The sequence below is a fragment of the Primulina eburnea genome, chromosome 12 (genome assembly GCF_022965805.1).
Source record: "Primulina eburnea isolate SZY01 chromosome 12, ASM2296580v1, whole genome shotgun sequence".
In the NCBI taxonomy this organism is placed as follows: Eukaryota; Viridiplantae; Streptophyta; class Magnoliopsida; order Lamiales; family Gesneriaceae; genus Primulina; species Primulina eburnea.
In genome coordinates this window covers 23,992,659-24,064,747 of record NC_133112.1, presented here as the reverse complement: position 1 = coordinate 24,064,747, position 72,089 = coordinate 23,992,659, and the positions used below count along the sequence as shown (strand labels likewise).

Below are 72,089 nucleotides of genomic sequence, written 5' to 3'. Positions count from 1 at the left end.
GCACAAAATTGTTGTTTTCTACTACTTGTCATCTTCAAACGGATGGACAAACTGAAGTTGCCAATAGAACTTTGGGAACACTTTTGCGTGCTATTCTTAAAAAGAACTTGGATTGACATTTCTATGGACTTTATTTTTGGGTTGCCTAGGACTAAGAAGGGGAGGGATTCTATTTTTGTTGTTGTGGATAGATTCTCTAAGATGGTACATTTTATAGCTTGTCATAAAACCGATGATGCTTCAAACATTGCAGATATGTTCTTCAGAGAAGTCGTTAGGTTGCATGGCATGCCTAGGACTATTGTTTCTGGTTGCGATGTTAAATTCTTTAGTTACTTTTGGAAGACTTTATGGGCTAAACTTGGCACAAAATTGTTGTTTTCTACTACTTGTCATCCTCAAACGGATGGACAAACTGAAGTTATCAATAGAACTTTGGGAACACTTTTGTGTGCTATTCTTAAAAAGAACTTGGATTGACATTTCTATTGACTTTATTTTGGGGTTGCCTAGGACTAAGACGGGGAGGGATTCGCTAAGATGGCACATTTTATAGCTTGTCATAAAACCGATGATGTTTCAAACATTGAGGATTTGTTTTTTAGAGAAGTCGTTAGGTTGCTTGGCATGCCTAGGACTATTGTTTCTGGTCGCGATGTTAAATTCTTGAGTTACTTTTGGAAGACTTTATGGGCTAAACTTGGCACAAAATTGTTGTTTTCTACTACTTGTCGTCCTCAAACGGATGGAAAAACTGAAGTTGTCAATAGAACTTTGGGAACACTTTTGCGTGCTATTCTTAAAAAGAACTTGGATTGACATTTCTATGGACTTTATTTTGGTGTGGCCTAGGACTAAGAAGGGGAGGGATTCTATTTTTATTGTTGTGGATAGATTCTCTAAGATGGAACATTTTATAGCTTGTCATAAAACCGATTATGCTTCAAACATTGCGGATTTGTTCTTTAGAGAAGTCGTTAGGTTGCATGGCGTGCCTAGGACTATTGTTTCTGGTCGCGATGTTAAATTCTTGAGTTACTTTTGGAAGACTTTATGGGCTAAACTTGGCACAAACTTGTTGTTTTCTACTACTTGTCATCCTCAAACGGATGGACAAACTGAAGTTGTCTGTAATAGCCGAGCCCGGTGTACGGTACGGTTTAAGCTTTATTGTGTTTATTGGGTTTTATGATTTAGATGTTTAGAGTTGTGTTTTGGGCCATAGTATTATTGGTTATTGTTGTCTTGAGGTATTAGATGTTGTTGGTTGTTCGTTTCAGTGTTTCGGTTCGATTTTCAGTTGCCTTGGTTTGTTCTTGGCCGAAGTGGTACCGCACCCGCACACTTGCAAGGACCGCACCCGCGGTCATTTATGTTGGATTTTGATGGTTTTACCGTGAGGACACCGCACCCGCGGCAGTGTAAGCACCGCACCCGCGGTGAGACCGCACCCGCGGTAATTGTAGCACCGCACCCGCGGTCATCGTGCATGGGAATTTTGTTGGAATGCCGTGAGCTTAGCGCACCCGCGGTGCTTGTGTGACCGCACCCGTGGTGTAAGTATGGGCGAGATATTTAGTACCTTTTTGATTGAGTTGACTTCATTTCTACCTTATCTTCTTTTAATTTTCGAGATTTCCTCTCTAGTTCCAAGGGTTTTCTACCATTTCTTTCGTTTCCTATCTTCAATCCAAGCTTCTTTTCGACGATTCGACTTGAGATCGACGTTCTCCTTGGTGTTGGGAAGCTTAGGTAAGTTTTTGGTGCGATTCTATCATGGTTTTGGATATGAGATGTTATAGGGTGATGTTATTGTTGGTTTAATGGATTGTTTGACTTGTATTTTTGGATATAGAGTTGATATTGGTGTTATTTATGGATTATTGTTGTAGGTGGTGTACCAAGAGTATAGTTTGGAGGTGTTCTATTGGTTTGTAAGTGTAATTTCATCCTTTTGCTCACACGATGATATATGTATTGTGTTTTAAAGGTTTCAAAGTGTTATTCCCTTCCATTGATCCATTGTTATGTATTGATTTCATTGATTATCTATTGGAGGCATTGTATGTCTCACTATTGTTAAAAAGGGAATACAAAAGATAGAGATTGCGAAACGTCGGCTTTAAATGCTATTCAGAGTTCAAATGTTTTATTGGATTGATTAATCATAGTCAGAGCATTGCATGCAATTAGTTGATCAACGACCATAGGCTTTTATCCCTCACAGTTATCGATTTATATCGATGGGATATTTGCAACCACAGACAGAGATACTATTGATATCAATCCAACCAGAGAAAAGAGAAATACCATCGTATTGCTATCTATTGCTATTGCTATTGCTACAGTTATTGCTACAGTATTCATGTTTCAGAGTTGATGGTATTTATGATTTCAAAGTCATGTTTTACAGAGTATACTATGTATCATTGCTATGTAGAGTTCCACTTGCTGAGATTTATTCTCATTTCAGTTATTTTCATATGATGCAGATCAGAGTGGAGGCCCGGGACGTTGACTGTGGATAGGGGTCATATGCATACACCGTTGGAAGGAAGATTATTTTGCAAATATTTTGGGACATGATCATAAGAATGATTGTCTTGTATTTTGTATATCATTTGAATGATCATGTATTTATTTTGTAAACATTTTATGAAATGTATTTTGAAACTCCTTCCATATTTTAAAGAAAAATTTATTTCCGCTGCGTATTTTTATCGTTACGGGTCAGGGTGTCATATTTAGTGGTATCAGAGCGGTGTTCTTCGGACCAATGCATATGACTTCGTCTACTTTCAACTGTCCGGGTATGTTTTCTTGTATCTATCCATTGTTATATATTGATTGGTGTCTTGTGAGCAATTGTAGAGTATGCCACCTAAGAGGAAAGCAGTAGAGGGTGAGGATAGTTCTTCCTCTAGAGTTGTCGACGAGTTCGGCAAGTTGCTTAAGGAGCAGGCTAAAGTGCATAGCGAGCAGATTCAGCAGCTCATTCGTATGCAAGGAACTGGACAGGGTAGAGGCCAAGTGAGAGGTCAGGTTGCACAGGCTGTTGGCACTGATGCCGTCTTTTCTGCTATCAAGAGAATGGATCCACCGGAATTCGCAGGTAGCACCGATCCTCTAGTTGCTGTCGAGTGGGTCAAGGCTTTAGAGGCGATCTTCGATCATCTCCAGTACGAGGACAAAGACAGGATCAGCTGTGCCGTTTTCATGTTGGTTATGGCTGCCCGCATTTGGTGGAATGCGACGAAGGTTGGTGTGAATGTTGCGACACTGAAGTGGTCAGAGTTCACTGACCTGTTCTATGACAAGTATTTCCCCGATGCACTTCGAGCGAGGAAGGTTACGGAGTTCTTGGAGCTTCGTCAGGGGAGCTTGGATGTTGGTGAGTACATTCTGAAGTTTGAGGAGGGTTGCTTGTTTGCTCCTTACATTGCTTCCAATGACAAGGATAAAGGCGCTCATTTCATTCGAGGCCTTAGAGCAGAGATTCGTCGTGATATCAACATGTCCTAGGCTGTTACTTTCAAGGAGATCGTGTCCAAAGCTTTGTTGGCCGAGCAGGATGAGAAGGACATCGCCAGGGAGAGGCAAGAGAGGCATCAAGCTATTGCTCAGAGAGGCCAGGGTTCTAATCAGAGGGGCAGGGATCGTTTCAAGGGCAAGGGCAAGATGGAGCCGAGTCCTAGACCACCGCCAGTTCCAGTTGATCCCGAGAAGCCACTGTGTCCTAAGTGTGGCAAGCATCATCGAGGAGAGTGCAGACTTGGCACTCATACCTTTTACCGTTGTGGCACGGCAGGCCACGTTGCCAGAATTGTCCACGAGGAGCTAACCAAGGGAAGGTGCATGGTCGTATCTTTGCGATGACGAAGGAAGGTATTAATCATGATTCTTCATTGATCTCTAGTACTATTTTGATTTCAGGCAGAGTAGCTACGACATTGGTAGATACTGGTGCTACTCATTCTTTTATGCCTGATTTGTTTTTGAGATCGTTGGGTATAGTTCCTTCTGTTCTTCCCCTCCAGTTTAGTGTTGTTTTGCCTTCGGGGGACGTGTTGTGCTCGACGTCGATTGTGTTTGCGTGCCCTGTTCGTATCGAGGAGCGAGTTGTCTTCGCTGATTTGATTGTTATTCCTATGGTTGCTTTCGATGTTATTCTTGGCATGGATTGGCTTTCGACTTACCGTGCAGTTATCGATTGTGTTGCTAAGAAGGTGACTTTTGCAGATGATGGCCAGGGAGGAGTTCTCGCCAGCTCAGGTACTTCGCTGGTCCTTCCTTTTATTTCTTGTCTTGAGGCTGAGAGATTGCTTTGTAGAGGTTGCGATGGGTTTCTTGCTTCTATTGTGGATTTGGATAGACTGATTAAGTTGAATATAGATGATATTGATGTTGTGAGGGAGTTTGCTGATGTGTTTGAGGATGATGTTCCGGGTTTGCCGCCGGACAGAGATGTTGAGTTTTCGATCGATTTAGCTCCAGGTACGGTTCCTATCTCTAAGGCTCCGTACAGGATGGCCCCTACTGAGATGAAGGAGTTGAAGATTCAGTTGCAGGATCATTTAGACAAGGGTTTTATTCGTCCGAGTTCTTCGCCTTGGGGAGCTCCGGTTCTTTTTGTTAAGAAGAAGGATGGATCTTTGCGGTTGTGTATCGACTACAGGGAGCTCAACAAAGTGACTGTCAAGAACAAGTATCCGTTGCCTCGGATAGATGATTTGTTTGATCAGCTCCATGGTGCCACTGTATTTTCGAAGATTGATCTTCGGTCTGGCTATTATCAGTTGAAGGTTAGGGAGTCCGATATCCCTAAGACGGCTTTCAGGACCAGGTATGGTCATTTTGAGTTTCTTGTGATGTCGTTTGGTTTGACCAATGCCCCTTCAGTCTTCATGGACCTGATGAACCGTGTGTTCAAGCCCTATCTGGATAGCTTCGTCATTGTCTTCATTGACGACATCTTGATCTATTCCAAGACCAGAGAGCTTCATGCAGAGCATCTCAGAGTGGTTCTTCAGTTGTTGCGAGAGAAGAGGTTGTTTGCCAAGTTGAAGAAGTGTGAATTTTGGCTGGATCAGATTTCTTTTCTAGGCCATGTCGTTTCGAAGGATGGCATTGCTGTTGATCCGATGAAGATAGAGGCGATTCAGAAATGGCCTATTCCTACCACTGTCTCAGAGGTACGCAGTTTCCTTGGTTTGGCGGGTTATTATCGTCGTTTCATTTCAGATTTCTCCAAGATTGCCCTGCCATTGTCCAATTTGACGAGGAAGGCTGTGAAGTTCGAGTGGTCTATCGATTGCCAGAGTGCATTTCAGGAGTTGAAGGACAGGTTGACGACAGCTCCTGTTCTTTCTTTGCCTAGTGGTTCCGAGGATTTTGTGGTCTATACTGATGCGTCGAAGAGAGGCCTTGGTGCAGTGCTGATGCAGCGAGGTAAGGTCATTGCTTATGCTTCTTGTCAGTTGAAAGACTATGAGAAGAATTATCCGACGCACGATTTGGAGCTAGCAGCTGTGGTTTTCGCCCTGAAGATTTGGAGACATTATCTGTATGGCGAAAAGTGTGAGATCTTCACGGACCACAAGAGTTTGAAGTATCTGTTTTCTCAGAAAGAGCTCAACATGAGGCAGAGGAGGTGGTTAGAGCTGGTCAAAGATTATGATGTGACTATCAGTTACCACCCAAGGAAGGCGAACGTTGTGGCTGATGCTTTGAGTCGTAAGTCGAGTTCTTCATTGAGTTCTTTGATTCAGAGGCCATTGTTGATGGATTTGCAGAGAGAGGAGATTGATCTGGTGATTCCAGGTACCATTGCTCGTCTTTCAGCGTTGGTTATTCGATCTACTTTGACGGACATGATCCGTAGAGAGCAGACTGTCGATGTGCAGTTGCTAGAGTTGAGAGCTAGAGCTGAGGAGAGGGGTAATTCAGAGTTTGGTTTGAATGGTGATGGATTGGTGGCTTTCAGAGGCCGTATCTGTGTTCCTATTGGCGATGATATTCGGCGAGATGTCTTGACAGAGGCTCATACTGCACCATATTCGATTCATCCAGGCAGTACGAAGATGTATCAGGATCTTCGTCGACTCCACTGGTGGCCAGGTATGAAGAAAGATATTGCTTTGTTCATTTCTCAGTGCCTTACTTGTCAGCAGGTGAAGATTGAGCACCAGAGACCTGCTGGGACATTGCTATCATTGCCGATTCCTCAGTGGAAGTGGGAGCATATTACGATGGATTTCGTGACTGGTCTTCCCAGAGTGCAGAAAGGTTATAATTCCATTTGGGTCATTGTTGATCGGTTAACTAAGTCAGCGCACTTTCTCCCAGTCATGACGACGTACTCCATGAAGCAGTATGCCGAGGATTACATTGCAGAGATAGTTAGACTTCACGGTGTCCATGTGTCGATCGTGTCTGATCGTGACCCCAGATTTACCTCCGAGTTTTGGAAGAGTCTGCATAGAGCTATGGGTTCTCGGTTAGCGTTCAGTACAGCTTATCATCCTCAGAGCGACGGTCAGTCAGAGAGAGTCATTCAGATTTTAGAGGACTTGCTCAGAGCTTGTACTATTGACTATTCTGGTAGCTGGGATTCTAAATTGCCTCTTGTGAAGTTCACGTACAACAATAGCTACCAGGCGTCGATTGGGATGGCACCGTATGAGGCACTTTATGGCAGGAAGTGCAGATTGCCTTTGTATTGGGATGAGGTTGGCGAGAGAAAGATGTTGGGTCCCGAGTTGGTCCAGCAAACAGCCGATGTTGTTACTGTGATCAGAGAGAGGATGAAGACAGCACAGTCCAGACAGAAGAGCTATGCAGATGTTCGTCGCAGACCTTTGCAGTTTGAGGTTAGCGATCATGTATTTCTGAAGATTGCACCTCTCAAGGGTGTGATGAGATTTGGCAAGAAGGGTAAGTTGAGTTCGAGATTCATTGGTCCTTTTGAGATCTTGGACAGAGTTGGGGACCGAGCCTACAGATTAGCCCTACCGCCCGATCTTGACAGAGTCCATAATGTGTTTCACGTATCGATGCTCAGGAAGTATATTGCGAATCCTTCCCATGTTCTTCGCCACGAGCCATTGGACTTGACGCCGAATTTGACTTACCAAGAGATTCCGTGTGGGGACCCGGACGCTAATCATCTTCTTAATCATCATTGGGATTTAATTAATCAGTTCTGATAAACAGGGTCTAAAAATTTTTCTTTTTAAAATGCAAATGCGGAAGGTAATGGAATCTAAATAATATACATCTTAGTATACAATACTTTTCAGTATAAAAGTACAATACTGTACAATCTAAGGCTAAGGTTTAGTTACTAAATTCAAGTAAATAAACAAGTCTACAGTAAGTCCGGAATCACCACGCTAAACTCGTCTTCTCTCGTCGTTTTCTCGACCCTGATCTTGCCCCACCTGTTGTCAAGCACACATACAAAACAAGACAACAGCCGGATAACTCCGGTGAGAATAAATCCCAGTATAAAACATGGTAAACATGCATATACACAAAGTAAATCATGAATTATTCTATCATGAATAAAACTAAAAGCAATAGGTTTCATAATCTATGAAATCAAATCAAATAAGCATGCAACTCGAATCTGATAAACATGCAGTTCAAATAAAATAATAAAACATGCTAGCACAGCTGAAAGCAATAACGATGGGTCCCATGATCTAGGAACCACAATCATGTAGGCATGCAGTCCTAATCAAATCATGTCTAGACTTGACTCGATCTATAACTCTAGGGATCCCGGGGTGAATAAGACGTCAATGCCTGTTACCTACTCAACCGATCGTGGTAACCGTACGTCTTATTCCTAGACTTTGGTTCGAGCTGTATCAACGGCTGGCAATAGGAGTAATACCTGCTCCTAAGTTGAGATACACCGAACGTCTAGAAGTCTGACAATGACTGTCAAGACTTTCCTATCTTAAATGCAATGAATAACAATCTGTAAACAAAGCATAATCATATTCATAGCTGAATATGACAATAATCTCATACATCTGAATACAATTCTATAATCAAAGCATAAACATAATAAAATATAGACAACAGTCTAGTATGTGATTTTGTTGGGAAACTCAAATGAGATTTCATTTGAGTTGGGACTTCCCGAATATCACATGAATTATACCTTTGTCGTCCCGGTCTGACGAAGACGATGACCTGTATCCAACTCTGTCCATCTCGAATCTGAAATGACAATATCGAATACTCTGTATCAATGAATAACTCAATACATAATCTGTTCTGACCAATACTCAAATCAGTATACAATCTGGTCAATATCTGAACAAGATACAATCTAATTCATGTCATCGACATTACAATACAATCTGAATAATTACAGAGTCTGATCAATCTCAATCAATACTGAATCTGATCAATATCAATCAACTGATGTTTCGACGGTATAATAATACAAGTCTGAATAACCCCGTCAATCTGAACATCACAAATATAATACTGAACTCATAATCTGTGCCCACATAATTCATACTCTGAATATTAACACAATTCTGATATAAAATCTCAGTTAAATCAACTCCAAAAATCATAACAATTACAGAAACAATCTGTTCTTTAATCTGACTTCAATTATACGATATCTACGGTAGTAGAAACACCATATCTGAATCACATTCAGTTCTGACAATATCATAGATTCAAAACATGTCTAAACGTAGCAAAACTTACGTCCAGTTATAGCCTGCGTTGATAGGAACACAGTACCGAAGTCAGATTCAAAATCTGACGGACGGATTTCTCGTACTTAATTTCCAAACTCCAGAACAAAGCCTTTCCCCCATTTCACGATTTTCTTCTAAGCATTCTGAAGGATTTGCATGTGTATATATATATATATACGTCCGTGACATGCATAAAAGCAAGTGGCTTATTCTTCATTTTACACGTCGCTCGCTAGGGCGGTCAAAACCTACCGCTAGGGCGAGTCAGTTTCGGTCGAGATCCTCGGCTGAACATCTCCTGTCGCTCGGGCGGTCAAAAGTTGCTCGCTAGGGCGAAGAACTTTCGGCCCTCACAAATTATACCTGCGCGCTCGGGCGGTGCTTTTCTGTCGCTCGGGCGCGAGATGTTCGGCCTAACATCTTGAGATGTTCGATTCAACATCTTGGCTTAACATAAACCAACGCCCGGCTTCGTCATTTGAGTTCCTGTGACTTCCATTACGTCAATTAATCAACGTCTGATTAAAATGATTAAATCTCGGGCATTACATTTCTCCCCCTCTTAGATCTGAGTTCGTCCTCGAACTCATAAACAATCAATTCAGATATATCAGAAGAAATGTATAACAGAGTTTAAATCAAACTCTCATCTCAATGAATCCATTCTGAAATCTCTTTCTGGTATCAACCTCAGATTCCACAGCTGGAATAAGACGTCATGAAGTACACTATCATAATACTTCTTAAATTCTGACAAAATCAATCTTGCCACGTGGGTTATACAACATCCGTATAAACCACTCCATAGTCTATAACGAAACAATACTAGCAGTTGTTATCAAACCTGTTAATCCCAATCAAGGACATATGCAATCTTCAGTTTCAAATACCAAGCATCATCATCCGATGTTGGTTTCTTTAATCTGTCCATTCTGAACCGTCTTGATAACTATTGTCATGCAATAAGTCATATAGTGACAATAAATCATAACTACTAGTGCTAACATCCAGCACTAAAACTCTACCAATATCTGTCAGTATCTGAATCATACACTCTGACTACCTGTCAATTTGCAATAAATCTGCACAAGAGAGCTTATGATATAGTCTATCACAAGTACAACTCCATCAAAATCACAATCTGATATCATCGACTTCAATATTCTAATCCATCTGATTATTTCTTTGACATCGATCTATGTCATCTAGTTCTGTTTGTACGTAATCTGGTACAAACTGATAGATATAGATTGAGAAATCTGTCAATCATAATCATATCATAACAAAATCTAAAGAAAATGGATGTAATGTCATTACGAAAGCCATAGAAGTGTACTCCCATTTCTATTTAGAAATATACAAAATCGGTAATACTCTTCTAATTTCTATCTTTCTGTCTTCTTCTGTTAGCAATTCAGACCTATCAGTACAATTTCTGCTAACATTTCTGTACAATTTCTGCCATCACTGATCTAATCTGTTTATATCACAACTATCTGTTATCCGAATGAAAACTGAATCCATCACTGTGCATGTCTGACACCATTTGTGATATCTGATTCGAACTATTCGGTATAAACACTCAGTTACTAATATAAAATAAAGAAGAAATACCTACCTGGTATTCGGCTCTGACTATCGATATCAATATTTGCGGTACAATTCTGAAACATTCTGATATCACAAGGTAATCAATCTTATACAAACACAAATCACATATCGGTTGTTCTAATCGAAACTCTGTTCTGATTATCGAAATACAATTCTGAGCATTCTGATCACATTTCTGAACTGTTGCAACTTTCAACTGTTTACAATATTCTGTATCAAACATACATGCAAACCACAGAAATATCAATCAGATTCGAGATAAAAACAACCTATACAAATCTAGTGAGTTTAAGAAAACTCATAAAACAGCTAATTCTGGCAATACTGATAATTCTGACTACTGATCAATCTGTACAGTGCCCCAACTCATCTGCCATACCTTATCTGCAATTAGAATATGCTCCCAAACAATATCAGATGTCTCAAATACTGATTTAGATCAATCATAATACGCAAGTAGATATAACATCATAAGAGAATAAGAAAATCTGTAAAACGCAGCAATTCTGACTTTCTGACATTTCTGTTAATTCTGATATATCTGATATCTGTGTCGTTTACAGTCGCTGATTTCTGTCTCAACTGTGTAAATAATCGGTATACACACTGCAGATATTACATATTCTGAATACAATCTGTTTCAATTATGATTCATACCTGATTAATTTCTGTATACAATAATCACTGTTCTCTGAATATTCAATAAAATCTTCAAATATTCCATTTAATCAATCAGATGTTGCTAACATATCAAATATCATAGATATAACAAGCATAAAATCATCAGAATATCTCCGAACATAAGAGTTAGCAATCTGTACCCTTCTATTACTCTTCAATATCATTCTGTACTGAATTCTAAGGTATAACCATTACCTGGTATCGATTCAATTCTGAAATCTACCTTTCTGATATCAACACATCTGAAATCTTATCTAGGAAAATATCAGTCACCACATATATCATTGGCGAATCTGCCAATGCTAGGCTCGATTTCAGTGGGTCTACTGAATACATAAGGATGCAATATGCTCCTTTCTGTATTAATCGAGTCCTATACAATACAGTTATTAAAGGAATTCTGAATCTAGAATCCTTATCGGAAAATCTCCGTTTATCAGCCAGATCTGGTCTGAATCTTACCATTTCTGGGACAATCTCTACAATATCTCTGTACTTGTGTAGAATTACACGTCAATAATGAGATCGAAATCATATAACACAAGTACATCATAATCTAGCCCAATCCCGGTTCATTCTACTGTAGTATATAACATGTCACAGAAATCTCTGATATCAACATATTCCTCAACAACCAAGGAATCAATACTACAGTATACACAGACCCCACAAATATAGCATATCACCATGCTACTCAATCACAGATACTCATTAAGAATGCATTAGTACACATCAATACGTATGCAATATAATCATAAAAAAATAGTACCTGTGACGTGTTCTGAGTCTGTTCTTCTGTCATTACCACCAATGACTCTGCTCCCTAACATCTTTGGAAGCCTCTCTGGGGACAGACTCTAGCAAAGTGTCTCGGCTGTCTGCAGATATGGCAAGTACCAGTCACTCCCTGGCATTGCTCTGTGGGATGTCTCCCCCCACAAGTTCTGCAATACACCCCAGTATAGCTCGGGCTAGAACCACTGGAACTAGAGGAACCACTTCCTAATTTCTTGAACGGTTTCTTTCGAGCTTTTAGCAACTCTTGCTTTCCACTCGTGCTGCCACGTTCAAATCGGAGAGGGGATTGCTGTGTCTGGGATTGCTTCACGCTCAATCTTCCCAATTGTCTAATCAGACTCGCCTCCGCCCTCCTTGCTTTACTCAAAGCATCAGCAAAATGATAAGGTTACTGCATGTTCATCAATGCAACTATTTCTGAATTCAATCCTCTGACGAACCGATTCACTACAGCTTCGTCATTTCCAGCCAAATGAGGAGCAAAATGCAGTAGCGTAGAGAATTTCGCAACATATTCCTCAACATTCTGTTGGCCTTGTCTCAAATTCTCAAATTCTGCTCTTTTGTCCTCCCGGTATGAAACTGAGAAAAATCTTTGATAGAATTCAGCTTTGAAGACTTCCCATGTGATCATAATACCACGTAGTTCTAATATGCCTTTGATCATAATCCACCAATTTCTGGCAGTCTCCCGTAACTGATAAACTACCAATTTAACTTTCTGTTCATCGGTACAATCAAGTAAATCAACCAGTATTTCTATGTCATCCAACCAGTGCTGACAATCTTCCGATGTCTCAATACCGCTGAGAATCGGCGGCTGAAGTAACTGAAATTCCCTCAACTTCGTTTCCATTGGAGTTTCTGACACATCTATCTGAGATTCTGATCTATCTATCTGATCATACGAAGTACTGCCTTTTTCAGGAATCCTTCGGGGAGCTATATCTGATTACCAAAACATTAGTAATTCAGTACAACCAATCTGTTCTAATCTTTCTCTGATCATCTTACTGCTGATCAGGAATCAGATCTGATTTATATTCAGGAATACATAATACCCATTCCACTCACATAATCAGGTAAACATGTATCTTAAAGCAGTAACACATAATCTCATGCTAGCACATAAAGTCAATCAACATTAAATCAATCTCATGCTAGCACACACATGCAAGGAAAGAAAATTCATCTACCCCGCTCATTCTCTTCTATTTCAATCTAAGTCAATCTAAAAACACAATCTCTCAGTTCTGACTATCTCAATCTAAAGATCTATCTCTAAAGGAACTATCAGCTCTGATACCACCTGTTGTGGGGACCCGGACGCTAATCATCTTCTTAATCATCATTGGGATTTAATTAATCAGTTCTGATAAACAGGGTCTAAAAATTTTTCTTTTTAAAATGCAAATGCGGAAGGTAATGGAATCTAAATAATATACATCTCAGTATACAATACTTTTCAGTATAAAAGTACAATACTGTACAATCTAAGGCTAAGGTTTAGTTACTAAATTCAAGTAAATAAACAAGTCTACAGTAAGTCCGGAATCACCACGCTAAACTCGTCTTCTCTCGTCGTTTTCTCGACCCTGATCTTGCCCCACCTGTTGTCAAGCACACATACTGTGACACCCTGACCTCTTTTAAAATAAATACGCAGCGGAAATAAAATTTTCTCTTTAAAATATACGGAAGGAGTTTCAAAATACATTTCATCAAATATCTTTACAAAATAAATACATGATCATTTAAATGACATAACAAAAACAAAATATCATTCCTATGATCATGCCAAAATCCTCCTTCCAACGGTGTATGCATATGACCCCCGATCTACAGTCAACGTCCCGAGGCACCACTCTGATCTGCATCACATGAAAATAACTGAAATGAGAATAAATCTCAGCAAGTGGAACTCTTATATAACAATGAACAATAACTCTGTAAAACATCTCTTTGAAATCATAAATACCATCAACTCTGAACTGTAAACTCTGAATATCAATATTATAGCAATAGCATAAAAATATGATGGTATTTCTCTTTTGCTCTGGGGATTGATATCAATAGTATCTCTGCTCTGGGGTTGCTCGTATCCCAAATCGATATAAATACCGATAACTCTGAGGGATATAAGCCTCTGGGCGATGATCATCTAATATTGCATGCAATCTCTGACTATGTATTTATCAATCCGAAAACATTTAAATTCTTCTCTGGTTTTAACAATCACTTTGAACTCTATATATCTCTTTGTATTCCCTTTAATCAATAATGAGACATACAATGCCTCCAATACATATAACAATACATACTATGGATCAAATGAAAGGGAATAACACAATAAACTCTTTGAAACACATACATATAAAATCATGTGAGCAAAAGGAATGAATTTCCACTTACAAACCACAACAAACACCTCAACTTAGCTCTTGATCACCACCTACAACAAATAATCCACAAATAACACCAATATCAACTAAATATCCAAGATTACAAGCTAAATAATCCATAAATCCACATAAACAACCAACCTAAACAACTCTTAATTTACAACCTTAACAGAATCGCACCAAAAGCTTACCCAAGCTTCCTAACACCAAGGAGAACGTCGAACTCAAGTCGCAAATCCAAACAAACGCCTGAATCGAAGATAGGAAAGGAAAGAAATGGCTGAAAACCCTTGAAATGGAGAGAATTTCGAAATGAAAAGAGGAAAGAATGAAGTCAAATCCATCAAAAAGGTACTATAAATCTCGACCATACCTCTACTGTTCATCACCGCGGGTGCGTCAACACAAAAGCCGCGGGTGCGCTGAGCTTTCGGCAGTCCACAAAAATCCTGAACCACAGACACCGCGGGTGCGTTACTGCAAGCACCGCGGGTGCGGTGATGCTACGGCCCTCCAACACAAAAACTGGAACAGTCGACCGCGGGTGCACTCCTTGCACTACCGCGGGTGCACTAAGGTCACGGCCAAGATCACCTCCAATGCAACTAAAATCGATCCGAAACTCTGAAACGAACAACCAACATCAACTAACACCTCAAGACAATAAAACTAACAATACTATAGCCCAAAAATACAACTCTGAACATCTAATCAAATATCCCAAATAACAAACGAAACTTAAATCGTACCGTACACCGGGCTCGGCTATTACAATCTCCCCCCCTTAAGGGAATTTCGTCCGCGAAATTGACGTCACGGCACGAACAACTCAGGATACTTCTCTCTCATCTCATCCTCTGGTTCCCACGTAGCCTCCTCTAACAAATGGTTCCTCCAAAGAACTTTGACAATGCCGATCTCTTTGTTCCTCAGAACTCTAACTGTGCGATCCAAAATCTGAATCGGAATCTCTTGATATGTCAAATTCGGCGTCAAGTCCAATGGCTCATGGCGTAGAACATGGGAAGGATCTGTAACATACTTCCTGAGCATCGAAACGTGAAACACATTATGAACTCTGTCAAGATCTGGAGGTAGGGCTAATCTGTAGGCTCGATCGCCAACTCTGTCCAATATCTCTAATGGACCAATAAATCTAGGACTCAACTTGCCCTTCTTACCAAATCTCATCACACCCTTGAGAGGTGCTATCTTCAGAAACACGTGGTCGCCAATCTCGAACTGCAAAGGTCTGCGACGAACATCTGCATAGCTCTTCTGTCTGGACTGGGCAGTCTTCATCCTTTCTCTGATAACAGCAACAACATCAGCAGTCTGCTGGACCAACTCTGGTCCCAACATCTTCCTCTCACCAACCTCGTCCCAATACAAGGGAGACCTGCACTTCCTGCCATAAAGTGCCTCATACGGTGCCATGCCAATCGTCGCCTGGTAGCTATTATTATAAGTGAACTCAGCCAAAGGCAACAAAGAATCCCAGCTACCTGGAAAGTCTATAGTACACGCTCTGAGCATATCCTCAAGAATCTGAATGACTCTCTCTGACTGACCATCGCTATGAGGATGATAGGCTGTACTGAATGCTAATCGCGAACCCATAGCTCTGTGCAAACTCTTCCAAAACTCTGAAGTAAATCTGGGGTCACGATCAGACACGATCGACACAGGAACACCATGAAGTCTGACAATCTCTGCTATGTAGTCCTCGGCATACTGGTTCATCGAATACGTCGTCTTGACTGGAAGAAAGTGCGCTGACTTAGTCAATCTATCAACGATAACCCAAATAGAATTGAAACCTCTCCGCACTCTGGGAAGACCAGTCAGGAAATCCATCGTAATATGCTCCCACTTCCACTGAGGAATCGGCAACGACAACAATGTCCCAGCAGGTCTCTGGTGCTCAATCTTCACCTGCTGACAAGTAAGGCACTGAGAAATGAACACGGCAACATCCTTCTTCATACCTGGCCACCAGTAGAGTCGACGAAGATCCTGATACATCTTCGTACTGCCTGGATGAATCGAATACGGCGCGGTATGAGCCTCTGTCAGAATATCTCTACGAATATCATCGCCAACAGGAACACAAATACGACCTCTGAAAGTCACCAAACCATCACCATTCAAGGCAAACTCTGAATTACCTCTAATCTCTGCTCTATCTCTCAACTCTGTCAACTGAACATCAGTCGACTGCTCTCTACGAATCCTGTCCGTCAATGAAGATCGAATAACTAACGCTGAAAGACGAGCAATGGTGCCTGGAATCACCAGATCAATATCCTCTCTCTGCAAATCCATCAGTAACGGTCTCTGAATCAAAGAACTCAATGAAACACTCGACTTGCGGCTTAAAGCATCAGCCACAACATTCGCCTTCCCTGGGTGATAACTGATAGTTACATCGTAATCCTTGAAAAGCTCTAACCACCTCCTCTGCCGCATATTGAGCTCTTTCTGCGAGAACAGATACTTCAAACTCTTGTGGTCTGTGAAGATCTCACACTTTTCGCCATACAGATAATGTCTCCAAATCTTAAGGGCGAAAACCACAGCTGCTAGCTCCAAATCGTGCGTCGGATAATTCTTCTCATAATCCTTCAACTGGCGAGAAGCATAGGCAATGACCTTACCTCTCTGCATCAACACTGCACCGAGACCCTTCTTCGACGCATCGGTAAAGACCACAAAATCCTCTGAACCACTGGGCAATGCGAGAATAGGAGCTGACGTCAATCTATCCTTCAACTCCTGAAATGCGCTCTGGCAATCTATAGACCACTCGAACTTCACAGTCTTCCTTGTCAGATTGGACAATGGCAGGGCAATCTTGGAAAAATCCGAAATAAAACGACGATAATAACCCGCCAAACCAAGGAAACTGCGTACCTCTGAAACAGTCGTAGGAATAGGCCACTTCTGAATCGCCTCTATCTTCATCGGATCAACAGCAATGCCATCCCTCGAAACGACATGGCCTAGAAAAGAAATCTGATCCAGCCAAAACTCACACTTCTTCAACTTAGCAAACAACCTCCGCTCTCTCAGCAACTGGAGAACAACTCTGAGATGCTCTGATTGAAGCTCTCTGGTCTTGGAATAGATCAATATATCGTCGATAAAGACAATGACGAAGCTATCCAAATACGGCTTGAACACACGGTTCATCAGGTCCATGAAAACAGAAGGGGCATTGGTCAAACCAAAAGACATCACGAGAAACTCATAGTGACCATACCTGGTCCTGAAAGCCTTCTTAGGGATATCAGACTCCCTAACCTTCAACTGATAGTAGCCAGACCGAAGATCAATCTTCGAGAAAACAGTGGCACCCTGGAGTTGGTCAAATAGATCGTCAATCCGTGGCAACGGATACTTGTTCTTGATCGTCACTTTGTTGAGCTCTCTGTAATCGATACACAGACGCAAAGACCCGTCCTTCTTCTTAACAAATAGAACCGGAGCTCCCCAAGGCGAAGAACTCGGACGAATGAAACCCTTATCTAGAAGATCCTGCAACTGCGTCTTCAACTCTTTCATCTCGGTAGGAGCCATCCTATACGGAGCCTTAGAAATAGGAACCGTACCTGGAGCAAGATCAATAACAAACTCTACATCTCTATCCGGCGGCAAACCCGGAACATCATCCTCAAACACATCCGCAAACTCCCTCACCACATCAATATCATCAATATTCAACTTAATCAGTCTATCCATATCCACAACAGATGCTAGAAAAACATCACAACCTCTACACAATAGCCTCTCAGCACCAAGACACGAAATAAAAGGAAGAACCAGCGAAGTACCTGAGCTGGCGAGAACTCCTCCCTGGCCATCATCTGCAAAAGTCACCGTCTTAGCAACGCAATCAATAACAGCACGATAGGTCGACAGCTAATCCATGCCAAGAATAACATCAAAGGCAACCATCGGGATCACAATCAAATCAGCAAAGACCTCTCGATCAACAAAACGAACGGGGCACGCATACACTATGGAAGTCGGGCACAAAACATCTCCCGAAGGCAAAACAACACTAAGCTGGAGGGGAATAACAGAAGGAACTATACCCAAAGATCTCAAAAACAATTCAGACATAAAAGAATGAGTAGCACCAGTATCAATCAAAGTAGTAGCTACTCTGCCTGAAATTAAAATGGAACTAGAGATTACAGAAGAATTACGATTAATACCTTCCTTAGTCATCGAAAAGATACGACCCTGCACCTTCTCCTGGCTAGCTCCCCTAGGACAATCTCTTGAAATATGGCCTGGCATGCCACAACGATAACAAGAACGAGTGCCAAATCTACACTCTCCACGATGAGGTCTGCCACACTTGGGACACAAAGATCTCTCAGAATCAGACGGAGCAACTGGCACTGACGGTGGCCTAGGACTCTGATCCACCTTGCCCTTCCCCTTGAATCGATCTCTGCCACGCTGACCTGAACTCTGGCCTCTTTGAACATTAGCCTGGTGCCTCGCCTGTCTCTCCCTGGCGATATCCTTCTCGTCCTGCTCTGCTAGCAACGCCTTGGACACAATCTCCTTGAAAGTCACAGCCTTGGACATATTGATATCACGCCTGATCTCCGCTCTAAGGCCTCGAATGAAGTGAGCACCTTTATCTTTATCACTGGTAGCAATGTACGGAGCAAAAAGGCAACCCTCCTCGAACCTGAGAATATACTCGTCCACATTCAAGCTCCCCTGACGAAGCTCCAAGAACTCTGTGACCTTCCTCGCTCGCAGTGCATCAGGAAAGTACTTGTCGTAGAAAAGCTCAGTAAACTCAGACCACTTCAAAGTAGAAACATCAATGCCAACCTTGGTCGCATTCCACCACAAACGTGCAGCTTTAACCAGCATGAAAACAGCACAACTGATACGGTCTCTGTCCTCATAGTGGAGATGATCAAAAATCGCCTCCAAAGCCTTGACCCACTCTACTGCAGCTAAAGGATCGGAGCTGCCTGGAAACTCGGGTGGATCCATCCTCTTAAACGCAGAAAAGATAGCATCAGAACCAACTGCTACTGGAGCAACCTGCCCCCTACCTTGGCCTCTGCCCTGGCCTGCTCCTTGCAGTCTAAGCAACTGCTGGATCTGCTCACTGTGAACCTTAGCCTGCTCCTTCAGTAACTTGCCGAACTCGTCGACAACTCTCGAGGACGAACTATCCTCCCCCTCTGACGCCTTACGCTTAGGAGGCATCCTCTACTCTACAATGCTCACAAGACACCAATCAATACATAACAATAGATAGATGCAAAGAAAACATACCCGGACAGTTGAAAGTAGACGAAGTCATATGCATTGGTCCGAAGAACACCGCTCTGATACCACTAAATGTGACACCCTGACCTCTTTTAAAATAAATACGCAGCGGAAATAAAATTTTCTCTTTAAAATATACGGAAGGAGTTTCAAAATACATTTCATCAAATATCTTTACAAAATAAATACATGATCATTTAAATGACATAACAAAAACAAAATATCATTCCTATGATCATGCCAAAATCCTCCTTCCAACGGTGTATGCATATGACCCCCGATCTACAGTCAACGTCCCGAGGCACCACTCTGATCTGCATCACATGAAAATAACTGAAATGAGAATAAATCTCAGCAAGTGGAACTCTTATATAACAATGAACAATAACTCTGTAAAACATCTCTTTGAAATCATAAATACCATCAACTCTGAACTGTAAACTCTGAATATCAATATTATAGCAATAGCATAAAAATATGATGGTATTTCTCTTTTGCTCTGGGGATTGATATCAATAGTATCTCTGCTCTGGGGTTGCTCGTATCCCAAATCGATATAAATACCGATAACTCTGAGGGATATAAGCCTCTGGGCGATGATCATCTAATATTGCATGCAATCTCTGACTATGTATTTATCAATCCGAAAACATTTAAATTCTTCTCTGGTTTTAACAATCACTTTGAACTCTATATATCTCTTTGTATTCCCTTTAATCAATAATGAGACATACAATGCCTCCAATACATATAACAATACATACTATGGATCAAATGAAAGGGAATAACACAATAAACTCTTTGAAACACATACATATAAAATCATGTGAGCAAAAGGAATGAATTTCCACTTACAAACCACAACAAACACCTCAACTTAGCTCTTGATCACCACCTACAACAAATAATCCACAAATAACACCAATATCAACTAAATATCCAAGATTACAAGCTAAATAATCCATAAATCCACATAAACAACCAACCTAAACAACTCTTAATTTACAACCTTAACAGAATCGCACCAAAAGCTTACCCAAGCTTCCTAACACCAAGGAGAACGTCGAACTCAAGTCGCAAATCCAAACAAACGCCTGAATCGAAGATAGGAAAGGAAAGAAATGGCTGAAAACCCTTGAAATGGAGAGAATTTCGAAATGAAAAGAGGAAAGAATGAAGTCAAATCCATCAAAAAGGTACTATAAATCTCGACCATACCTCTACTGTTCATCACCGCGGGTGCGTCAACACAAAAGCCGCGGGTGCGCTGAGCTTTCGGCAGTCCACAAAAATCCTGAACCACAGACACCGCGGGTGCGGTACTGCAAGCACCGCGGGTGCGGTGATGCTACGGCCCTCCAACACAAAAACTGGAACAGTCGACCGCGGGTGCACTCCTTGCACTACCGCGGGTGCACTAAGGTCACGGCCAAGATCACCTCCAATGCAACTAAAATCGATCCGAAACTCTGAAACGAACAACCAACATCAACTAACACCTCAAGACAATAAAACTAACAATACTATAGCCCAAAAATACAACTCTGAACATCTAATCAAATATCCCAAATAACAAACGAAACTTAAATCGTACCGTACACCGGGCTCGGCTATTACACATACAAAACAAGACAACAGCCGGGTAACTCCGGTGAGAATAAATCCCAGTATAAAACATGGTAAACATGCATATACACAAAGTAAATCATGAATTATTCTATCATGAATAAAACTAAAAGCAATAGGTTTCATAATCTATGAAATCAAATCAAATAAGCATGCAACTCGAATCTGATAAACATGCAGTTCAAATAAAATCATAAAACATGCTAGCACAACTGAAAGCAATAACGATGGGTCCCATGATCTAGGAACCACATCCATGTAGGCATGCAGTCCTAATCAAATCATGTCTAGACTTGACTCGATCTATAACTCTAGGGATCTCGGGGTGAATAAGACGTCAATGCCTGTTACCTACTCAACCGATCGTGGTAACCGTACGTCTTATTCCTAGACTTTGGTTCGAGCTGTATCAACGGCTGGCAATAGGAGTAATACCTGCTCCTAAGTTGAGATACACCGAACGTCTAGAAGTCTGACAATGACTGTCAAGACTTTCCTATCTTAAATGCAATGAATAACAATCTGTAAACAAAGCATAATCATATTCATAGCTGAATATGACAATAATCTCATACATCTGAATACAATTCTATAATCAAAGCATAAACATAATAAAATATAGACAACAGTCTAGTATGTGATTTTGTTGGGAAACTCAAATGAGATTTCATTTGAGTTGGGACTTCCCGAATATCACATGAATTATACCTTTGTCGTCCCGGTCTGACGAAGACGATGACCTGTATCCAACTCTGTCCATCTCGAATCTGAAATGACAATATCGAATACTCTGTATCAATGAATAACTCAATACATAATCTGTTCTGACCAATACTCAAATCAGTATACAATCTGGTCAATATCTGAACAAGATACAATCTAATTCATGTCATCGACATTAAAATACAATCTGAATAATTACAGAGTCTGATCAATCTCAATCAATACTGAATCTGATCAATATCAATCAACTGATGTTTCGACGGTATAATAATACAAGTCTGAATAACCCCGTCAATCTGAACATCACAAATATAATACTGAACTCATAATCTGTGCCCACATAATTCATACTCTGAATATTAACACAATTCTGATATAAAATCTCAGTTAAATCAACTCCAAAAATCATAACAATTACAGAAACAATCTGTTCTTTAATCTGACTTCAATTATACGATATCTACGGTAGTAGAAACACCATATCTGAATCACATTCAGTTCTGACAATATCATAGATTCAAAACATGTCTAAACGTAGCAAAACTTACGTCCAGTTATAGCCTGCGTTGATAGGAACACAGTACCGAAGTCAGATTCAAAATCTGACGGACGGATTTCTCGTACTTAATTTCCAAACTCCAGAACAAAGCCTTTCCCCCATTTCACGATTTTCTTCTAAGCATTCTGAAGGATTTGCATGTGTATATATATATATATACGTCCGTGACATGCATAAAAGCAAGTGGCTTATTCTTCATTTTACACGTCGCTCGCTAGGGCGGTCAAAACCTACCGCTAGGGCGAGTCAGTTTCGGTCGAGATCCTCGGCTGAACATCTTCTGTCGCTCGGGCGGTCAAAAGTTGCTCGCTAGGGCGAAGAACTTTCGGCCCTCACAAATTATACCTGCGCGCTCGGGCGGTGCTTTTCTGTCGCTCGGGCGCGAGATGTTCGGCCTAACATCTTGAGATGTTCGATTCAACATCTTGGCTTAACATAAACCAACGCCCGGCTTCGTCATTTGAGTTCCTGTGACTTCCATTACGTCAATTAATCAACGTCTGATTAAAATGATTAAATCTCGGGCATTACATTTCTCCCCCTCTTAGATCTGAGTTCGTCCTCGAACTCATAAACAATCAATTCAGATATATCAGAAGAAATGTATAACAGAGTTTAAATCAAACTCTCATCTCAATGAATCCATTCTGAAATCTCTTTCTGGTATCAACCTCAGATTCCACAGCTGGAATAAGACGTCATGAAGTACACTATCATAATACTTCTTAAATTCTGACAAAATCAATCTTGCCACGTGGGTTATACAACATCCGTATAAACCACTCCATAGTCTATAACGAAACAATACTAGCAGTTGTTATCAAACCTGTTAATCCCAATCAAGGACATATGCAATCTTCAGTTTCAAATACCAAGCATCATCATCCGATGTTGGTTTCTTTAATCTGTCCATTCTGAACCGTCTTGATAACTATTGTCATGCAATAAGTCATATAGTGACAATAAATCATAACTACTAGTGCTAACATCCAGCACTAAAACTCTACCAATATCTGTCAGTATCTGAATCATACACTCTGACTACCTGTCAATTTGCAATAAATCTGCACAAGAGAGCTTATGATATAGTCTATCACAAGTACAACTCCATCAAAATCACAATCTGATATCATCGACTTCAATATTCTAATCCATCTGATTATTTCTTTGACATCGATCTATGTCATCTAGTTCTGTTTGTACGTAATCTGGTACAAACTGATAGATATAGATTGAGAAATCTGTCAATCATAATCATATCATAACAAAATCTAAAGAAAATGGATGTAATGTCATTACGAAAGCCATAGAAGTGTACTCCCATTTCTATTTAGAAATATACAAAATCGGTAATACTCTTCTAATTTCTATCTTTCTGTCTTCTTCTGTTAGCAATTCAGACCTATCAGTACAATTTCTGCTAACATTTCTGTACAATTTCTGCCATCACTGATCTAATCTGTTTATATCACAACTATCTGTTATCCGAATGAAAACTGAATCCATCACTGTGCATGTCTGACACCATTTGTGATATCTGATTCGAACTATTCGGTATAAACACTCAGTTACTAATATAAAATAAAGAAGAAATACCTACCTGGTATTCGGCTCTGACTATCGATATCAATATTTGCGGTACAATTCTGAAACATTCTGATATCACAAGGTAATCAATCTTATACAAACACAAATCACATATCGGTTGTTCTAATCGAAACTCTGTTCTGATTATCGAAATACAATTCTGAGCATTCTGATCACATTTCTGAACTGTTGCAACTTTCAACTGTTTACAATATTCTGTATCAAACATACATGCAAACCACAGAAATATCAATCAGATTCGAGATAAAAACAACCTATACAAATCTAGTGAGTTTAAGAAAACTCATAAAACAGCTAATTCTGGCAATACTGATAATTCTGACTACTGATCAATCTGTACAGTGCCCCAACTCATCTGCCATACCTTATCTGCAATTAGAATATGCTCCCAAACAATATCAGATGTCTCAAATACTGATTTAGATCAATCATAATACGCAAGTAGATATAACATCATAAGAGAATAAGAAAATCTGTAAAACGCAGCAATTCTGACTTTCTGACATTTCTGTTAATTCTGATATATCTGATATCTGTGTCGTTTACAGTCGCTGATTTCTGTCTCAACTGTGTAAATAATCAGTATACACACTGCAGATATTACATATTCTGAATACAATCTGTTTCAATTATGATTCATACCTGATTAATTTCTGTATACAATAATCACTGTTCTCTGAATATTCAATAAAATCTTCAAATATTCCATTTAATCAATCAGATGTTGCTAACATATCAAATATCATAGATATAACAAGCATAAAATCATCAGAATATCTCCGAACATAAGAGTTAGCAATCTGTACCCTTCTATTACTCTTCAATATCATTCTGTACTGAATTCTAAGGTATAACCATTACCTGGTATCGATTCAATTCTGAAATCTACCTTTCTGATATCAACACATCTGAAATCTTATCTAGGCAAATATCAGTCACCACATATATCATTGGCGAATCTGCCAATGCTAGGCTCGATTTCAGTGGGTCTACTGAATACATAAGGATGCAATATGCTCCTTTCTGTACTAATCGAGTCCTATACAATACAGTTATTAAAGGAATTCTGAATCTAGAATCCTTATCGGAAAATCTCCGTTTATCAGCCAGATCTGGTCTGAATCTTACCATTTCTGGGACAATCTCTACAATATCTCTGTACTTGTGTAGAATTACACGTCAATAATGAGATCGAAATCATATAACACAAGTACATCATAATCTAGCCCAATCCCGGTTCATTCTACTGTAGTATATAACATGTCACAGAAATCTCTGATATCAACATATTCCTCAACAACCAAGGAATCAATACTACAGTATACACAGACCCCACAAATATAGCATATCACCATGCTACTCAATCACAGATACTCATTAAGAATGCATTAGTACACATCAATACGTATGCAATATAATCATAAAAAAATAGTACCTGTGACGTGTTCTGAGTCTGTTCTTCTGTCATTACCACCAATGACTCTGCTCCCTAACCTCTTTGGAAGCCTCTCTGGGGACAGACTCTAGCAAAGTGTCTCGGCTGTCTGCAGATATGGCAAGTACCAGTCACTCCCTGGCATTGCTCTGTGGGATGTCTCCCCCCACAAGTTCTGCAATACACCCCAGTATAGCTCGGGCTAGAACCACTGGAACTAGAGGAACCACTTCCTAATTTCTTGAACGGTTTCTTTCGAGCTTTTAGCAACTCTTGCTTTCCACTCGTGCTGCCACGTTCAAATCGGAGAGGGGATTGCTATGTCTGGGATTGCTTCACGCTCAATCTTCCCAATTGTCTAATCAGACTCGCCTCCGCTCTCCTTGCTTTACTCAAAGCATCAGCAAAATGATAAGGTTACTGCATGTTCATCAATGCAACTATTTCTGAATTCAATCCTCTGACGAACCGATTCACTACAGCTTCGTCATTTCCAGCCAAATGAGGAGCAAAATGCAGTAGCGTAGAGAATTTCGCAACATATTCCTCAACATTCTGTTGGCCTTGTCTCAAATTCTCAAATTCTGCTCTTTTGTCCTCCCGGTATGAAACTGAGAAAAATCTTTGATAGAATTCAGCTTTGAAGACTTCCCATGTGATCATAATACCACGTAGTTCTAATATGCCTTTGATCATAATCCACCAATTTCTGGCAGTCTCCCGTAACTGATAAACTACCAATTTAACTTTCTGTTCATCGGTACAATCAAGTAAATCAACCAGTATTTCTATGTCATCCAACCAGTGCTGACAATCTTCCGATGTCTCAATACCGCTGAGAATCGGCGGCTGAAGTAACTGAAATTCCCTCAACTTCGTTTCCATTGGAGTTTCTGACACATCTATCTGAGATTCTGATCTATCTATCTGATCATACGAAGTACTGCCTTTTTCAGGAATCCTTCGGGGAGCTATATCTGATTACCAAAACATTAGTAATTCAGTACAACCAATCTGTTCTAATCTTTCTCTGATCATCTTACTGCTGATCAGGAATCAGATCTGATTTATATTCAGGAATACATAATACCCATTCCACTCACATAATCAAGTAAACATGTATCTTAAAGCAGTAACACATAATCTCATGCTAGCACATAAAGTCAATCAACATTAAATCAATCTCATGCTAGCACACACATGCAAGGAAAGAAAATTCATCTACCCCGCTCATTCTCTTCTATTTCAATCTAAGTCAATCTAAAAACACAATCTCTCAGTTCTGACTATCTCAATCTAAAGATCTATCTCTAAAGGAAATATCAGCTCTGATACCACCTGTTGTGGGGACCCGGACGCTAATCATCTTCTTAATCATCATTGGGATTTAATTAATCAGTTCTGATAAACAGGGTCTAAAAATTTTTCTTTTTAAAATGCAAATGCGGAAGGTAATGGAATCTAAATAATATACATCTCAGTATACAATACTTTTCAGTATAAAAGTACAATACTGTACAATCTAAGGCTAATGTTTAGTTACTAAATTCAAGTAAATAAACAAGTCTACAGTAAGTCCGGAATCACCACGCTAAACTCGTCTTCTCTCGTCGTTTTCTCGACCCTGATCTTGCCCCACCTGTTGTCAAGCACACATACAAAACAAGACAACAGCCGGGTAACTCCGGTGAGAATAAATCCCAGTATAAAACATGGTAAACATGCATATACACAAAGTAAATCATGAATTATTCTATCATGAATAAAACTAAAAGCAATAGGTTTCATAATCTATGAAATCAAATCAAATAAGCATGCAACTCGAATCTGATAAACATGCAGTTCAAATAAAATCATAAAACATGCTAGCACAACTAAAAGCAATAACGATGGGTCCCATGATCTAGGAACCACATCCATGTAGGCATGCAGTCCTAATCAAATCATGTCTAGACTTGACTCGATCTATAACTCTAGGGATCTCGGGGTGAATAAGACGTCAATGCCTGTTACCTACTCAACCGATCGTGGTAACCGTACGTCTTATTCCTAGAATTCGGTTCGAGCTGTATCAACGGCTGGCAATAGGAGTAATACCTGCTCCTAAGTTGAGATACACCGAACGTCTAGAAGTCTGACAATGACTGTCAAGACTTTCCTATCTTAAATGCAATGAATAACAATCTGTAAACAAAGCATAATCATATTCATAGCTGAATATGACAATAATCTCATACATCTGAATACAATTCTATAATCAAAGCATAAACATAATAAAATATAGACAACAGTCTAGTATGTGATTTTGTTGGGAAACTCAAATGAGATTTCATTTGAGTTGGGACTTCCCGAATATCACATGCATTATACCTTTGTCGTCCCGGTCTGACGAAGACGATGACCTGTATCCAACTCTGTCCATCTCGAATCTGAAATGACAATATCGAATACTCTGTATCAATGAATAACTCAATACATAATCTGTTCTGACCAATACTCAAATCAGTATACAATCTGGTCAATATCTGAACAAGATACAATCTAATTCATGTCATCAACATTACAATACAATCTGAATAATTACAGAGTCTGATCAATCTCAATCAATACTGAATCTGATCAATATCAATCAACTGATGTTTCGACGGTATAATAATACAAGTCTGAATAATCCCGTCAATCTGAACATCACAAATATAATACTGAACTCATAATCTGTGCCCACATAATTCATACTCTGAATATTAACACAATTCTGATATAAAATCTCAGTTAAATCAACTCCAAAAATCATAACAATTACAGAAACAATCTGTTCTTTAATCTGACTTCAATTATACGATATCTACGGTAGTAGAAACACCATATCTGAATCACATTCAGTTCTGACAATATCATAGATTCAAAACATGTCTAAACGTAGCAAAACTTACGTCCAGTTATAGCCTGCGTTGATAGGAACACAGTACCGAAGTCAGATTCAAAATCTGACGGACGGATTTCTCGTACTTAATTTCCAAACTCCAGAACAAAGCCTTTCCCCCATTTCACGATTTTCTTCTAAGCATTCTGAAGGATTTGCATGTGTATATATATATATATATATACGTCCGTGACATGCATAAAAGCAAGTGGCTTATTCTTCATTTTACACGTCGCTCGCTAGGGCGGTCAAAACCTACCGCTAGGGCGAGTCAGTTTCGGTCGAGATCCTCGGCTGAACATCTCCTGTCGCTCGGGGGGTCAAAAGTTGCTCGCTAGGGCGAAGAACTTTCGGCCCTCACAAATTATACCTGCGCGCTCGGGCGGTGCTTTTCTGCCGCTCGGGCGCGAGATGTTCGGCCTAACATCTTGAGATGTTCGGCCTAACATCTTGAGATGTTCGATTCAACATCTTGGCTTAACATAAACCAACGCCCGGCTTCGTCATTTGAGTTCCTGTGACTTCCATTACGTCAATTAATCAACGTCTGATTAAAATGATTAAATCTCGGGCATTACATTCCGATTCAGATTCTGGATCGCACAGTTAGAGTATTGAGGAACAAAGAGATCGGCATCGTTAAAGTTCTTTGGAGGAACCATTTGATCGAAGAGGCTACGTGGGAACCAGAGGATGAGATGAGAGAGAAGTATCCTGAGTTGTTCGTGCAGTGACGTCAATTTCGCGGACGAAATTCCTCTAAGGAGGGGAGATTGTAATAGCCGAGCCCGGTGTACGGTACGGTTTAAGCTTTATTGTGTTTATTGGGTTTTATGATTTTGATGTTTAGAGTTGTGTTTTGGGCCATAGTATTATTGGTTATTGTTGTCTTGAGGTATTAGATGTTGTTGGTTGTTCGTTTTAGTGTTTCGGTTCGATTTTCAGTTGCCTTGGTTTGTTCTTGGCCGAAGTGGTACCGCACCCGCACCCTTGCAAGGACCGCACCCGCGGTCATTTATGTTGGATTTTGATGGTTTTACCGTGAGGACACCGCACCCGCGGCAGTGTTGCACCGCACCCGCGGTGAGACCGCACCCGCGGTAATTGTAGCACCGCACCCGCGGTCATCGTGCATGGGAATTTTGTTAGAATGCCGTGAGCTTAGCGCACCCGCGGTGCTTGTGTGACCGCACCCGCGGTGTAAGTATGGGCGAGATATTTAGTACCTTTTTGATTGAGTTGACTTCATTTCTACCTTATCTTCTTTTCATTTTCGAGATTTCCTCTCTAGTTCCAAGGGTTTTCTACCATTTCTTTCATTTCCTATCTTCAATCCAAGCTTCTTTTCGACGATTCGACTTGAGATCGACGTTCTCCTTGGTGTTGGGAAGCTTAGGTAAGTTTTTGGTGCGATTCTATCATGGTTTTGGATATGAGATGTAATAGCCGAGCTTGGTGTACGGTACGGTTTAAGTTTTCATAAGTTTATTGACTACTTAGTCAAGTTTAGGTATAGTTTGGATGTTAAGAGTTTCGATTTATGACTTATAGTATAGTTGGTGATAGATGTTGTGTAGTTCGATTGTAGCGTCGTTACGATTAAATTCATGATAAATGGTATATTGATCTAAATGAGGTGAGGCCAATTGGAGTGGTTAGATAAGATATAAGGCTATAACTTTCTTATTTTGAGTTTTGTTCAAATCATTGTGGAAGGTAAGCCAAAAGTGTCCCGAAGTGTGTCGTGTGTTTCGACGTTCCTCCAGTGACACATGTTGGGAGAATGGGCATAACATTTTACTCAGAAGTCCAAATGATCTGAAATTTTGAGGGAGTCAAGATAAGACATAGATCTACAACTTTGTAGTTTACAACTTTTTCTAATTCGGAAGGGAAGAGGCGTTTCTGAAGCGATCTTTGCAGTGCTTGTGCGCAGAGCACTCGCCCTAGCGGGCATTTTTGCTCGCCCTAGCGAGTCTCATTCGGGAAAAATGGTTTTTGGCCGTGAGTTCCTCGCCCTAGCGGACAAATATGTCCGCCCTAGCGATCAGCACAGTACAAAAGCGTGTTTTAGGTGATTTTAGCCTTTATAACCGATTGGGACACTCATTTCTCTCATTTCTACTCCTCATGCTCGATTTTTCTCTCCAAGGAAGGCTAGGGTTCCTTCATTTCTTCATTTCCTTCCTTTGATTCTTGCATCTTGTGGTTGATTGTTGAGAGATCAAGGTTTTACTTGGTGCTAGGAAGCTAAGGTAAGCTTTTGGTGTTGGAGATGATATGGGTTTGTTGATTGTGTTGGATTTATGGATTTATTGGTATTGTTGTTGGATTATTGAGATGTTGATGGTGCAATACTTGGTTTATTGTTGTAGGAATTCAACCAAGGGTATAGAATCAAGGTTTCCAAGTGTTGTAAGTGGAATTTCACCCTTTTTGCTCACATGATGTTATATGTATTGTGTTTCAAAGGTTTTAATGTGTTATTCCCTTCATTTGCTTCATGATTATGTATTGTTACATTTGATATATATATTGGAGGCATTTTATGTCTCAATTGTTGAAAAGGGAATACAAGAGATTAATGCTTTCAAAGTGTTTGATGAAATGTCAAAGAGAGAGTTCAAATGTTTTATGGATTGATAGATACATAGTCAGAGATTGCATGCAATTAGTTGATCAACGACCATAGGCTTATATCCCTCAGAGTTGTCGATTTATATCGATGGGATACGAGCACCAAAGACAGAGTTACTATTGATATCAATCCACCATAGTAAAGAGAAATACCATCTCATTGTTATGCTATTGATATGATATTTATTTCAGAGTTGATGGTATTTATGTTTTTAAAGTCACGTTTTCAGAGTATGATATGTATCATTGCTATGTAAGAGTTCCAATTGCTGAGTTTTATACACATTTCAGTTATTTTCATGTGATGCAGATAAGAGCGACGGGCCGGGACGTTGATTGTGGGCCGGAGTCATATGCATACCAAAGATGGAAGGAAGAAGTTATTTTGCTAACATTTTGACATGATCACAAGAATGATATTTTGCTTTTTGTTGTATCATTTTATTGATCATGTGTATACTTTTGAATATTTATGAAATGTATTTTGAATCCTTCTTCCATTTTAAAGAAAATTTTAAATTCCGCTGTTATTTTATTAAAACGTGTCAGAGGTGTCAAATTGGAGTGGTATCAGAGCGGTGTTCTTCGGACCAATGCATATGACTTCGTCTACTTTGAACTGTCCGGGTATGTTTTCTTTGCATCTATCCTTTGTTATCTATTGATTTGCATTTTGTGAGCACATTGTAGAGTATGCCTCCTAAGCGTAAGGCGTCAGAGGGTGAGGATAGTTCTTCCTCGAGAGTTGTCGACGAATTCGGCAAGTTGCTTAAAGAGCAGGCCAAAGTCCATAGCGAGCAGATTCAACAGCTGCTTCGATTGCAAGGAACAGGACAGGGTAGAGGCCAAGTAAGAGGCCAGGTAGCTCAGGCAGTTGGCACTGATGCCGTCTTTTTTGCTTTCAAGAGAATGGATCCACCGGAATTCGCAGGTAGCACAGATCCGTTAGTGGCTGTCGAGTGGGTCAAGGCGCTTGAGGCGATCTTCGATCATCTCCAGTACGAAGATAAAGACAGGATCAGCTGTGCAGTGTTCATGTTGGTAAAGGCTGCATGTATCTGGTGGAATGCCACTAAGGTTGGTGTCGATGTTTCAGCTTTGAAGTGGCAAGAGTTCACAGACCTGTTCTATGACAAGTACTTTCCCGACGCACTTCGAGCTAGGAAGGTGACCGAGTTCTTGGAGCTTCGACAGGGAGGCATGAACGTTGATGAGTACATTCTCAAGTTCGAGGAAGGTTGTCTATTTGCTCCGTACATTGCTTCAAACGACAAGGACAAAGGTGCTCATTTTATTCGAGGTCTTAGAGCGGAGATTCGGAGGGATATCAACATGTCCAAGGCTGTGACTTTCAAGGAGATCGTGTCAAAGGCGTTGTTGGCTGAGCAAGACGAGAAGGATATCGCTAGAGAGAGGCAGGAGAGGCATCAAGCTATTGTTCAGAGAGGTCAGGGCTCGAATCAGAGAGGCAAGGATCGTTTCAAAGGGAAGGGCAAGATGGAATCGAGTCCTAGACCACCGCCAGTTCCAGTTGATCCCGCGAAGCCATTGTGTCCTAAGTGTAGCAGACATCATCGAGGAGAGTGCAGATTTGGCACTCATTCTTGTTATCGTTGTGGCACGGCAGGCCACATTGCTAAAGATTGTCCAAGGGGAGCGAGCAAGGATAAGGTGCAGGGTCGCATCTTTACGATGACCAAGGAAGATGATAGCAATAAGGGAGGAGTTCTCGCCAGTGCAGGTACTTCGCTGGTCCTTCCTTTTATTTCTTGTCTTGAGGCTGAGAAGTTGATGTGTAGAGGTTGTGATGTATTTCTGGCTTCGATTGTGGATGTGGATAGAATGATTAAGTTGAATATAGATGATATTGATGTTGTGAGGGAGTTTGCTGATGTGTTTGAGGATGATGTGCCGGGTTTGCCGCCGGACAGAGATGTTGAGTTTGTGATTGATCTAGCTCCAGGTACGGTTCCTATTTCTAAGGCTCCGTACCGAATGGCCCCTACCGAGATGAAGGAGTTGAAGACGCAGTTGCAGGATCTTTTAGACAAGGGTTTCATTCGTCCGAGTTCTTCGCCTTGGGGAGCTCCGGTTCTGTTTGTCAAGAAGAAGGATGGATCTTTGCGGCTGTGTATCGACTATAGAGAGCTCAACAAAGTGACTGTCAAGAACAAGTATCCGTTGCCACGGATTGATGATCTATTTGACCAATTTCATGGTGCCACTGTATTTTCGAAGATTGACCTTCGGTCTGGCTATTATCAGTTGAAGGTTAGGGAGTCTGATGTCCCTAAGACAGCGTTCCGGACCAGGTATGGTCACTATGAGTTTCTTGTGATGTCTTTTGGTCTGACCAATGCTCCTTCAGTCTTCATGGACTTGATGAATCGTGTGTTCAAGCCCTATCTGGATAGCTTTGTCATTGTCTTCATCGACGACATCTTGATCTATTCCAAGACCAGAGAGCTTCATGCAGAGCATCTCAGAGTTGTTATCCGATTGTTGAGAGAGAAGAGGTTGTTTGCCAAGTTGAAGAAGTGTGAGTTCTGGTTGGAGCATATTTCTTTTCTAGGCCATGTCGTTTCGAAAGATGGTATTGCTGTAGATCCGTTGAAGATAGAGGCAGTTCAGAAGTGGCCTATTCCTACTACTGTTTCTGAGGTACGCAGTTTCCTTGGTTTGGCAGGCTATTATCGTCGTTTCATTTCAGATTTCTCCAAGATTGCCTTGCCATTGACCAATTTGACGAGGAAGACTGTGAAGTTCGTGTGGTCCATTGATTGCCAGAGTGCATTCCAAGAGTTGAAGGACAGGCTGACGACATCTCCTATTCTTTCTCTACCCAGTGGTTCAGAGGATTTTGTTGTCTATACCGACGCGTCTAAGAAGGGTCTCGGTGCAGTGTTGATGCAGCGAGGTAAGGTTATTGCCTATGCTTCTCGCCAGTAGAAAGACTATGAGAAGAATTATCCGACTCATGATTTGGAGCTAGCAGCTGTGGTTTTTGCCTTGAAGATTTGGAGACATTATTTGTATGGCGAAAAGTGTGAGATCTTCACAGACCACAAGAGTTTGAAGTATCTGTTTTCCCAGAAAGAGCTCAACATGCGGCAGAGGAGGTGGTTAGAGCTTGTCAAAGATTATGATGTGACTATCAGTTACCACCCAGGGAAGGCGAATGTAGTCGCTGATGCTTTGAGTCGTAAGTCGAGTGCTTCCTTGAGTTCTTTGATTCAGAAGCCGTTCTTTATGGATTTGCAGCGAGAGGAGATTTCTATGGTGATTCCGGGAACCATTGCCCGCTTTTCAGCGTTGGTCATTCGGGCTACTTTGACGGACAGGATCCGTAGAGAGCAGGCTACTGATTTGCAGTTGTTAGAGTTGAGAGCTAGAGCTGAGGAGAGGGGTAACTCAGAGTTTGCGATGAATGGAGACGGTTTGGTGACTTTTAGAGGCCGTATTTGCGTTCCTATTGGCGATGATATTCGGCGAGACGTCTTGGCAGAGGCCCATACCGCGCCATATTCGATACATCCAGGCAGCACCAAGATGTATCAGGATCTTCGTCGACTTTACTGGTGGCCAGGTATGAAGAAAGATATTGCTATGTTCATTTCTCAGTGCCTAACTTGTCAGCAGGTGAAGATTGAGCATCAGAGGCCCGCTGGGACATTGCTATCTTTGCCAATTCCTCAGTGGAAGTGGGAGCATATTACGATGGATTTCGTGACTGGTCTTCCCAGGACGCAAAAAGGTTATAACTCCATTTGGGTTATTGTTGATCGGTTGACCAAGTCAGCGCATTTTCTCCCAGTCAAGACGACGTACTCCATGAACCAGTATGCCGAGGATTACATAGCAGAAATTGTTATACTTCACGGTGTCCCTGTGTCGATTGTGTCTGATCGTGACCCTAGATTTACCTCAGAGTTTTGGAAGAGTTTTCATAGAGCTATGGGTTCACGGTTAGCTTTCAGTACAGCTTATCACCCTCAGAGCGACGGTCAGTCAGAGAGAGTCATTCAGATTCTTGAGGATATGCTCAGAGCTTGTACTATTGATTATTCTGGTAGCTGGGATGCTAAATTGCCACTTGTGGAGTTCAGGTACAACAATAGCTACCAGGCGTCGATTGGGATGGCACCGTATGAAGCACTCTATGGCAGGAAGTGTAGATCTCCCTTGTATTGGGAAGAGAATGGTGAGAGAAAGATGTTGGGTCCAGAGTTGGTCCAACAGACAGCCGATGTTGTTGCTGTTATCCGTGAGAGGATGAAAACTGCGCAGTCGAGACAGAAGAGCTATGCGGATGTTCGTCGTAGGCCTTTGCAGTTTGAGGTTGGCGATCACGTGTTCCTAAAGATAGCACCTCTCAAGGGTGTGATGCGATTTGGCAAGAAGGGCAAGTTGAGTCCAAGATTTATTGGTCCTTTTGAGATCTTGGACAGAGTTGGTGATCGAGCCTGCAGGTTAGCCCTACCGCCAGATCTTGACAGAGTCCATAATGTTTTTCACGTATCGATGCTCAGGAAGTATATTGCGAATCCTTCCCATGTTCTTCGCCACGAGCCATTGGACTTGACGCCGAATTTGACGTACCAAGAGATTCCGGTTCAGATTCTGGATCGCACAGTTAGAGTTTTGAGGAACAAAGAGATCGGCATCGTTAAAGTTCTTTGGAGGAACCATTTGATCGAAGAGGCTACGTGGGAACCGGAGGATGAGATGAGAGAGAGATATCCTGAGTTGTTCGTGCAGTGACGTCAATTTCGAGGACGAAATTCCTCTAAGGAGGGGAGATTGTAATAGCCGAGCTTGGTGTACGGTACGGTTTAAGTTTTCATAAGTTTATTGACTACTTAGTCAAGTTTAGGTATAGTTTGGATGTTAAGAGTTTCGATTTATGACTTATAGTATAGTTGGTGATAGATGTTGTGTAGTTCGATTGTAGCGTCGTTACGATTAAATTCATGATAAATGGTATATTGATCCAAATGAGGTGAGGCCAATTGGAGTGGTTAGATAAGACATAATGCTATAATTTCTTATTTTGAGTTTTGTTCAAATCATTGTGGAAGGTAAGCCAAAAGTGTCCCGAAGTGTGTCGTGTGTTTCGACGTTCCTCCACTGACACATGTTGGGAGAATGGGCATAACTTTTTACTCAGAAGTCCAAATGATCTGAAATTTTGAGGGAGTCCGGACAAGACATAGAACTACAACTTTGTAGTTTACAACCTTTTCTAATTCGGAAGGGAAGAGGCGTTTCTGAAGCAATCTTTGCAGTGCTTGTGCGCAGAGCACTCGCCCTAGCGGGCATTTTTGCTCGCCCTAGCGAGTCTCGTTCGGGAAAAATGGTTTTTGGCCGTGAGTTCCTCGCCCTAGCGGACAAATATGTCCGCCCTAGCGATCAGCACAGTACAAAAGCGTGTTTTGGGTGATTTTAGCCTTTATAACCGATTGGGACACTCATTTCTCTCATTTCTACTCCTCATGCTCGATTTTTCTCTCCAAGGAAGGCTAGGGTTCCTTCATTTCTTCATTTCCTTCCTTTGATTCTTGCATCTTGTGGTTGATTGTTGAGAGATCAAGGTTTTACTTGGTGCTAGGAAGCTAAGGTAAGCTTTTGGTGTTGGAGATGATATGGGTTTGTTGATTGTGTTGGATTTATGGATTTATTGGTATTGTTGTTGGATTATTGAGATGTTGATGGTGCAATACTTGGTTAATTGTTGTAGGAATTCAACCAAGGGTATAGAATCAAGGTTTCCAAGTGTTGTAAGTGGAATTTCACCCTTTGTGCTCACATGATGTTATATGTATTGTGTTTCAAAGGTTTTAATGTGTTATTCCCTTCATTTGCTTCATGATTATGTATTGTTACATTTGATATATATATATTGGAGGCATTTTATGTCTCAATTGTTGAAAAGGGAATACAAGAGATTAATGCTTTCAAAGTGTTTGATGAAATGTCAAAGAGAGAGTTCAAATGTTTTATGGATTGATAGATACATAGTCAGAGATTGCATGCAATTAGTTGATCAACGACCATAGGCTTATATCCCTCAGAGTTGTCGATTTATATCGATGGGATACGAGCACCACTGACAGAGTTACTATTGATATCAATCCACCATAGTAAAGAGAAATACCATCTCATTGTTATGCTATTGATATGATATTTATTTCAGAGTTGATGGTATTTATGTTTTTAAAGTCACGTTTTCAGAGTATGATATGTATCATTGCTATGTAAGAGTTCCACTTGCTGAGTTTTATACTCATTTAAGTTATTTTCATGTGATGCAGATAAGAGCGACGGGCCGGGACGTTGATTGTGGGCCGTAGTCATATGCATACCAAAGATGGAAGGAAGAAGTTATTTTGCGAGCATTTTGACATGATCACAAGAATGATATTTTGCTTTTTGTTGTATCATTTTATTGATCATGTGTATACTTTTGAATATTTATGAAATGTATTTTGAATCCTTCTTCCATTTTAAAGAAAATTTTAAATTCCGCTGTTATTTTATTAAAACGGGTCAGAGGTGTCACATGAGATGTTATAGGGTGATGTTATTGTTGGTTTAATGGATTGTTTGACTTGTATTTTTGGATATAGAGTTGATATTGGTGTCATTTATGGATTATTGTTGTAGGTGGTGTACCAAGAGTATAGTTTGGAGGTGTTCTATTGGTTTGTAAGTGGAATTTCATCCTTTTGCTCACATGATGATATATGTATTGTGTTTTAAAGGTTTCAAAGTGTTATTCCCTTCCATTGATCCATTGTTATGTATTGATTTCATTGATTATCTATTGGAGGCATTGTATGTCTCACTATTTTTAAAAAGGGAATACAAAGATAGAGATTGCGAAACGACGACTTTAAATGCTATTCAGAGTTCAAATGTTTTATTGGATTGATTAATCATAGTCAGAGCATTGCATGCAATTAGTTGATCAACGACCATAGGCTTTTATCCCTCACAGTTATCGATTTATATCGATGGGATATTTGCAACCACAGACAGAGATACTATTGATATCAATCCAACCAGAGAAAAGAGAAATACCATCGTATTGCTATCTATTGCTATTGTAATGCCCAAGATTTTATATCATGTTAATCTGAGATTATTCATTATTAGTGGACACGATTATAACCCGGACCATTTTGAGATTAATTTGAGAAGACTAAATTGTTGGGCGAAGATGGCGCGCCCGGGCGGAAGTTTTTAACCGCCCGAGCGCGAGTGCCTAGTGCAAGAGGGCCGAAAGTGTCTCGCCCGGGCGGAAGTTTTTGTCCGCCCGAGCGAGACTGAATCGCGCAGAAGGGCCGAGAGTTGCTCGCCCGGGCGGAAATTTATGTCCGCCCGAGCGAGAGACGTGTTTTGAAAAGGAAGAGGCCACGTTTTGAAATCATGCCACGTTACTTATGGTTGCATGCAATATATATATATACGTATCAAACGAAATTCTTCAGAAGCTTCAGAATATAACCGAGAAAAGGGTTTGGGAAAAAGAGTGAAAATCCTTACGCCTTTATATTTCAATCCGTCCGTTAGATTTTAAATCCGACTTCAGTGTTGTGTTCCTAGCAACGCAGGCTTCAACTGGACGTAAGTTTTACTATGTTTTGACATGTTTTGAAATTATGATGTTGTTAGAAATTAATACACGTCATATATGTGGTTCTTGACATGTTAGACAGCGTAGAATTGAAGTCAGATTAAGAAACGGACTGAATATGGAATTGTTATGAATTTCAGAATGAAATTGACTAGAGTTGACATCAGATTTGGATGGTGGTTGATTGTAAACGTTTGGAATTGATATAGACTGATATAGTATTATCAGTATCGCAAGATTGTACTGTTATACTGTCAGAATTTGATAGAACAGAAATGTTGTGATTTGATTAGATTATTGATACAGAATATTGATATTGTCATTGCCAGAATGAACATTGACAGACTTTGAATCAAGACTTCGACTGTATCAGAGCGACAACAAGAAAGGTATAAATAAATGTTGATTCGGGATTGCACAACTCGAGTTAGGTTTGACTTGAGTTTCCCTAAATCACATACTTTACTTTATTGCATTGATATTTGCAGATTATCAGACTGATATGTTAATGTATTGACTTAGAACAAAGTCAGAGTCCGAGTCTAGGGCAGATCAACCTAGTTAGGGCAGAACCGCCGAGTCTTTCTCAGAACCGATAAGACTCTAGACTTACGGTGTATCGAAGAGCCTTAGATGTAGATCGACGTCTATCTCAGACACTCGATACAGAATACCAAAGTCTAATTTAGATTGGGATCCCTAGATTTGAGATAAGATAAGATTAGATCACGAGTCATTGATTCATGTAGTCAGATTAGATACATGCTTCGATGTTTGTTTATGCTTTTATATATGTTTTATATGATTGCATTTAATACATTGTTTATACTGGGATATTTATATCTCACCGGAGTTATCCGGCTGTTGTCTTGTTTGTATGTGTGCATGACAACAGGTGGGACAGGTACAGGGTCACAGAGATGAAGACAGACTGAGATTAGAGTGGTGACACCGGACTTGGACTAGAGCTAGGGTTTGAACACTTGATAGTAGTTGTTGAACCTGAGTATGTATGATTGTATATTTTATCAGATTTATACTTTTATACTGATATTTATAGGAGTTTGATTCCATTACCTTCCGCATTTAAAAAAAAAAATTTTAGACCCTGTTCATTATAATTGATTAATTTGTCCCAATCACGATTAACGAAGATGATTAGCGTCCAGGTCCCCACAACAGGTGGTATCAGAGCGATAGATCCTTTAGATTGAGATAGAAGAGGCTAGTGAGCGGGGTAGACTGAGGTTTTCTTTCCTGCTTTTGAATGCTAGCATGTCTTCCTGCTTTATTACATGTTACTTGTTTATCTGATTGATATAGTAATATGTTTTATTGAAATTGGATCAGTACTGATTCTAGATCAGCAGTAAGATGATCAGAGAAGGATTGAAACAGAATTGTTGTACTTGTTACTAATCTATTTGATTATTAGTTATGCCTCCGAGACGAGTACCAGAACAGGGAAGTACATCAAATACTCCAATGGATGTCACACCAACTCCAATGGAAACGTTATTGAAACGATTTCAGTCCTTTCATCCGCCGACCTTGAAAGGCACAGAGAACGCTGTGGAATGCGAGAGTTGGCTCGATGATATAGAGATGTTGTTCGAATCCTTGGAGTATACAGATGAGAAGAGAGTGAAATTGATCGGACACCAGCTGCACGATGTGGCCAAGGACTGGTGGATTACGAGGAAGAGAGCCATGGAGCATAGAGGTACGAATATTACCTGGAATATATTTAGAACTGAATTTTATCAACGATTCTTTCCAGTGTCGTACCGGAAGGATAAGGGGGCGGAATTTGCCAATCTAAAGCAAGGACCGATGAACATAGAAGAGTACGTGTCAAAGTTCTCCTCCTTGCTGAAATTTGCTCCACATGTGGCTGACAGCGAAGAAGCTACTGCTGACCAGTTCATCAATGGCTTGAACCCCGACATTTTCACATTGGTGAACACAGGGCGACCGGATAATTTTACTGATGCCCTGAACAGAGCTAAGGGAGCAGAAGCCGGTCTGATGAGACAAAAAGGGGCTTCATTCGTGCCTCCAGCACCGAGACCACAGCAACCACCTCCCAGATTTGAGAGTGGTAGCAGTAGTGGAGGAAAGAAAGAAGTTTTGAAAGCCAGGGGAAAGCAATTCAAGAAATCGGGGAGTAGTTCTTCCAGCTCCGGTGGTTCCAGACTGAGCCAGAGTTACACTGGAATTTATTGCAAGACTTGCGGAGGAAGACATGCAACTGAGCAATGCCAGGGAGTGACTGGTAGTTGCAACTTCTGTAAACAGCCGGGACACTTTGCTAAAGTATGTCCATAGAGAGGTGCCCAAAGATCGCAGGGGGCCGAGTCATCAGGATCAGCAGCACAGACTGAGAGACGATCAGCTGCTGTTCATACATTCCAGCCAGCGCCAACTCAGTCACAGCAGAGGCCAGGAGGAAGCCAGACAGTTGGGCAGCCTCCGAGACAGCAGGCAAGAGTCTTCGCTTTGACAGAGGAGCAGGCCCAGGAAGCACCAGATGACGTTGTGGCAGGTAACTGTTCTTTATGTGGTTATCCTGCTTACGTATTAATTGATACCGGTGCTTCACACACATTTATTTCTGAACGATTTGCATTGAGTCATGCATTGCCTGTAGAGTCTTTAGCTACTGTAGTATCTGTATCTTCGCCTTTGGGGATAGGGTTGATATCCGTAAATTCTGTTAAGCGTTGTGTACTACAGTATGACGGGCATAAGATTGAGTTAGATTGCATTGTACTTGGGTTGTCAGATTTTGATTGTATTATCGGTGTTGATATGCTAACCAAGTACAGAGCGATAGTTGATTGTTTCCACAAGATAGTGAGATTCAGACCAAATATGGCTGAAGAGTGGAAATTTTACGGTAAGGGTTCTAGATCGAGAATTCCTTTAGTATCCGTATTATCTATGACTCGATTGTTACAGAAAGGAGCAGAAGGATTCCTTGTATATTCAGTAGATTTACTGAAGTCGAGTCCAGCATTGGCAGATCTGCCAGTGGTACGTGAGTTTGCTGACGTCTTCCCAGATGAGATCCCTGGATTACCTCCAGTTAGAGAGATAGACTTCAGCATTGAACTGATGCCAAGTACAGTACCGATTTCTAGAGCTCCGTACAGAATGGCACCAGTTGAATTGAAAGAATTAAAAGATCAGCTGGAAGATTTACTGGCCAAGGGGTACATTAGACCCAGTGTGTCTCCTTGGGGTGCGCCAGTATTATTTGTAAGAAAGAAAGACGGTTCGATGAGACTCTGCATCGACTATCGGCAACTGAATAAGGCAACGATAAAGAATAAATATCCTTTGCCTCGTATAGATGATTTATTCAATCAGTTGCAGGGTTCTTCCGTATATTCCAAGATCGATTTGAGATCGGGATATCATCAGCTGAGAGTCAGAGATTCTGATATCTCAAAGACAACATTCAGAACCAGGTATGGACACTATGAATTTATTGTCATGCCATTTGGTCTGACGAATGCTCCTGCTGTATTCATGGGATTGATGAATCGTATATTCCAGAAATATCTCGATGATTTTGTGATTATTTTCATCGATGATATTTTGATTTATTCAAAGAATATGAGTGAGCATGCTGAGCATCTAAGAACTATATTGCGAATTTTAAAAACTGAGAAATTATATGCTAAACTGTCGAAATGTGAGTTTTGGCTAAAACAGGTAGTATTTCTGGGTCATATTATATCAGGAGATGGTATATCAGTTGATCCCAGTAAAGTAGAAGCCGTGATTTCTTGGCCAAGACCGACGTCAGTACCTGAAATTCGCAGTTTTATGGGTTTAGCAGGATACTACCGTCGTTTCATTAAAGATTTCTCGAGCATAGCTAAACCAATTACTCAACTAACTCAGAAGAATGCTCCATTTGTTTGGTCTGAAGAATGTGAGACCAGTTTTCTGGAATTGAAGAAGAGATTGATCAGTGCACCGGTGTTGACTATTCCCTCCGGTACTGGTGATTTTGTGGTTTATTGCGACGCTTCTCACCGAGGGTTGGGATGTGTGCTGATGCAACGAGGGCATGTTATTGCCTATGCCTCAAGACAGCTTAAACCACATGAGACTCGTTATCCAATTCACGATTTAGAATTGGCAGCCATTGTCTTTGCATTAAAGATATGGCGACACTACCTTTAAGGTGAAAAGTTTGAGATATATTCTGATCATAAGAGTTTGAAATATCTGTTTTCACAATCTGAATTGAATATGAGACAGCGAAGATGGCTAGATTTGCTTAAAGATTTTGATTGTGAAATCAAATACTATCCAGGGAAATCTAATGCAGCAGCTGATGCACTAAGTCGAAAGGTATGTTCTTTATCCTTGTCGACGATTGGTGTTTCAAATTTAATAGAGGACTGCTGTTTGTCTGGATTAGAATTTGAAACAGATTATAGACCGTTAAGACTTTATACGGTGCAAGTAGAACCCGAGCTGATACTGAAGGTAAAGGCAGCTCAGAAAGTGGATCAGAATATACAGAAATCAGTATCGATGGTCAGAGCAGGACATCGATCAGAGTATCAGGTACGTGATAACGTCTTGTATGTCAATAATCGTCTAGTTGTGCCAAATGTTTCAGATTTGAGACGACGGATATTGTCAGAAGCGCACAACAGTCGATTTAGTAGTCATCCTGGTGGCAGAAAGATGTATAACGATTTAAAAAGACAGTTCTGGTGGAAACAAATGAAGACTGACATTGCCGAATTTGTTTCCAAATGTCTGAATTGCCAGCAGGTAAAGGCAGAAAGAAAGAAACCAGGAGGTTTATTACAGAGCTTGTCCATTCCTGAATGGAAATGGGATCACATTTCCATGGACTTTGCGACGCTATTGCCGCGTTCCTCCAAAGGTTGTGATGCGATTTGGGTCGTAATTGACAGATTGACCAAATCCGCATGTTTTATGCCGTACAAGATGACGTACAGATTTGACCAGATGGCAGAGATCTATGTCAGAGAAGTGGTCAGATTGCATGGAGTGCCGAAGTCGATTGTATCAGATCGCGATCCTCGATTTACTTCGCACTTCTGGCAGAGTTTGCAGCAGGCTCTCGGTACGAAGTTACATCTGAGTACCGCATATCATCCACAGACCGACGGGCAGTCAGAGCGGACTATCCAGACACTGGAAGATATGCTGAGAGCGGTGGTGCTAGATTTTAGCACTACTTGGCAAGATGCATTGCTTTTTTGTGAGTTTTCGTTCAACAACAGGTATCAGACGAGCATTGAGATGGCACCATTTGAAGCGTTGTACGGAAAGAAGTGTAGATCCCCTCTTTATTGGGATGATATCTCTGAAGTTCCTGAGATTGGACCAGATATGATCAGAGATATGACCGAAAAAGTGAAGCTAATTCAAAAGAAGATGAAGGCAGCACAAGACAGAAAGGCCAAGTATGCCAATGTGCGACGTAGACCATTGGTATTTGAGGTTGGAGATAGAGTATTCTTAAAGATTTCACCTTTCAGAGGAGTTGTCAGATTTGGCAAGAAAGGAAAATTATCTCCACGATATATTGGGCCTTATGAGATTCTCGAGAAGCTAGGAGATCGTGCCTATCGACTAGCTTTACCGCCTTCATTATCAGGAATACATGATGTCTTTCATGTATCGTTACTAAGGAAGTATCTTCCTGATGCTTCACATGCTATTCAACCAGACGAGGCCGAAATAGATGAAACGTTGAGCTATATTGAAAAACCGATTCAGATTATCGATCGTAAAGAAAAACAGCTCAGAACGAAGACTATTCCACTTGTAAAAGTTCAATGGACTCGTCATGGTGTTGAAGAAGCAACTTGGGAGACTGAATCAGATATGAGACAAGAATTCCCAGAGTTGTTTAGATGATATAAATTTCTTATACATTCTTGTATATATACTCCTTAGTGATACGAATGAAATGCCTGTGATTTCGAGGACGAAATCGTATCTTAGGGGGGGAGAAATGTAATGCCCAAGATTTTATATCATGTTAATCTGAGATTATTGATTATTAGTGGACACGATTATAACCCGGACCATTTTGAGATTAATTTGAGAAGACTAAATTGTTGGGCGAAGATGGCGCGCCCGGGCGGAAGTTTTTAACCGCCCGAGCGCGAGTTCCTAGTGCAAGAGGGCCGAAAGTGTCTCGCCCGGGCGGAAGTTTTTGTCCGCCCGAGCGAGACTGAATCGCGCAGAAGGGCCGAGAGTTGCTCGCCCGGGCGGAAATTTATGTCCGCCCGAGCGAGAGACGTGTTTTGAAAAGGAAGAGGCCACGTTTTGAAATCATGCCACGTATCTTATGGTTGCATGCAATATATATATATATACGTATCAAACGAAATTCTTCAGAAGCTTCAGAATATAACCGAGAAAAGGGTTTGGGAAAAAGAGTGAAAATCCTTACGCCTTTATATTTCAATCCGTCCGTTAGATTTTAAATCCGACTTCGGTGTTGTGTTCCTAGCAACGCAGGCTTCAACTGGACGTAAGTTTTACTACGTTTTGACATGTTTTGAAATTATGATGTTGTTAGAAATGAATACACGTCATATATGTGGTTCTTGACATGTTAGACAGCGTAGAATTGAAGTCAGATTAAGAAACGGACTGAATATGGAATTGTTATGAATTTCAGAATGAAATTGACTAGAGTTGACATCAGATTTGGATGGTGGTTGATTGTAAACGTTTGGAATTGATATAGACTGATATAGTATTATCAGTATCGCAAGATTGTACTGTTATACTGTCAGAAATTGATAGAACAGAAATGTTGTGATTTGATTAGATTATTGATACAGAATATTGATATTGTCATTGCCAGATTGAATAGTGACAGACTTTGAACCAAGACTTCGACTGTATCAGAGCGACAACAAGAAAGGTATAAATAAATGTTGATTCGGGATTGCACAACTCGAGTTAGGTTTGACTTGAGTTTCCCTAAATCACATACTTTACTTTATTGCATTGATATTTGCAGATTATCAGACTGATATGTTAATGTATTGACTTAGAACAAAGTCAGAGTCCGAGTCTAGGGCAGATCAGCCTAGTTAGGGCAGAACCGCCGAGTCTTTCTCAGAACCGATAAGACTCTAGACTTACGGTGTATCGAAGAGCCTTAGATGTAGATCGACGTCTATCTCAGACACTCGATACAGAATACCAAAGTCTAATTTAGATTGGGATCCCTAGATTTGAGATAAGATAAGATTATATCACGAGTCATTGATTCATGTAGTCAGATTAGATACATGCTTCGATGTTTGTTTATGCTTTTATATATGTTTTATATGATTGCATTTAATACATTGTTTATACTGGGATATTTATATCTCACCGGAGTTATCCGGCTGTTGTCTTGTTTGTATGTGTGCATGACAACAGGTGGGACAGGTACAGGGTCACAGAGATGAAGACAGACTGAGATTAGAGTGGTGATACCGGACTTGGACTAGAGCTAGGGTTTGAACACTTGATAGCAGTTGTTGAACCTGAGTATGTATGATTGTATATTTTATCAGATTTATACTTTTATACTGATATGTATAGGAGTTTGATTCCATTACCTTCCGCATTTTAAAAAAAAAAAATTTAGACCCTGTTCATTATAATAGATTAATTTGTCCCAATCACGATTAACGAAGATGATTAGCGTCCGGGTCCCCACAGCTATTGCTATTGCTACAGTTATTGCTACAGTATTCATGTTTCAGAGTTGATGGTATTTATGATTTCAAAGTCATGTTTTACAGAGTATACTATGTATCATTGCTATGTAGAGTTCCACTTGCTGAGATTTATTCTCATTTCAGTTATTTTCATGTGATGCAGATCAGAGTGGAGGCCCGGGACGTTGACTGTGGATAGGGGTCATATGCATACACCGTTGGAAGGAAGATTATTTTGCAAATATTTTGGGACATGATCATAAGAATGATTGTTTTGTATTTTGTATATCATTTGAATGATCATGTATTTATTTTGTAAACATTTTATGAAATGTATTTTGAAACTCCTTTCATATTTTAAACAAAAATTTATTTCCGCTGCGTATTTTTATCGTTACGGGTCAGGGTGTCACATTGTCAATAGAACTTTGGGAACACTTTTGCGTGCTATTCTTAAAAAGAACTTGGATTGACATTTCTATGGACTTTATTTTGGGGTTGCCTAGGACTAAGAAGGGGAGGGATTCTATTTTTGTTGTTGTGGATAGATTCTCTAAGATGGCACATTTTATAGCTTGTCATAAAACCGTTGATGCTTCAAACGTTGCGGATTTGTTCTTTAGAGAAGTTGTTAGGTTGCATGGCATGCCTAGAACTATTGTTTCTGGTCGCGATGTTAAATTCTTGAGTTACTTTTGGAAGACTTTATGGGCTAAACTTGGCACAAAATTGTTGTTTTCTACTACTTGTCATTTTCAAACGGATGGACAAATTGAAGTTGTCAATAGAACTTTGGGAACATTTTTGCGTGCTATTCTTAAACAGAACTTAGATTGACATTTCTATGGACTTTATTTTGGGGTGGCCTAGACCTAAGAAGGGGAGGGATTCTATTTTTGTTGTTGTGGATAGATTCTCTAAGATGGCACATTTTATAGCTTGTCATAAAACCGATGATGCTTCAAACATTGCGGATTTGTTCTTTAGAGAAGTCGTTAGGTTGCATGGCATGCCTAGGACTATTGTTTCTGGTCGCAATGTTAAATTCTCGAGTTACTTTTGGAAGACTTTATGTGTGGGGACCCGGGCTCTAACTCAATTCTTTTGGGATTTAATTGGATCTTTGTTCGAAAATGTGGGTCAAAATTTTGCTTTTAACTGTAATTCAAATGTATTAACTAAAGCATAACATATCTCGATAGAAATTAAACAACGTAATGTACATACAAGTCTGTTCATACAAACATACACTAGTGTTCAAATGACAACTACAAACATAAGTAGTACAAGTTTCATAAGAAAACACTAGTAATCTGCAATGCCCGAGATCTCCACGCTATCATCATCTCTCATCTAGCTCGTGACCCCGATCCTGCCCCACCTGTTGCCATGCACACATACAAACACGACAACAGCCGGAAAACTCCGGTGAGAACATATCCCAGTATAAAACATGGATGCATGCAATGTAATAATCATGTACAAGAGCATAGCATATGTATCAAATAACATGAATATAAATCTAAACATGTAGAAGAATACAAATCTGTATTCAACATTCAAATCTTGACTCGACTCTTTTCTAATCTAGGGATCCCGGTGTGAATAAGATGGTCTGTTACCTACCCAACCACTCGGGGCAACGGTACGTCTTATTCCTAGACTTCGGTCAACTCTGTATCGAGAGTCTACACATATAGCAAATCTGCTCCTATGCGTCGATACACCGAAACGTCTAGTTTTGGCAAGTCTGCCAATCTCTCCTATCTCAAGACTCGAATATAAATCAATAAACGAAACATTACATAATCAATGTAATAACAATCTAGTATGTGATTTAGGGGAAACTCGTATCAAATCTGAATCGAGTTGTGCAATCCCGTGACCACATGAATTATACCTTTCTTGTCGCACTGTCTGTGTCGTAGTCGAAGTCTTGAGTTCACAATAACCACTACCAATCTGAAATGGCAATATAGATGCACCTTCTATCAATATAGAACACAACCAACTCATATACAAACAATACTTGATTTCAATACAGTTGAACGGCATAACGTCGTAGTCTCGTGATACCGATCAACTCAAACAATGATACACAATCATAATTCATTCCTAATCCCATCAACACATCCATATATATTCTGAAATCTGCATATACTCGATCCATGCAATGCTGGAAAATCGAACCCATAGCATATGACATCCATAATTCGATTCGGTAGTGAATATATCAAGCTCATACTATCAAGAACACATATCTTCAACAAAATCATAAATTCTCCAACACCTATGTTTCGAACCATGCTGAAAATGTATAAAACTTACGTCACTTTGTAGCCGTCAATGCAAGAAACACAAATCTTACCTCGGAATTAAAATCGGATCTCTAAATCTTGCACAATCTAAATCACAACTTGAAAGAAGTTTGAAGGATTTCTTGGGAGCTCTCGGTTCTTGCTATGGAGATCTGAAAAATGAAGACTCAGCAGATTTCTATATATATATATATGTGCCATGTGTCAAGACGAAATTCAAAGGTGGCACTTCGCATGCAACACCGCGGGGGCGGCAGCTCAAGAGCGCGGGTGCGCTGTGCTCACGGCAACCCTTGCATTTTCTGAATATCGATCACCGCGGGTGCGGCGCTTGCATCACCGCGGGTGTGGTCTCACCACCGCGGGTGCGGTCTTGCACGCACCGCGGGTGCGGTGTTGCTTCGCACATTTCCCTTAACTTTCTGTCACCTACACCGCTGGTGCGGTAGTCCTAGCACCGCAGGGGCGGTGTGGCTTCGGCCATGCTTGCTCAAACTCTCATTTTTCATGTCACGCATTCTCCTCTTCAAGTCTCACATCGATGACAACGGATAATTCTCGAGCCTTACATTTCTCCCCCTCTTAGACAAGAGTTCGTCCTCGAACTCGCAAGCAATTACTCATGCAAGTATATATAAAATTGTAAAGTCAAACTAACGAAATACTTACATCAACTGAATAGCTCGAGATGCCTCTGTCTCATTTCAGACTCTGTCTCCCAAGTTGCTTCTTCGATGCCATGGCGACTCCACTGAACCTTCACAAGCGGAATGGTCTTGGTTCTGAGCCGTTTTTCTTTCCGATCAAGAATCTGTATCGGTCGCTCAACATAGCTCAAAGTCTGATCTAACTCGGCTTCGTCAGGCTGAATGACATGAGAATCATCCGGCATATATTTGCGCAACATCGATACATGAAAAACATCATGTATACCGGACAGTGAAGGAGGAAGAGCAAGTCTGTAAGCTCGATCGCCAATCTTCTCAAGGATTTCATACGGACCGACGTATCTAGGAGACAACTTTCCTCGCTTGCCAAATCTGACAACGCTTCTGAAAGGAGAAATCTTCAGAAATACTCTGTCTCCCTGTTCAAATACTAACGGTCTGCGTCTGATATTGGCGTATTTCGCTTGCCTATCTTGTGCCGTCTTCATTCGCTTCTGAATGATCTTCACTTTCTCGGTCATCTCACGAATCATATCAGGCCCTAACTCTGGTACTTCAGAGATATCATCCCAGTACAACGGAGATCTGCACTTCTTTCCGTATAAAGCTTCGAACGGTGCCATCTCAATGCTAGTCTGATAGCTGTTGTTGTATGAAAACTCACACAACGGCAATGAATCATGCCAACTAGTACCAAAATCTAGTACTACCGCTCTCAGCATGTCCTCTAAAGTCAGGATAGTCTGCTCTGACTGTCCATCCGTCTGAGGATGATAAGCAGTGCTCAGGTGTAAAGTCGTACCCAAAGCCTGCTGCAGGCTGTGCCAAAAGTGAGAAGTGAATCGTGGATCACGATCTGATACGATCGACTTCGGCAAACCATGCAATCTGACGACCTCTCTGACATACAACTCTGCCATCTGATCGTGTCGATAGGTCATCCTGTACGGAATGAAACAGGCAGATTTAGTCAATCTGTCAATGATAACCCAAATCGAATCACAGCCACGAGATGATCGAGGTAACTTCGTCACAAAGTCCATAGAAATGTGGTCCCATTTCCATTCAGGAACAGACAAACTCTGAAGTAAACCTCCGGGCTTCTTTCTCTCTGCCTTCACCTGCTGGCAATTCAGGCATCTAGACACAAATTCTGCAATGTCTGTCTTCATTTGTTTCCACCAGAATTGTGTCTTCAAGTCGTTATACATCTTCCTGCCACCAGGATGAATGCTGAACCGACTACAGTGTGCCTCCGACATGATCTGTCGTCTCAAATCTGAAATCTCTGGCACTACTAAGCGGTTATTCACATACAGAACAGAATCTCTGACCTAATACTCTGAGATATGTCCAGCTCTGACCATATCAATTGATCTCTGAACGCTCGGATCAGTTCTCTGCGCTTCTTTGATCCTCAAAATCAAGTCTGGCTCAATCTGAATCACAGCAAGTTGCAACGGTCTACTCTCTGTATCAAATGTCAATCCAGACAAGCAACAATCTTCTACTAAACTCGATACACCTTCGTCGACAAGGACAAAGAACATACCTATCGACTCAAGGCGTCTGCCGCTGCATTCGACTTTCCTGGATGGTACTTGATCTCGCAATCAAAATCTTTCAGCAGATCAAGCCATCGTCGCTGCCTCATGTTCAACTCTGACTGAGAAAAGAGATACTTCAGGCTCTTATGATCGGAATAGATCTCAAATTTCTCGCCATATAGATAATGACGCCAGATCTTGAGTGCAAATACAATCGCCGCCAATTCAAGATCATGAATCGGGTAACGAGTCTCGTGCGGCTTCAGCTGTCTAGAGGCGTATGCTATCACGTGCCCTCGCTGCATAAGAACACATCCTAACCCTCTGTGAGATGCGTCACAGTATACAACGAACTCACCTGTACCTGCAGGAATCGTCAAGACAGGCGCACTAGTCAGCCTCTTCTTCAGCTCTACAAAACTAGCTTCACAATCTTCAGACCACACAAACGGCATATTCTTCTGGGTCAACTGAGTGATAGGCTTCGTTATACTGGAGAAATCTCGGATAAAACGTCGATAATACCCGGCTAGACACATGAAACTGCGTATCTCAGGCACAGAAGTCGGTCTCGGCCAACTGATCACAGCCTCAACTTTACTCGGATCTACCGCAATACCCTCTCCAGATATAATGTGCCCCAAGAAGACAACCTGTCTCAGCCAGAATTCACACTTGGACAGTTTGGCATACAACTTCTCTTTTCTTAAAGTCTTCAATACGATCCTCAGATGATCTGCATGCTCAGTCAAATTCTTCGAATACACCAAAATGTCGTCAATAAGCACAATCACAAAATCATCTAAATATCTCTGAAAAATGCGGTTCATCAAACTCATAAACACCGCAGGTGCATTCGTCAAACCGAAAGGCATAACAACAAACTCGTAATGTCCATACCTGGTTCGGAATGCAATCTTCGGTATATCAACATCTCTAACTCGGAGCTGATGATACCCTGATCTCAAATCAATCTTCGAATATACCGAAGATCCCTGTAACTGATCAAACAGATCGTCGATGCGAGGCAAAGGATATTTGTTCTTCACTGTTGCCTTGTTCAACTGTCTATAATCAATACACAGTCGCATCGAACCATCTTTCTTTCTAACGAAAAGCACCGGAGCACCCCAAGGTGATACACTGGGTCTGATATATCCCTTGGACAAAAGATCCTCCAACTGTGCTTTCAACTCTTTCAGCTCTATCGGTGCCATCCTATACGGAGCTCTCGAAATAGGAACAGAACCGGGCATAAGATCTATGCTGAAATCAACCTCTCGAACTGGAGGTAACCCCGGAATCTCATCAGGAAAAACATCTGCAAACTCGCAAACCACTGGCAAATCTGCCAATGCTGGGCTCGACTTCAGTAAATCTACCGAATATACGAGAAAGCCCTCTGCTCCTCTCTGAAGCAGTCTACTCATAGTCAGAGCAGATACTAAGGGAATCCGAGATCTGGAACCCTTGCCGTAGAATTTCCTCTCCTCTGTCATTTCAGGTCTGAATCTGACAATTTTGTGGAAACAATCTACTGTGGCCCTGTACCTGGTTAACATGTCTATACCAACTATACAGTCAAAATCAGCTAAACCAAGTACTACACAATCAAGATCAATCTCATGCCCCTCAAACTGAAGCATACAGTGTCTAACAGTAGTCACAGATATCAAACCACTTCCCAACGGAGAAGTTATAGATACTACTGTCGACAACGACTCAACAGGCAATGAATGTCTCAATGCAAAATGTTCAGATATGAATGTCTGAGATGCCCCTGTGTCTATCAACACATATGCAGGATAACCGCAAAGAAAACAGTTACCTCCAATGACGTCATCTGGCGCCTCCTGCGCCTGTTCCTCTGTCAGGGCAAAAACACGTGCCTGCTGTCTGGGAGGCTGACTCACCGTCTGAATACCTCCTGGTCTCTGCTGGGTCTGTGTAGAGGGTGGCTGGAAGGAGTGTACAGAAGATGCCTGTCTCTCCATCTGTGGCGCTGGTGCTGATGATCCGGTGCTCTGGAATCGTTGTGCACCTCTCTGGGGACAAACTCTGGCGAAGTGTCCCTGTTGCCTACAGATTTTGCAGCGTCCCAGAACTCCTTGACACTGCTCCGTCGCATGTCGCCCTCCGCACGAACCACAGTATGCGCCACTATACTCTGACCCCTGACCTCTCTGTCGAGATCCACTCGAACTCGATGAACTACTCCCAGATTTCTTAAACTGTTTGCCCTTAGCCTTCAGAAATTCCTTCTTACCACTACCACTAGATCCAGTGTCAAAACGAGGAGGAAGTGGTGGAAACTGTACGGTAGTAGGTTGTGGCGGTCTCTGCCCTTGAACACCGTAGGAAGCCCCTCGCTGCCTGATCAAGCCAGCCTCTGCTCCCTTCGCTCGGTTCAGTGCTTCTGAAAAAGTACTAGGCCGGCCCGTGTTCACCAGGGTAAAGACATCGGGGTTCAGCCCGTTGATGAACTGATCGGCCACTGCCTCGTCGTTTCCGGCCACATGCGGTGCAAATCGTAGCAATGCAGAAAATTTGGCCACATACTCCTCGATGTTCCACTGTCCCTGCCTCAGATTCGCAAATTCAGCTCCTTTATCTTTTCGGTAGGAGACGGGGAAGAAGCGCTGATAGAACTCATCTTTGAAGACTTTCCACGTAATGTCAATGCCTCCGTGCTCCAAGGCTCTCTTCGTCGTCAACCACCAGCTCTTTGCGACCTCTTGCATCTGATGCCCTATCAACTTCACACGTCGCTCATCAGTATATGCCAAAGACTCAAACAACATCTCGATATCATCAAGCCAGCTCTCGCACTCTACTGCACTCTCTGTACCCTTCAGGGTAGGCGGATGGAAAGACTGAAATCTCTTCAATAAGGTCTCCATCGGCGTAGCGGTGACATCCATCTGTGCACCTGATGTGCTACCCTGCTCTGGCTGTGGTATACGTCTAGGGGGCATAAATCTGATTACCAAACTGATTAGTAAACAATCAATATCATCTGTCTCAGCCCTCCTCTGATCATATACCTCTGATCGAGAATCGGTTCTGATTTAGGCTTGAAATGCTGTAAATCAATTCAGATACGATACAACATATAATAGGACAACAATAAAGCATGCTAGCATCTCAAAAGCAAGGAAAATGACTCGATCTACCCCGCTCATTCTACTCTATCTCAGTCTACAGAACTTACTGCTCTGATACCACCTGTTGTGGGGACCCGGGCTCTAACTCAATTCTTTTGGGATTTAATTGGATCTTTGTTCGAAAATGTGGGTCAAAATTTTGCTTTTAACTGTAATTCAAATGTATTAACTAAAGCATAACATATCTCGATAGAAATTAAACAACATAATGTACATACATATCTGTCTAGTACAACCATACACTAGTGTTCGAATCTCAAATACAAGTAGTTCAAATCTAAACAGAAACTACTGGTAATCTGCTACTACACCCGGCATCACCACGCTATCAACTCTCTCATCCTCGTCGTGACCCTGATCCTGCCCCACCTGTTGCCATGCACACATACAGACACGACAACAGCCGGATAACTCCGGTGAGAACATATCCCAGTATAAAACATGGATGCATGCAATGTAATAATCATGTACAAGAGCATAGCATATGTATCAAATAACATGAATATAAATCTAAACATGTAGAAGAATACAAATCTGTATTCAACATTCAAATCTTGACTCGACTCTTTTCTAATCTAGGGATCCCGGTGTGAATAAGACGGTCTGTTACCTACCCAACCACTCGGGGCAACGGTACGTCTTATTCCTAGACTTCGGTCAACTCTGTATCGAGAGTCTACACATATAGCAAATCTGCTCCTATGCGTCGATACACCGAAACGTCTAGTTTTGGCAAGTCTGCCAATCTCTCCTATCTCAAGACTCGAATATAAATCAATAAACGAAACATTACATAATCAATGTAATAACAATCTAGTATGTGATTTAGGGGAAACTCGTATCAAATCTGAATCGAGTTGTGCAATCCCGTGACCACATGAATTATACCTTTCTTGTCGCACTGTCTGTGTCGTAGTCGAAGTCTTGAGTTCACAATAACCACTATCAATCTGAAATGGCAATATAGATGCACCTTCTATCAATATAGAACACAACCAACTCATATACAAACAATACTTGATTTCAATACAGTTGAACGGCATAACGTCGTAGTCTCGTGATACCGATCAACTCAAACAATGATACACAATCATAATTCATTCCTAATCCCATCAACACATCCATATATATTCTGAAATCTGCATATACTCGATCCATGCATGCTGGAAAATCGAACCCATAGCATATGACATCCACAATTCGATTCGGTAGTGAATATATCAAGCTCATACTATCAAGAACACATATCTTCAACAAAATCATAAATTCTCCAACACCTATGTTTCGAACCATGCTGAAAATGTATAAAACTTACGTCACTTTGTAGCCGTCAATGCAAGGAACACAAATCTTACCTCGGAATTAAAATCGGATCTCTAAATCTTGCACAATCTAAATCACAACTTGAAAGAAGTTTGAAGGATTTCTTAGGAGCTCTCGGTTCTTGCTATGGAGATCTGAAAAATGAAGACTCAGCAGATTTCTATATATATATATGTGCCATGTGTCAAGACGAAATTCAAAGGTGGCACTTCGCATGCAGCACCGCGGGGGCGGCAGCTCAAGAGCGCGGGTGCGCTGTGCTCACGGCAACCCTTGCATTTTCTGAATCTCGATCACCGCGGGTGCGGCGCTTGCATCACCGCGGGTGTGGTCTCACCACCGCGGGTGCGGTCTTGCACGCACCGCGGGTGCGGTGTTGCTTCGCACATTTCCCTTAACTTTCTGTCACCTACACCGTGGGTGCGGTAGTCCTAGCACCGCAGGGGCGGTGTGGCTTCGGCCATGCTTGCTCAAACTCTCATTTTTCATGTCACGCATTCTCCTCTTCAAGTCTCACATCGATGACAACGGATAATTCTCGAGCCTTACATTATGGGCTAAACTTGGCACAAAATTGTTGTTTTCTACTACTTGTCATCCTCAAACGGATGGACAAACTGAAGTTGTCAATAGAACTTTGGGAACACTTTTGCGTGCTATTCTTAAAAAGAACTTGGATTGACATTTCTATGGACTTTATTTTGGGGTTGCCCAGGACTAAGAAGGGGAGGGATTCTATTTTTGTTGTTGTGGATAGATTCTCAAAGATGGCACATTTTATAGCTTGTCATAAAACCGATGATGCTTCAAACATTGCGGATTTGTTCTTTAAAGAAGTCGTTAGGTTGCATGGCATGCCTAGGACTATTGTTTCTGGTCGCGATGTTAAATTCTTTAGTTACTTTTGGAACACTTTATGGGCTAAACTTGGCACAAAATTGTTGTTTTCTACTACTTGTCATCCTCAAACGGATGGACAAACTGAAGTTTTCAATAGAACTTTGGGAACACTTTTGCGTGCTATTCTTAAAAAGAACTTGGATTGACATTTCGATGAACTTTATTTTGGGGTTGCCTAGGACTAAGAAGGGGAGGGATTCTCTAAGATGGCACATTTTATAGCTTGTCATAAAACCGATGATGTTTCAAACATTGGGGATTTGTTTTTTAGAGAAGTCGTTAGTGAAAGCGGACCGGTTACGGTGGCCGGAAACGCAACGGAAGCAAAAATTTTAAATTTTTAGAGAAAAATTTCGGCCACCCCTTATTTGTGCAATATTTACATTCAAACACCATAATACATACATAGGGTGTTCAAGTGATTTACCTATCAACCCCTTAGAGTTGATGAATGGCACCAACTAAAGTATAAATACTTTAGCTCTTCTTGGTTGAAAAATCTACAAGCTTCCACCTCCAATCCTCCAAGAATTAGGCCCACCACAAGCTATGTAAACCCCTTCAAGTTTTGCACTAGAAAAACTTGAAGATTTTTCAAAGAGAAGATTTTATTTTCCAAGAAATGAAGAACAAAAGAGAAGAAAAATATGGAGAGAAAATCTTTTCCAATTTTCGGCCAAGTGATGTGTTAGGGAGAGTGGGAGAATAGCCTAGGTATTGTGAAAAGTTGTCTCTCAAAAGTTGCATGCCTTTTGAATATTTTAATAAAAAGTAATCAAGGCTCTTCACCTCCCAAGCATGCAATCCCTACATGTCTCACTTATATATTATATGGTTTTTAACACATTAAAAACCATAGACTAAATTTTTATTATCTCAAACACATTTGAGATTAATTAAATATTACTTGATTTTACTCAAGTCCCACTAGTTAAATAATTATTTAAATTGAGCTCTACAAGACTCAATATTATTTAATTAATTCAACACTTGAATTAATTTAATTATTTAGACTCTACTAGGTCCACTAGTGTTTAATTAATTCAACACTTGAATTAATTTAATTTAGTCCACAATAATGTTTATGAAAATCACAATTTTCAACTATATTATTTACTTGGCCAAATTTTAATCTTAGGAACACTTCCATAAATTAAAATTTATATTTCTCTCTTAGAAGTCATACTTCTATTTTCTTTACGCTTATAAACACATTTATAAGCCGTTCAACACATTGAACTATTTTACTTCTCTTCGGGATTTACAAAGCAAGTACTTGTGTGGCCCTCAATGGTTCATTGATACAACTAGCCGTGGGTTCACATCTCTATGTGATTCGGACTAAGCATGTCCTTATTCGAGCATACCCCAATTGCTCCATTCTTACTTATCAACTTCTTGATAGTAAGAACGTCAGAACTCAAGTCTGATAGTACCCAACCAATCACGTTAAACGCCTAGCAGCATCGCTTACGTGATTCCCTAGGTATCACATGATAGTGCCTGCAAGAACCATTCAATTATGGTTAGCGTACAGTACGGTCCCTTCAACTCATATATCCCGACCGATTCGACAACTATTGGTCTATCGAGAGTTGTCAATGAATCGATACTATGTGTCATGTCGTGGTTGCATCGATGGTGTAATCTATGAAACCCCTTTCATAATTACCACCATACTCTGATCAGAGATTTCAACCCACACATACATGAAAAACACATAGTTTATCCATACCCGTAGGTAAGCGGTGAATCCCCGGCTACAATGCATCGACTCCTATATGTTTCGTCGTAACACCCAACCTTGCCACCTGATGACCCCATAAGAGTCGGTAAACAAGTCAAAGTGAAACGCTAGCATATAGAGTCTCAATGTTGTCCCGGGTCATAAGGACTAATGGTGTACAACCATAAACTAGGACTTTTCCACTCGATAAGTGAGAACCACTTGGAAAGTCCTTTATAGAGGGTTGTTCAGTGCACTCTACCAGGAGCACCTATCTGCATGCTCGGACATCACAATGTCCCCTACCAATGAAACATGGTACTCACATCGCAGATACTAGTCTCTAACTCGAGCGGCCTTTATCCTTCTTAGTGGCGGCTGAATCGACTAGGAACGGTTTAGAATATACAGTATTCCAAATATGAGTTTCATGATACTCATCATATGAGCATCTCATATTCTTTCTACTATTTGTATATTCAAGGACTTTATCTATGCAACAAGCATGGGTATAAAGATAAAGATGCGCCAAATTAATAAATTGAAATATTATTAAAATAAGGATCGTTTATACAAAGAGTTTCATTGTGAACAGTCGGCCAACACTTGGCTCGACGTGCACCTACTCTAACAATCTCCCACTTGCACTAGAGCCAACTACCTATATGCTTTAGACCCATTGATTCGCGATGCTTCTCGAACGATGGTCCTGGTAAAGGCTTAGTTAGTGGATCAGCAACATTATCTGCGGAGCCGACTTTGTCAATCACGACATCTCCTCTTTCCACGATCTCTCTGAGGATGTGGTACTTTCTCAATACGTGTTTGGACTTCTGATGAGACCTTGGCTCCTTCGCCTGAGCTATGGCTCCCGTGTTGTCGCACATCACCGGGATAGGAGCAACTCCATTTGGAATGACGCCCAACTCTTGGACGAAATTCCTAATCCAAACAGCCTCCTTTGCTGCAGCCGATGCAGCAATGTATTCTGCCTCAGTGGTGGAATCCGCAGTACTGTCTTGCTTGGAACTCTTCCAAGAGACAGCACCACCATTGAGCATGAATATGAATCCGGAGGTTGACTTCGAGTCATCAACATCGCTTTGGAAGCTAGAGTCGGTATAGCCTTCCAATTTTAGTTCTCCACCCCCATAGACCAAAAACAACTTATTGGTCCTTCTCAAATACTTGAGGATGTCTTTCACAGCTTTCCAGTGTGGAAGACCAGGGTTGGATTGATATCTACTCACTACACTTAGTGCAAATGCCACGTCAGGACGTGTAGATATCATCCCATACATGATACTACCAATAGCCGAAGCATACGGAATTCGTGTCATCGCCGCTATCTCTGCATCAGTCTTGGGAGACATAGACTTGGATAGGGACACGCCATGACACATTGGTAGATGTCCTCTCTTGGACTCATCCATCGAGAACCGCTTCACGATGGTATCAATGTATGTGGACTGGGTGAGACCAAGCAATCTTCTTGATCTATCTCTATAGATCTGTATTCCCAATACAAAAGATGCTTCACCCAAGTCCTGCATTGAGAACTTACTTGCTAACCATATCTTTGTTGATTGCAACATTCCTACATCATTCCCAATGAGTAGAATGTCATCAACATAAAGAACAAGGAATGTCACAGCACTCCCACTGACCTTCTTATACACACAGGGTTCCTCAGGATTCTTAGTAAAACCAAACTCTTTGATTGTACTATCGAATCTGAGGTTCCAGCTCCTCGATGCCTGCTTAAGACCATAAATAGATCTTTGAAGTTTGCATACCATATGCTCACTTCCGATGGATGTGAACCCTTCAGGTTGAGACATGTAAATTTCTTCCTTAATATCCCCATTAAGGAAGGCTGTCTTCACATCCATCTTCCATATCTCATAGTCATACCATGCAGCTATGGCTAGCAATATCCTAATGGACTTGAACATCGCAACTGGAGAAAAGGTTTCCTCATAGTCAACACCTTGTCTTTGAGTATACCCTTTTGCTACCAATCGCGCCTTGAAGGTCAATACCTTCCCATCCGCCCCAAGTTTCCTCTTGTAAATCCATTTACACCCTATGGGAACAGTTCCCTCAGGTGGATCCACAAGATTCCACACTTGGTTCGAATGCATGGAATTCATCTCAGATTCCATTGCTTCAAGCCACTTGGATGAATCAGCATCCGATAACGCTTCTTTGAAGGTCCTTGGATCACATCCAAGATTAGGCTCATCATGGCCCTCTTCAAGAAGTAGACCATACCTCATAGGTGGTCTCGAGACCCTCTCGGATCTCCTAGGAGCTTGTATCTCCTCACTTAGCTCATTGGGTGTGGGTTCTACAACTGTGGGTGCCTCTCGAACCTCTTCGAGTTCTATCATCTCGCCTTTTCTATCTAATAGAAATTCCTTTTCCAAAAAGGTTGCGTTCCTAGAAACAAACACCTTTGTTTCTTGGGGATGATAGAAATAATATCCAATGGAATTTCTTGGATATCCCACAAAGTAGCATAAAATGGATCGACTATCCAATTTATCTCCCACTGTCTGCTTCACATAAGCAGGACACCCCCATATTCTAAGATAAGAATACTTGGGAGGCTTACCCATCCATATCTCATATGGAGTCTTGTCAACTGCCTTTGTATGGACATTGTTCAACAACAGTGCCGCTGTTTCAAGCGCATATCCCCAAAAGGATGGCGGCAACTCCGTGAACCCCATCATAGACCGAACCATGTCCATCAAAGTCCGGTTACGACGCTCCGAAACACCATTTAACTGCGGTGTAGCGGGCGGAGTCCACTGCGAGAGAATCCCATTCTCTCTAAGATACTCTTGGAACTCGGCACTCAAGTACTCACCACCTCGATCCGATCGAAGTGTCTTGATGCTTCGTCCCAATTGCTTCTCTACTTCACTTCTGAATTCTTTGAACCTTTCAAAGGCTTCAGACTTGTATTTCATCAAATACACATACCCATACCTCGAATGGTCATCGGTAAAGGTGATGAAGTAGGCATGTCCATGCTTAGTGGTGATGCTAAGCGGACCGCACACATCGGTATGGATCAAATCCAATAACCCTTTGGCTCGCTCCGCATGGCCCTTAAAGGGAATTTTGGTCATCTTTCCTTTCAGACAGATTCACAAGTCGTGAGAGCGTTAATATCAGACATATCAAACATGCCAACTCCCACTAGCTTGTTCATCCTTCTTGAGGAAATATGTCCTAATCGAGCATGCCATAATTGTGTCGAATTAAGAGTATCTTGTTTGCGCTTATTTGTTGTTGTTATCGTTTGGACATTGTTAAGTGGAATATCTTTTAATTTTAAGGTGTAGAGATTGTTTTCAAGTTCACCCGTACCAACTAAACATTCATTCTTGTAAATATTGCAAACACCTTTGCCAAATAAACAAGAAAATCCATCAATATCAAGCATAGAAATGGAAATAATGTTTTTGATCAAGTCTGGTACAAATAAAACATCTCTTAAAACCAAATTAAAATCATTGTTCAAACATAAATAAACATCTCCCACAGCCTTGGCAGCAACCCTTGCTCCATTGCCCAACCTCAAGAAGGTCTCACCTTCCCTGAGCTTCCTACTTCTTCCCATCACCTGCAAATCATTACAGAGATGTGAGCCACAGCCGGTATCCAATACCCAAGAAGTAGAGTTAATGGAGATATTCACTTCAATGTAGAACATACCTTTGCCAGAACTCTTCTGCGCAAGATATTCCCTGCAGTTACGCCTCCAATGTCCAGGCTTCTTGCAGTGGTGACAGATGTCAACAGTCTTCTCAGCCTTTGCTGGCGCGGCTGCCACTAAGGGACTCGGAGTCTGCCTCTTCAAGGGCTCGCTCTTCTTGGGGCGCTGGAAAGAACGCTTCTTTCCCTTCCCATGTGGACCGGTCTTCGTGCCAGATGAAGAGCCCACATAAAGAACCTGCTTCTCCTTTTTGATTGTGGACTCAAAGGTCACAAGCATGTTCACCAACTCTTCAAGGCTGGGCTCGAGCTTGTTCATATTGAAGTTCACAACGAAAGGATCGAAAGAGCTAGGCAGCGACAGCAGCAACACATCAGTGGTCAACTCCGAAGGCAACACCAAATCCATGCGTACGAGCTTGTCCACGAGCCCAATCAACTTTAGGCCATGCTCATGGACCGAAGTCCCATCTCGCATGCATAAAGTGATGAGCCTTTACTGTGGCATGCCTCAAAGGCCGAGTCTGCTCTCCAAAGAGCTCCTTGAGGTGCATATGAATGTCAGCAGCATTCTTTGCATCCTCGAATCGCCTTTGCAGCTCATCGTTCATCGAAGCTTGCATGTAACACTTGGCCTTCAAGTCATGGTCGCACCAATCCTTGTCGGTCTGCAGTTCCTCGGGACTGCAGTCAGTCGGAGCCTCATCAGGGGGCGACTCAGTCAGTGTGTATGCGATTCTCTCCGAATTTAGGACGATCTTTAAATTTCTTAGCCAAGTGATATAGTTTGGTCCGGTTAGAATGTGTTTTTCGAGAATTACGGAAAACGGGTTGCGAATTGATGACATTGTCAAAGATTTGTACTGAAAAGTAAAACAGATAAATGTTAATGACTATTTTAAAATATTTAATAAGATATAAAGTTTGGACTTTTACTTTATAAATTATCGCTCCCACTGTTTTGACATTTTCACTACCCTCTAGGGAAAACGGGAAACACTTTCCTCAGTAGGTACGTAAGGTCCAATTAGCGAATTGTGATCCCGAATAATATCGGCCATCACAACTCCTAAAAGGTAGTTTCCAATTGCATCGCCATGCAACCCTCTACGTATACTTTTGTCTCACGTTTGATTAGGACCCAATAATATGACGTCGTTCATCTTTACGTGTCAAGCCTAACCCATCGATATTGAACCTTAATGGACGGTCGCCATGAGTTCCCTCAATAATATGAGCCGAAATCATGGGAGTTCCACGTAGTTCACATCACCATGTCAATGGATGTCACAGCTTTCCGGCACCCAGGGCCCCCTCAATAATATGAGCCGAGCCCCGAGTACGGGTAGCATTCATCATGCATCCATTGTCGATGGAAGACAAGGAAATTATAAACAAATTTATAATTCCCCTTTTCGGACTTGATATTAATTTTGAATCTTATTCAAAATGAGGGTTTTTTAATTTTGAAAGGTCTCATCATTAATTTTATTTTAAAAGCTCGCCATGTTTGATCGTATGTTTGCCGGATTCATGCAACTTTGTTATTATAATAATAATAACGCACATACTCATTATTTATAACATATCATGCATATATTATAAATAGAAAACAGTACAAGGATGATCAATCGCCCCAAAACTAATGGCCAGTGTGAGCCAAACACGGGCCTAGGTCCAATCCTAGGGTAAATGCAGGGATGCAATGCAACTAAATTATTACATTAGCATCCAATATTACATGTCTTCGATCTTCATAATCACCAAGGCCACCATCTTCCAATCTTGATCTTCCACTATTCTAATATTTACATTTAAATATCCATGGCACATAGGGATACATCTCATGGGGGGTGGGAACGGACCATAAACCAAGCCCACTTTATAAATTGATAATTATTACAATCATACAACACAAATATCCTAGCATACACCTAGCAAATTGGGCTTGGGCTTTTGATCATCCTTCATGCATAATATCACATATCATACACCATCAATCAATTATCACTATAATTAATTGATCCAATATTATATATCTTGATCCAATCACTAACCGCCACAATTATAAATTAAATCAACAAAGTATACAAACACCTTAGTCTACTTTCAAATTAATTTATTTATAATCGAATTTCTTGTAAATCACAATTTACTATAAATAATTAAAGTCCTACTTCAATTATTTATTTTATGAGAAAATATGTGCAACAATTGTAAATTTAAACTTAAGGGCCCAAAAAAACATTTTTCACCAAAAATATTTTGGCCCATTTAAATTTCACAAATTATGTTGTCCATCCAATGGCCCAACATCTCAAGGCCCATGACACTAAGATTCACCAAAACACTTTTGGAAACCCTAGTCGTCATCGCCGTCGCCGGAGCTCCGTCGCCGGATTCCGGCAACAAAAAAAATTTTTTTTTTTTATTTAAAAACTGGAAGTTTCGGGCAGCCCCTCGGCTGCCCGAAATTTTCGGGCAGCCCCTCGGGCAGCCCTCGGGCAGCCCCGAAAAATTATTTTTTTTTTTTTTTTTGTTGTTTCAAAATTTCGGTCCTTGCATATTCTATGCACAAAAATTCTCAAGCGGTTAGAAAATGATCTCAACACAATATTATGCAAATATCACACAAAAAACGTAACCTTAGCTCGGATACCACTTGAAAGCGGACCGGTTACGGTGGCCGGAAACGCAACGGAAGCAAAAATTTTAAATTTTTAGAGCAAAATTTCGGCCACCCCTTATTTGTGCAATATTTACATTCAAACACCATAATACATACATAGGGTGTTCAAGTGATTTACCTATCAACCCCTTAGAGTTGATGAATGGCACCAACTAAAGTATAAATACTTTAGCTCTTCTTGGTTGAAAAATCTACAAGCTTCCACCTCCAATCCTCCAAGAATTAGGCCCACCACAAGCTATGTAAACCCCTTCAAGTTTTGCACTAGAAAAACTTGAAGATTTTTCAAAGAGAAGATTTTATTCTCCAAGAAATGAAGAACAAAAGAGAAGAAAAATATGGAGAGAAAATCCCTTCCAATTTTCGGCCAAGTGATGTGTTAAGGAGAGTGGGAGAATAGCCTAGGTATTGTGAAAAGTTGTCTCTCAAAAGTTGCATGCCTTTTGAATATTTTAATAAAAAGTAATCAAGGCTCTTCACCTCCCAAGCATGCAATCCCTACATGTCTCACTTATATATTATATGGTTTTTAACACATTAAAAACCATAGACTAAATTTTTATTATCTCAAACACATTTGAGATTAATTAAATATTACTTGATTTTACTCAAGTCCCACTAGTTAAATAATTATTTAAATTGAGCTCTACAAGACTCAATATTATTTAATTAATTCAACACTTGAATTAATTTAATTATTTAGACTCTACTAGGTCCACTAGTGTTTAATTAATTCAACACTTGAATTAATTTAATTTAGTCCACAATAATGTTTATGAAAATCACAATTTTCAACTATATTATTTACTTGGCCAAATTTTAATCTTAGGAACACTTCCATAAATTAAAATTTATATTTCTCTCTTAGAAGTCATACTTCTATTTTCTTTACGCTTATAAACACATTTATAAGCCGTTCAACACATTGAACTATTTTACTTCTCTTCGGGATTTACAAAGCAAGTACTTGTGTGGCCCTCAATGGTTCATTGATACAACTAGCCGTGGGTTCACATCTCTATGTGATTCGGACTAAGCATGTCCTTATTCGAGCATACCCCAATTGCTCCATTCTTACTTATCAACTCCTTGATAGTAAGAACGTCAGAACTCAAGTCTGATAGTACCCAACCAATCACGTTAAACGCCTAGCAGCATCGCTTACGTGATTCCCTAGGTATCACATGATAGTGCCTGCAAGAACCATTCAATTATGGTTAGCGTACAGTACGTTCCCTTCAACTCATATATCCCGACCGATTCGACAACTATTGGTCTATCGAGAGTTGTCAATGAATCGATACTATGTGTCATGTCGTGGTTGCATCGATGGTGTAATCTATGAAACCCCTTTCATAATTACCACCATAATCTGATCAGAGATTTCAACCCACACATACATGAAAAACACATAGGATATCCATACCCGTAGGTAAGCGGTGAATCCCCGGCTACAATGCATCGACTCCTATATGTTTCGCCGTAACACCCAACCTTGCCACCTGATGACCCCATAAGAGTCGGTAAACAAGTCAAAGTGAAACGCTAGCATATAGAGTCTCAATGTTGTCCCGGGTCATAAGGACTAATGGTGTACAACCATAAACTAGGACTTTTCCACTCGATAAGTGAGAACCACTTGGAAAGTCCTTTATAGAGGGTTGTTCAGTGCACTCTACCAGGAGCACCTATCTGCATGCTCGGACATCACAATGTCCCCTACCAATGAAACATGGTACTCACATCGCAGATACTAGTCTCTAACTCGAGCGGCCTTTATCCTCTTAGTGGCGGCTGAATCGACTAGGAACGGTTTAGAATATAAAGTATTCCAAATATGAGTTTCATGATACTCATCATATGAGCATCTCATATTCTTTCTACTATTTGTATATTCAAGGACTTTATCTATGCAACAAGCATGGGTATAAAGATAAAGATGCGCCAAATTAATAAATTGAAATATTATTAAAATAAAGATCGTTATACAAAGAGTTTCATTGTGAACAGTCGGCCAACACTTGGCTCGACGTGCACCTACTCTAACAGTTAGGTTGCATGGCATGCCTAGGACTATTGTTTCTGGTCGCGATGTTAAATTCTTGAGTTACTTTTGGAAGACTTTATGGGCTAAACTTGGCACAAAATTGTTGTTTTCTACTACTTGTCGTTCTAAAACGGATGGACAAACTGAAGTTGTCAATAGAACTTTGGGAACACTTTTGCGTGCTATTATTACAAAGAACTTGGATTGAAATTTCTATGGACTTTATTTTGGGGTTGCCTAGTACTAAGAAGGGGAGAGATTCTATTTTTGTTGTTGTGGATAGATTCTCTAAGATGGCACATTTTATAGCTTGTCATAAAAACGATGATGCTTCAAACATTGCGGATTTGTTCTTTAGAGAAGTCGTTAGGTTGCATGGCGTGCCTAGGACTATTGTTTCTTGCCGCGATGTTAAATTCTGGAGTTACTTTTGGAAGACTTTATGGGCTAAACTTGGCACAAAATTGTTGTATTCTACTACTTGTCATGCTCAAACGGATGGACAAACTGAAGTTGTCAATAGAACTTTGGGAACACCTTTGCGTGCTATTCTTAAAAAGAACTTTGATTGACATTTTACGGACTTTATTTTGGGGTCTCCTAGGACAAAGAAGGGGAGGGATTCTATTTTTATTGTTGTGGATAGATTCTCTAAGATGGCACATTTTATAGCTAGTCATAAAACCGATGATGCTTCAAACATTGCGGATATATTCTTTAGAGAAGTCTTTAGGTTGCATGGCATGTTTAGGACTATTGTTTCTGGTCGCGATGTTAAATTCTTGAGTTACTTTTGGAAGACTTTATGGTCTAAACTTGGCACAAAATTGTTGTATTCTACTACTTGTCATCCTCAAACGGATGGACAAACTGAAGTTGTCAATAGAAATTTGGGAACACTTTTGCGTGCTATTCTTAAAAAGAACTTGGATTGACATTTCTATGGACTTTATTTTGGGGTTGCCTAGTACTAAGAAGGGGAGGGATTCTATTTTTGTTGTTGTGGATAGATTCTCTAAGATGACACATTTTATAGCTTGTCATAAAACTGATGATGCTTCAAACATTGCGGATATGTTCTTAAGAGAAGTCGTTAGGTTGCTTGGCGTGCCTAGGACTATTGTTTCTGGTCGCGATGTTAAATTCTCGAGTTACTTTTGGAAGACTTTATGGGCTAAACTTGGCACAAAATTGTTGTTTTCTACTACTTGTCATCCTCAAACGGATGTTAAAACTGAAGTTGTCAATAGAAATTTGGGAACACCTTTGTGTGCTATTCTTAAAAAGAACTTTGATTGACATTTCTATGGATTTTATTTTGGGGTCGCCTAGGACAAAGAAGGCGAGGGATTCTATTTTTGTTGTTGTGGATGGATTCTCTAAGATGGCACATTTTATAGCTAGTCATAAAACCGATGATGCTTCAAACATTGCGGATATGTTCTTTAGAGAAGTCGTTAGGTTGCATGGCATGCCTAGGACTATTGTTTCTGGTCGCGATGTTAAATTCTTGAGTTACTTTTGGAAGACTTTATGGTCTAAACTTGGCACAAAATTGTTATTTTCTACTACTTGTCATCCTCAAACGGATGGACAAACTGAAGTTGTCAATAGAACTTTGGGAACACCTTTGCGTGCTATTCTTAAAAAGAACTTTGATTGACATTTCTATGGGCTTTATTTTGGGGTCACCTAGGACAAAGAAGGGGAGGGATTCTGTTTTTGTTGTTGTGGATAGATTCTCTAAGATGGCACATTTTATAGCTTGTCATAAAACCGATGATACTTCAAACATTGCGGATTTGTTCTTTAGAGAAGTCGTTAGGTTGCATGGCGTGCCTAGGACTATTGTTTCTGGTCGCGATGTTAAATTCTTGAGTTACTTTTGGAAGACTTTATGGGCTAAACTTGGCACAAAATTGTTGTTTTCTACTACTTGTCATCCTCAAACGGATGTTAAAACTAAAGTTGTCAATAGAACTTTTGGAACACTTTTGCGTGCTATTCTTAAAAAGAACTTGGATTGACATTTCTATGGACTTTATTTTGGGGTTGCCTAGTACTAAGAAGGGGAGGGATTCTATTTTTGTTGTTGTGGATAGATTCTCTAAGATGACACATTTTATAGTTTGTCATAAAACTGATGATGCTTCAAACATTGCGGATATGTTCTTAAGAGAAGTCGTTAGGTTGCATGGCATGCCTAGGACTATTGTTTCTGGTCGCGATGTTAAATTCTTGAGTTACTTTTGGAAGACTTTATGGGCTAAACTTGGCACAAAATTGTTGTTTTCTACTACTTGTCATCCTCAAACGGATGGACAAATTGAAGTTGTCAATAGAACTTTGGGAACACTTTTGCGTGCTATTCTTAAACAGAACTTGGATTGACATTTCTATGGACTTTATTTTCGGGTTGCCTAGGACTAAGAAGTGGAGGGATTCTATTTTTGTTGTTGTGGATAGATTCTCTAACATGGCACATTTTATAGCTTGTCATAAAACCGATGATGCTTCAAACATTGCGGATTTGTTCTTAAGAGATGTCGTTAGGTTGCATGGCATGCCTAGGACTATTGTTTCTGGTCGCGATGTTAAATTCTTGAGTTACTTTTGGAAGACTTTATGGGCTAAACTGGCACAAAATTGTTGTTTCTACTACTTGTCATCCTCAAACGGACGGACAAACTGTAGTTGTCAATAGAACTTTGGGAACACTTTTGCGTGCTATTCTTAAAAAGAACTTGAATTGACATTTCTATGGACTTTATTTTGGGGTCGCCTAGGACAAAGAAGGGGAGGGATTCTATTTTTGTTGTTGTGGATAGATTCTGTAATAGCCGAGCCCGGTGTACGGTACGGTTTAAGTTTTGTATGTTATTGGGTTATGTGATTTAGATGTTTAGAGTTGTGTTATGGATTTATTGATTAAGTTTGAGTTTAGTAGTGATGTTAAGAGTTGTGTTTATGGATTATTTAGTTTAGACGTTAGAGTTGTGTTTATGGGCCATAGTATTGCTGGTTAATTTGTCTTGAGGTGTGGTTGATATTGTAGTTGTTGGTTGTTGCGTTGTTTCAGTGTTTTGGTTCGATTTTAGTTGCCTTAGATTTTGTCTTGGCCGTGAGCAGACCGCACCCGTGCTCATGGAGAGGACCGCACCCGCGGTCTTAATTGTTGGATTTTGGTGGTTTGGCCGTGAGTACACCGCACCCGCGGTGATGTTTGTACCGCACCCGTGGTGCTTGTTGGCAGCGCACCCGCGGTGATGAACAGTAGAGGTATGGTCGAGATTTTAAGTAGCTTTTTGGATAAGTTGACTTCACTTTTTCCCATCCCTTTCCTCTCCATCTCGGTTTTCTCTCTAGAACCAAGGGTTTTCCTCCATTTCTTTTATTTCCTATCTTCGATCCAAGCTTTTAGTTGGAGTTTCGAGTAGAGATCGAAGTTCTCCTTGGTGCTAGGAAGCTAAGATAAGCTTTTGGTTGTGTTATTTCTTGGTTTTGGAGAAAAGATGTTATGGATTTGTTGTATGAGTTGGTTTAATGGGTTATTTGACTTGGGTTCTTGGATATTGAGTTGATGTTGGTGTTATTTATGGATTATTGTTGTAGGTGGTGTACCAAGAGTTAGATTCAAGGTGCTATTGTGGTTTGTAAGTGGAATTTCATCCCTTGTGCTCACATGATTATATATGTATTGTGTTCAAAGGTTTTATTGTGTTATTCCCTTCAATTGATTCTTGATTATGTATTGATTCCATTGCTATGTATATTGGGGACATTTTTATGTCTCATATTATTGAAAAGGGAATACAAAGAGTATAGACTTCAAAGTGATTGATTAAATGCCAAGAGAGAGTTTCAAATGTTTTATTGGATTGATAGATACATAGTCAGAGATTGTATGCAATTAGTTGATCAACGACCATAGGCTTATATCCCTCAGAGTTATCGGTTTATATCGATTGGGATACGAGCACCACAGACAGAGTTACTATTGATATCAATCCATACCAGAGTAAAGAGAAATACCATCTCATTGTTATGCTATTGCTATGATATTCATGTTTCAGAGTTGATGGTATTTAATGATTTCAAAGCTATGTTTTCAGAGTATGATATGTACTTTGCTATGTAAGAGTTCCACTTGCTGAGTTTTATACTTATTTCAGTTATTTTCATGTGATGCAGCTAAGAGCGACGGACCAGGACAGTGATTGTGGGCCGGGGTCATATGCATACAAAGTTGGAAGGATGGCATTTTTGGACATGATCATAGGAATGATATTTTGTATTTTTGTTATGTCATTTGAATGATCATGTATTTATTTTGGTTGCAAATATTTTGTAAATGATTTTATGTTATGAAATTGTAATCCTTCCTACCTTCAAGAAAATTTTAAATTCCGTTGTATTTTAATTGTAACGGGTCAAGGTGTCACATTTAGTGGTATCAGAGCACCGTTCTTCGGAACAATTCATATGACTTCGTCTACTTTCAACTATCCGGGTATGTTTTCTTTGCATCTATCCATTGTTATTTATTGATATGTCTTTTGTGAGTACATTGTAGAGTATGCCTCCTAAGCGTAAGGCGTCAGATGGTGAGGATAGTTCTTCCTCGAGAGTTGTCGACGAGTTCGACAAGTTGCTTAAAGAGCAGGCCAAAGTTCATAGCGAGCAGATTCAGCAGCTGCTTCGATTGCAAGGTACAGGACAGGGTAGAGGCCAAGTGAGAGGCCAAGTAGCTCAGGCAGTTGGCACTGATGCCGTCTTTTCTTCTTTCAAGAGGATGGATCCGCCAGAGTTTGCAGGGAGCACCGATCCTTTAGTTGCTGTAGAGTGGATCAAGGCTCTTGAAGCTATCTTCGATCATCTCCAGTATGAGGATAAAGACAGGATCAGCTGTGCAGTATTCATGTTGGTAAAGGCTGCACGTATCTGGTGGAATGCAACCAAGGTTGGTGTCGATGTTTCAGCTTTGAAGTGGTCAGAGTTCACTGATTTGATCTATGACAAGTATTTCCCCGACGCACTTCGAGCGAGAAAGGTTACGGAGTTCTTGGAGCTTCGAGAGGGGAGCATGAACGTTGGTGAGTACATTCTCAAGTTTGAAGAGTGTTGTCTATTTGCTCCGTACATTGCTTCGAACGACAAAGACAAAGGTGCTCATTTCATTCGAGGCCTTAGAGCAGAGATTCGGAGGGATATCAACATGTCCAAAGCTGTGACTTTCAAAGAGATCGTGTCGAAGGCGTTGTTGGCCGAACAAGACGAGAAAGATATCGCCAGAGAGAGGCAGGAGTGGCATCAAGCTATCGTTCAGAGAGGCCAGGGCTCGAATCAGAGAGGCAAGGATCGTTTCAAAGGGAAGGGCAAGGTGGAATCGAGTCCTAGACCACCGTCAGTCCCAGTTGATCCCGAGAAGCCACTGTGTCCTAAGTGCAGCAGACATCATCGAGGAGAGTGCAGATTTGGCACTCATTCTTGTTATCGTTGTGGAACTGCAGGCCACATTTCCAAAGATTGTCCAAGGGGAGCGAGCAAGGATAGAGTGCAGGGTCGTATCTTTTCGA

General features: G+C 40.7%; 2 long non-coding RNA genes across 2 annotated transcripts; both read left to right on the top strand.

Moving 5' to 3' along the window:
- The first annotated feature begins 30,523 nt into the window (after window positions 1-30,523).
- On the top strand, window positions 30,524-31,427 carry LOC140806945 (uncharacterized). The gene is made up of 3 exons (XR_012112602.1): window positions 30,524-30,654; window positions 30,775-30,814; window positions 31,347-31,427. It is a non-coding gene; the product is annotated as an uncharacterized lncRNA (long non-coding RNA).
- Window positions 31,428-36,522: 5,095 nt separating this feature from the next.
- LOC140807247 (uncharacterized) lies at window positions 36,523-46,631 on the top strand. The gene is made up of 3 exons (XR_012112649.1): window positions 36,523-36,653; window positions 36,774-36,813; window positions 46,566-46,631. It is a non-coding gene; the product is annotated as an uncharacterized lncRNA (long non-coding RNA).
- Window positions 46,632-72,089: the final 25,458 nt, after the last annotated feature.